General features: G+C 54.6%; 2 protein-coding genes across 2 annotated transcripts; both read right to left on the bottom strand.

Moving 5' to 3' along the window:
• Positions 1-480: 480 nt before the first annotated feature.
• Positions 481-30,637, bottom strand: SULT4A1 (sulfotransferase family 4A member 1). Its single transcript, XM_019715040.2, has 7 exons — positions 30,368-30,637; positions 16,285-16,415; positions 14,907-14,987; positions 14,173-14,299; positions 10,071-10,165; positions 4,813-4,951; positions 481-1,937 (listed from the first exon to the last, which is right to left on the bottom strand). The coding sequence occupies exons 1-7, from the start codon at positions 30,534-30,536 to the stop codon at positions 1,825-1,827; spliced, it is 855 nt and encodes a 284-aa protein (XP_019570599.2). The 5' UTR covers positions 30,537-30,637; the 3' UTR covers positions 481-1,824.
• A 2,124-nt stretch (positions 30,638-32,761) lies between these two features.
• Positions 32,762-48,354, bottom strand: PNPLA5 (patatin like domain 5, triacylglycerol lipase). The gene is made up of 9 exons (XM_019715024.2): positions 48,072-48,354; positions 47,422-47,654; positions 45,727-45,792; positions 45,252-45,461; positions 43,860-43,920; positions 42,583-42,768; positions 40,455-40,587; positions 38,169-38,286; positions 32,762-37,502 (listed from the first exon to the last, which is right to left on the bottom strand). Exons 1-9 carry the CDS (start codon positions 48,262-48,264, stop codon positions 37,386-37,388), a joined length of 1,317 nt encoding a protein of 438 aa, XP_019570583.2. The 5' UTR covers positions 48,265-48,354; the 3' UTR covers positions 32,762-37,385.
• Positions 48,355-66,362: the final 18,008 nt, after the last annotated feature.

The raw sequence follows: 66,362 nt of genomic DNA on the forward strand, positions 1-66,362 counted from the left end.
GGAATTTCACCTCAGACCTGAAGGAACTAGTCTGTTGGAAAACTGTCAGGATTTTCCAGGCAGCCCAAGCTTTTTCAGATAAAACGATGTCTTGGACTCTCCTTCCACAAGGAATGGGGAAGATGGACTTTGGACTTCACAGTGAAGCGTAATTTCTGCCACCCTGACAATGGGGACCCCCCGAGGCAGAGGCCCGAGACACCTGTATCCCTGAAGTCTCCCCCTCGCTTTCCTCTTCTCCCCCACCCCCACTTCCTTTCATTCCAGCTTACGGAAGGTATCAAAGGTGATGGACAAATAGTGAGGCGAAGTCAACCCGTGGTATGTTCGCATCCGAGTGAAACAGCCCAGCCCAACACGGGCCTGTGACCCCGAGCGTCAGCCCCAGCGTTGGGGCATCAGCAGGGCTCACAGTCACGCTGCCCTGAGTGCTGGGACCACGTGGGACCCCCCACCCATCAGCACACGCTCGACACAAGGCATGGGACGTGTCTTTATTAAAGAGGCAAGCAAATTCAGAAGCATCCCGCGTGCTCAGTAACAACCATTCAGTACTAAAAATAGAAAAATAGAAAAGAAATTTCACAGAAGGCTGCCCCCTCATGGATACACAGGGAAGGGGCTGCCCAGCCCACCACGCCACACCACATGCCACCTGCCCTGTCCTAGCTGCTCCCCTTCACAGATAAAACACGAGTGCGTGTCTGCACCTTTTCAAAGATGCGACACAGAACAGACCCCTTACACAGCAGTGACCCATCTGACCACCACTCTGGGCACTTCCCAGCCACATAAATACCTGAGACCACCCCAGTCCCACCACGGTAGCAACACGCGTACAAGCTGCTCACCTGGCCGTCCACTTCTCCAGACAAACGTGGGCCAGAGAATGACGCAGGTGGTGGTGGTGGGGGGGGTGCAACAGACACCACCTCTGCTTCCCCAGATACACTGAGGTGCAGGGCACAGAGACAAAGGCGGAATGGCCAACCTTCTGAGTGAAACCTGCAGGATGGTGCTCGTGTGGCTGCATGCCTCAGGTACAGACAGGACCACCTGAACACTGGCCAGCGAGCGCTCGCGGCATGAGCAGACTTCCACTCGGGGAACAGAAGCCAGCCCGTGGGCTGAGAACTCAAGCTGCAAGTGCACTCGTATCTCCGAGGCAGAGTCTCCAGTTGCTACATGAACAGGTTTCTTCACGGAATGTTCCATCCCTTCTGAAAATGCCCTAGTGAACAGCTTCTGCTTTATTTCACGGAGGTTACAAAGAATGAACTCCATCCTTCTGACAGTCTCCCCCCACCCCCCACTCATCCGTGTCGTCACCTTCCTCTCAGAACCAGGTGAGCACTGAATGGCTGTGCCTTACAGAAGAAAACTACAAACATAAAGCGTCAGCCCTGAGACCCTTCCACCATTCGGGTATGGCTCGCTCCTGAGTCCCCTCGGAAATGCGCTTTTATTTGGTTTACTGACATTTATTTAGATTTCCAGTGAAAAGCTCTATAAAATACAATAAATAATGTGGGGTTGTAGAAGGCAGACATTCTAGTTGCATATGTTACAGACTTTGTATTTAGGGTACCGGCCAGCAGAACTGCAATCGTTGTTTGTAATCAGACATGTAGAGACTTCAAGCTCCAAAGGCGGCGCAGCGGCAGGGACGGAAGCCACCCACGTCCTCCAATCCCTCCGCTCTCCCCTCCCCGCCACAGTCACAGCGCTTCTGGAGCTTGTCCGGCGAGTAACAGATGAGTGCCTACGGGACTTGTAGCTAGCGGCGTCTGGGGACTGTGAGCATGCAGGTTTGCGTGGCTGTTCTTATAAATAAAAGTCAAACGTGAGGTCGCACTTCCCCATCTTCTGTTTATACACCAGGTCAAACTTCTCGTTCATGGAGACGGTGAAGATGTCCTTCCACAGCCCGACTCTCCCTGAAACACAAGCCACAAGACTTGCTGAATTGGGGTGCTGTCAGGCCCGCCGCCCGACCAGAGGGAGCCTTGGAAATGGATCTGGAACCTTGCAGATCCATTCCTGGACCCTCTGAACGTGGCCTACGGGGGCAGAACAGGCCCTCTGAACTACAGATGAGCTGAACCCGCTTCCCTAAGTCTGTCGTCCTGGTGTCCTGTCCCACTCGGGAAGCCCAGCACCACACATGTGCAGAGCCAAGGCTGCAAGGACGACCTTTGCCCCTGTTCACTGCTGGACCCCAGCACCCAGGCACAGAGCGGTGATTCTCAATACCCGGAGGGTGGACAGTGTCTGTGGAATGGATCCACTGCCAGGCACCATGTGGAGTTGGGACGTCCATGACCCCACATACTCACGCTCAACAGCTCAACCGAGGCAGCATGTGCTTCTAGAGAATTTGAAAGGCAAAAAAAATCACCCGAAAAGGCAGAACATTTCATGGCAAGCAGGAAGCTGCCTGACCAGGGGAGGGGGGAGCGAAGCCTGCCTGTGCAACCTCGGGAGGAATGAAGCAGTCGCAGTATCAACTAGCTTTTGTGACTTGATGCCAAGCGTGTGCAGCAGCAAGAACAACTCGACTCAACACCAAGAAAGTCAGGGGCGGCCGTCAGCGGCTCCACCATGGCTGCAGCTCAGGGAGGCCAGTCAGAAAACCAGAGCCGGCAGGGCAGATGTGCAGGAGCCCAGAGCCTGCAGGCTGATGTGTAGGCCCGGGGCTACGGCTCATTTATGGGGGCTTGGGGAAAAGGAGAGCGAGCGCAACGTGGCCCCCAAACTTCTGACCCCACCCACTTTCCTGTTAACTACAGAATCTTCAGTTGGTCTGGTCAAATACCCCTGCCGAAGATGTCAGAAGTGGGGACGCCACCTCCCAGCTCTGAGAGCTGGGAACCCATCACCTGGACCGGTATCAGCCCCCCACCCCACCCCAGCGCTGGAGTGCCATCAGGATGCTTTTCAGTAACGGCCTTGGGGGACCGAAACGCTGGCTCTGCATTCTCTGTCGGCAGCATCTCTGAGATCAGACCTCTGCCGTCTCCTGCAAACACCCTCATTAGTGCTGTTATTAACAGTCACCCTTGTCCTGGCAGGACCTCGGGTATGAAATTGCCACCCTGCAGATGCTGAGCTAATATATCCAACATGACAAGGATTTTCTCTTCAGTAATAAAAATGATGTCAGTGTTGGAGAGGAAAAAAACCAAGAGAAATTGTTCCTGCTCCCCGCTAATGATACCTAAGGGACAAAATTAGGAGCTTCTAGACCAACCAGACTATAAATATATTTTTCCATGATTATTTTTCTCAACTGAGGCAGCTGAGAGCTCATCAAAGGAGTCACCCACCTGGTTTAGGATTTGGAATCAAGACAGTGCAATTTATGCTGTGACATGAATCAAATTTAAGCAATGCAGCTGGCTACTCCAGCCCCTGCACTTTCAGCAACGCAGGGAGGTCTTCCGAGCAAAGAGGCAATGTGCTAAAAGAAAACAAAATCAAAGAACTGAAATAAAGCAAAACCAAGGTAAACAATGACAAAGCAACACCTCAGAAGGAGCATATGGCACGCAGTATGCTCTCAACACTTCTTTACCACACAAATGAACCAAAAGGGGTATTTGGGAGGAGGTCACACCCAAGGATAACAAAACACAGCAAAAGCAAAACTAAAAAAGACCAAATAAATTTTAAATCATAAACATTTGTGAGGATGCAGCCAGGAAATAAATTGCAAGGTATTTTGGTTTCAGTTTTCTTCCTGGAAGAGTTGACCGCCCTGCTTTTACGGGAAGGAACTGTGCACTTGACCTTCAGAACAGCCCTGTTAGCCACACAGCGGCCATCAGCCCCTTTCAGAGGAGGAAGTGCTTGTCTAAGTCAGAGGCCTGACGGAAGGCACTCCCCCAGGACGCAGAGCAGCTGTGATGGGGGCCCTGCCCTTCTGTCACCACCCAGGTAGCTCCCTGTGTGTCTGAGATGGACTGCAGAACACCCCCTCCCCATCTCTGGGCCCCCCTCCTGCATTCTGGTTGCCTGGGAAAGCTCCAGATTCACACAGCTGGGAACCAGCTGCAGGTCTACACCACCAGGTGTCAGAGGCAACTCACTCTTACCAAGAGGGTGGCTTACATGGTCATGGCCACCCCTCGGGGCTCAGGGGGCCTAACACCTGAGCGCCCCACAACCAAGCAGCCTCTGAGGACAAGGAGGGCAGCCCCACCGGAAATGGAGTGGATTCCTGCCTGCCAGGAGCACCTTCCCCACCTCACACTGCTCATGCCCAAGCAGCAGCTCCAGGGCCAGCCTGAGGGAGGCCTGTGCTTTCTGCTCACACCCTCCTCCCTGGGGGGCAGGGTACCTGTGCAGCCAGCACCCCTCAGGTGAATACAGGAAATAGCACCTCCCCACATGGGGGTGGTCCCACCCATGTCATTTAACTCCCACAAGCCAGCTGAAGCCTGAGGAATCCATCTGTAGCTGTGAGCTTCGAAATTCCACAGCCCCAAACCCATCCCTGGGTTCTGCTCTGTGGGGCCATCTGGGAAGACGCCTGCTTGAAAACATCTTGCCCACAAAGCCTGAAACATTCCGGCAGGCAGGGCGTCACTCCTGTAAACTAACACACCATTTGCTGGGTTACAACACACAGCAGCAGGAGAGTGAACAGGCCCAGCTTCCAGAAGCCTTCTGGCCCCCCGCAGAGCAGAGTGCTCTGGAGAAATGAGACACAGGGCAGAACACGGATGTGGGGGGCCACGGACACCGGCAGGGAGGGGACTGGGCCCTGGGCCGAGGCAGAGGAGGGGGGCAGGGATGGGCAGGGGCGCATACCCCGGCCCACAGGCAGGGCCTCAGCATTGCAGCACTGGTCTACCAGCTGGTGGCAATGCTCAGTCAGGGACTCCAGCTGGGCCTTGTCACAGGACACCCCCAGGAATCTGGCCAGCTGCTCCACCATCATCACCAGGTCCTAGAAGACAAGAGCAGAGGGCAGGGGAACCCGTCAGAGGCGATGCCTTTCTGACTGCAGACTCTGGGCTGGACACCATGAGGTGCTGTGTGTACATCGCCTCACTGAGTTCGGACACACTCCTGGGAGGGGCCTTGTCTGGAAATAAAATCCAGAGGTTAGGAAATGGCCCAAGGGCACTCAGCTCTCAACGGGCACATCTGGAATTGAAACCCAGGTCCTCCAGGGAATCTGGAAGCAGACATGAGTTTAATATACTTGCGGTCATTTTAAAACAGTAGCAAAAAGTAAAAATCCAAGTCGATTACAGAATTGTACACTTGAAACCTATGTCATTTTATTAACTATTGTCACCCCAATATTAATTTTTTAAAAAATCCACCTCGAACTGTGTCAAGTGCGAACCGAGCAAGAGCAGCTCACTCTCTTCTTCCCCTTTCTCCCATCCGTCAACTGGAATGGAGACTGGCACTTGGGAGAGCAAGGAGGCCCCTGGGGACCCCAGATGCGCCCCAGGGCTGCCCCCCTCGCCCAGCAGGAGGAGCTGGCTGGGTCTGAAGCAAGATTCACCTATACTTGGCACGCGGGCTGAGGTAAGGTCGACTTGGGGCCCCATCACTCCACCACTCCTACCTAACAGCAGGAGCCTACTGACGTGACCCAACAGTCCCGGGGCAGGCCACGCCCGCCCGCTCCGCCCACCCTCCATCTCGCCACGCCCACCTGCTCGCCACGCCCACCTGCTCGCCACGCCCTCCATCTCGCCACGCCCACCTGCTCGCCACACAGCCCCTCCCCACTGCCACCACTCTCTCCCTGGGAATATAGCAGGTCCTCAAATAACATCCTCTCATTCCATTTTGTTTCATTATCACATTGATGAGATTCCATGGGAAACTAACTCCTATTTATATCAATAAGCCTGTGCTAAAACTGGTGTCGTTATACGGTACGTCATCGTTTCACTCAAAATTGCAGAACGTATAGACATCGTTCACTGAGGACTTACTGTGTACACCAAGGCACCTCATATTCTCAATCCGTGGGTCGCCAAGCATTCTGCCCAGAACCCTGAGCTGTCACAGGCAGTCCCCAAATGCTGCAGTGTCTGGGTCACATTAGGAAAACGCTGGAGGTTGTTTCATCTCGTGCAGGTTTATAAAAGAAAAGGAGCATCCTACGGACTGCCTCTGAGAAGGCCTACAGTGAAGGAACCTGTTTAACGTCCTTCCTACAACATTTTCCAAACCTTAAGGAAAGTTCTGTGTAAGCTGGTTGAAGTGTCAGCTCTGCTCTGAGCCGCCACGGTCATCACCCTGATTCTAGTCCTGCCCTCCCGCTGCTTCCCCACCAGGGGCTCCTGTGGGGCTGAGCACAGGGCTTAGCTGGGGGCGGAGGGGGGGGGGTGTCAGGTGTGCAAAAGCTGTCAGATGAACAAAGGAATAAAAACAGCACCTCTCACTTGCTCTGCCACTTGATATTTCTGTTTAAAAGGTAACAAAGAATGACAGCGATTTATGACACCTGGCCCTCAGAAGGGACACAAGAGAGGGACGCAGTTGGCCCATCACCACAGACTGCTGGAGCAGCTGACAGAGTCCTAACTGGGCCACTGGTGTAACACCCACTCGGAGAGGAAGGCACATCTATCCACGTGCACTGGCTGCACACGACAGGGCTGCACAGGGTTACGAAACCACACTGTGCCAGCAGGCGGTGTCCCCACTGCTGACTCCTCCCTGCCATCCAGTCAGTCAGGGGCTCCCCACCTGTGGCCGGTGAGAACCACTCGCAGGGGCTACTGCAGGATTCATGGGGTGCTAGACTGGGGCAGCCACGGTGAGGGGGTGAGACGGAAGGCGGGGGTGTGGGAACCCCCACGTGGACGTATGAGGTGGTGACAATTCAAGTGCTAAGTGTGAATCTCAAACACTGAGATGAGAAGAGATGAGAACGTGCCAGGCCTGGTCCACACTCCTGGGGACCAATGACGTTCACTCAGCCTTCGTTTTTTAGATCAAAATGTAAATAACGTGAATTCCTAAAAATGTGATGGATAGTCACTTAATCTCTATTAAAGATATGCCACAGCATTATTGAGGTTTCTGAAAACAAGAATCTACACTTGCCAGTTATTATAGAAGCTAAACTCCGACTGCCGTAGGGAGGGAGGGAGGCCACTGAGTCATCAGACGGCCTTGAGCAGGACCTCGAGTCCCGGCTGCGACAGGCCGGCATGGCAGCCGGTCTTGACCTTTACACAGAGACCATTAAAGCAGAGAAGGATGACCACTCCGCTCTAAGGGCATGGGGCAGAGTCCAGAGTCGCCAGGCTTAAAATTAAAAGTGTGTCTTTTTGCTTTGAAGTTCATGTAAACTTTGCCTTCTGTCCCCTTGTGGTTTAACATTAAAAATAGTTAAGTTACTCACGGGTGAGCTAACTGACGTTCCAGGAAGAACCTGCCAGCCCCGCCTGGCCCCTGCAGGTGTGTGCACAGCTGGATGGCCAAGGGGCTTCTTCCTCCCGCACCCACGCATGGCTGGGCACTGCCATGTCACAGGCCGGCAGAATCACAAACAGCGGACCAAGCACCTACTCCCGTATACGCCCCATGAATTAAGAATGCACATGGTCACTGAGGCACTTATTCAAAACTACCCCGAAATGGAGAGCAGCACTTCCCACTGAGAGGGGAATACCCTGTGCCATAGTGCTGCCTCTGAACTACACAGAAACGAAAAAGAACAAACCAGCTCAGGTGAGTCTCCCAAATACTACGCTGAGCAAAAGGAGCCAGCCACGAAGTACACGCCATGTGACTCCATTGATGGGCGGCTCCAACCCAGCAGACGTGGTCTGTAGTGACAGAGGTCAGAACGGTGGCTATCTCTGGAAAGCGGGGTGTCAGCTAGAACGAGCTGGAATGTTTAAATCTTGATCTGGGTGGTGGTTACACATATGCAAGTGAAAATGAAGGTCTTGAATCCACCTAGAATTCTCCTGCATGTAGGCCATGAAGTGGAGGCCTCACTGCCCCCACCTCCTGCCTTCATCACCACCCCACTCTCGGTTCAGCTCCCAGACGGCCTCCTCCCCACCAGGGCTCCCACCTGGCTGCTGGCTGCTGTGCAGCAGAAAATGCTTGTACAGCTGTCAGCCACTGTCACCAGCAGCCTTGTCTGCTCACTGCAGTGACACAGGCACGACTGAACACGAGCTCCCTCATGCACAGACCAACCCTCCCAGCTCTGCCCAGACATCTTTCCCCTGACTGTCCCTTTACCTGTGCTCCAGCCCTCCAGTGGGTGATGCTGCACCACCGGGCACGGGCTCTGGGGGGACGATGCCCAGGGTCCGAGCCCGGCTGTACTCACAACAGAAGCATAGCCTGGCAAGCTCCTCAACCCCCGCGCCTCTGGTTTCTTAAAAAGGAGGGGAGAGCTTCTACCTCGAAGGCCATTCATTCGTTCAACAAACACTGAGAGTTTCTTACGTGTCTGGCATTGACTTAAGTGCATGAACATGACAGACAGAATACCCAGCCCTGAACGAGTTTATTCTGGTTTGGGAGACAGTAAGTAAAATAAAGAAACGCATAGTAAAATACGTCAGATGATGATAAACGCTGTGGGGGAAAAATAAAGAAGAGGGGTGTGCTGGGGAGGGGGAGAGGCGTCGATTTTAAGTGGGGTCTGGGAAGGTGTCACTATAGGGAGAAAGACCTGAAAGAAGTGCGAGTGAGCACATGGGCACCTGGGGAAAGAACATTTCAGGCGAGGGCACAGCCTGCAAGAAGCTTCGAGGCCGCTTGGCTCTGGCTGCCATGATCTAGGCCAGAAAAGAAGTTGACCTGGACCAGGGGCCTGGGCAAAACTGGGAGAAATGGTCAGATGAGAGGCAGATTTTAAAGGTCAAGCCACAGGATTTGGAAAACGGACATAGGATGTGAGAGAGAGAAGTCGAGGCTGATTCAAGACTTGTGTCCAAGCAACGGAGGATGGAGCTGGCTGCCCTGAACTTAGACGGGAGAATGCGCGGAGGCTTGGAGGAGAGCTGCCATTTGTTTTGCACACATTAAGCCTGCAGTCTCTACCTACTACCCAAGTGGGCACCAAGGGGCAGATGGAGAGCGAGCCTGAAGGTGTACGTCTGGCCTGGGGTGGTCACCAGGGGAGGGCGCACGGATGGAAGGAAATGAGAGCTGCTGGCGGAAGTCAAGGAGAAGGGAGCAGCCCGGACACAGGACAGTGGTGATTGATGCCTGTCTCGTGCTGCCAGGAGGAGGCAGACAGAGATGGGACCCAAGCCCACGGACCACTGTGGGAACAACACGGAGGTCACGGGCAACCCTGACAGAGCAGCTTGGGGTGGAGGTGCGGGTGCGAACCTGGCTGGGGAAGGTCTGGGGTAGGAGCCACTCTAAGGGGCTCGGCAGCCGCGTGGAGCGGAGCAAAGGGAAAGAAGCCGCGGGGAGAGGGTTGCGGACGGCTGCTTTATGTTCCTTGTGACAAAGGAGCAACATCAGCACATTCCTTTCTAGATGCTGCAGACACACCCAGCAGCCAGGGTGCCCCTCGTGTGGAATGAAGTGCGCTAACACACAGGCAAAGAACTGCAAACGACTCGGCAGGCTTACAGCAAGGCTTTGAAAGTGCTGATGACAGGGTGGTGACGATGTGCCTGACAGGTGACACGTCACCCCCCCCCCCCCCCGCCCCGACAGTGAGCTCTCCAGGGCGCAGGCCATGTCCTGCTCCTCTGCTCCACTGCCACAGCCCGTCATTCAACAGCCATCTCACACCCGTTTCCTTCTCCACGTTCCGTGCAGACACTCAGAAACATTCATTACAGGAATCGATTAGCAGGTAAACCCACAGGTTCATCAGCTGTTTGGGAACCAACCCTGAAAGGCAAACAGCTGAGAGATGAGAAATTCCGACTCTGCCAGCTCAGCCCTCGGCCCCGAGCTGGTGACCAGCGTACGGAGAGGGTGCTGGGTGGCAGTGAGGCCAGTCCAACTGAGGGCAGGACAGTCAGGACAGCGTCCCTGCAGCCCGCCATGCCGCCCGGCCCAGAGCCCCGTGCGATGCCCGTGGCAGCTGCCTCCGCGGCACTCACCCGGTGCATGTCTTCATACTTGAGGAAAAGCACGTTAGAGTCCATGCGGTGCTCCCAGAATTCCTGCACGTGCTCAAACCAGGATCCGTAGCCCACTGTGGAGACAAGAGGACAGGTGAGTCACGGCCACAAGGAGGAAACGTGTTTTGTGCGGTGGCCTCACACCCTGTCTCCCTCCTGCCGCCCAGGGGCTGTGATTCAGGAAGAAAAGCAGCAGCTCTGAGATCGGCAGGGAGCACCCCACGGATGAGCCCCTTCCGAAGTCCCACACCCCCTGGCTCTCTGTGCAGTTCTGTCCGGCCAACCGCCATCAGCCCGTCCCCTCCCACACTTTCCAGATGCCCTGAAGACCTGACTGTTGGGGTGAAGGCCTCTGCTCACCTAGGACATGGATGGTCCCTGGCGCCCATGAGTTTCTGTGTTTAATGTGGTCACTGGAAAGAGAACGACGCCCAGAGGAAGTGGGACACAGGGCCTGTGGGTTTTGCTGGTGGGGATGGGATGGGGTACAGAGGCGCTAAGGCAGATCCCAGCACAGGCCCTGCCAGGCCAAGGGCCACAGCACAACCCCAGGCAGAACCCGGAAGTCGCAGAGACAGAAGGCAGCATGCCGCGTGCTGTCCGCGTTCCCTACACTCCTCAGGCTCTGGTCTGGGGGAGGGTCACACGGGCAGGGGGCTGAGCAGCGTGGCCGGGCTGCTTCTCTACTTTCTTTATAAAGCTGCTGGTTCTCACGGCCTAGTCACACTGAGATGCGCCCACCGGGAGGGTTCCTACAGGAGTCTTCCGTCGGGGCTGCCACGTGGAACAGGGCAGCCTCCGCCAAAGGACCCTGTGTGGTGATGGGGCCGGGGTCCCGCTGCCTAATAGGACCACCGGGTGTGCTGGCCGCACCGCGTGCACCCTCACCCACACACCCATCCCAAACACCAGGTCTAGGGCTCGGGGCGTTCCCAGCCTAGCGGGACCCGCCAAGGACACTAGAAACCACGATATGGAGTGACCAACACGAAGGAGTTGCCATGGGACACAGGAGGGCCCTCTGCGCACTCACCCGGACAAACCCTGAAGGATCGTAAGGGTGAGACAAACAAGGACAGGAAGCAGGCGGCGGCATAAAAGAGAGAGCTGCAAGGGACCTAAAGGTGCAGGAGATGGGAAGGGCGGCAACGGGGTTCAAACGCCCGGTGACAACATCAGACGGGAGGGATGGCAGGAGAGCGGCCTGGAGAAGAAGGGCTCGGGACGGAGGCGGCCCGGCCTCTCACATCCTGCACTGGCTGTGTGACCTGGGCAGGCCGCTGAACCTTTCTGAGCCTCCTCCTGCAGCAGTGGGGTGACAACAGAGCCTGTGCCCCCCAGGGCTGCTGGATGCTGAGAGCACACGTGTGCAGCTCTTCACCTGGGAGGGCCTGCAGGGGGCGCCTGTGCTTCTTTCACTCTGGTGGCACCTGAGGAAGGCTGGGGGGGAGGGCGGCCAGGCCAGGGCAAGGCGCAATAACGGGTCCTCTTTGTACTGCTGAGGCACAATGAAGCCCAGCAGTGGCAGGGGACGGTTATTGCTCCTGGTTCGCCAACGTCAGTCTGCCATCTCGCCAGCAGGTGGCAGCAGAGCAGCAGCCTGACCCACAGCTTGCCAGGGGTCCAGAGGATCAGTGTCAATCAGGGGTCTGGGTAGCTGAGGCGTTGCTGAGGGGTGGCCCTCTTAGGCCAACCAGGCCCCAGCTCCACACCTCATGAGGGATGAAGTGGGGATTCTGGAAGGGGAGGGGCAAATGGGCAGAAGTGAATGGAACAAAAAGAACAGGGATTCAGCAAAAGGCCTTCTTCTGACACCATGCTAGGTAAGTCCTGGCCGCTTGGTGTCCTCACTGCAGGGGTTCTAGCTGCTGGGCCCTGAAGCTCAGACCTCGGCACCCTCCTCACGGCTAGCCTGGCCCATCCCCGCTCACTGCTGCGCACCAGGGAGAAACACACAGGGGCCCACGCTCCACACCACAGCCCCCGTGTTCCCTGCACGCCTTAGGGCTGTGTGGATGTGGACAGGAGGGGGGCCATGGGGAGCAGGAGGGTGTGAGGACGCTGGTCACTCACACGGGCACACGGCTGACAGCACAGCGAGCAGTGAGGACAGCAGTCACCGCACACGGGGACAGGGATGGGGATGGCACGTGCCCAACTCGCTGAGCCCTGGTTGGCAGGCGCAGGGAAGGTGTGGCCCTCGCTGGTGGGGATGGTGCTTTTCACACTCCGATGTGCCATCCTGGGAACGGGGCTCTGCCAGGGCACCTCCTGCCTCTCCACCTGAGTCCCTCTGCTCCTGAGACGTCAACGTGCTTACCCAAGCGTATTACTGGGAGAGGAAGAGCTCAGTCGCCCCGCTCTGGGAGTGGTGCTGCCTGCAGAGTGTCTGCTCCACAAGGCGCCTGCCAGCTGGGCCCATGGCCCTGGGCACCCCCCTCCCTGCTCCCCAGAGTGTGAGTCACAACACCCAAATCACCCAAATGCCGTTCCATCAGCCGGTCCTCCCACCTTGCTCTCTTAGCAAAAGTGTCACGTCACTGTTCCCCCTGCATCTTATTTTTCAAATGATTCAGAACCTTGGACAGAGAACACAAGTGGCCTCCTTCAAGCGGAGATATGGGACACGGGCTGGGAACAGAGACTGAAGGGAACAAGGTGGGGAAGCTCAGCACACCTGTGGAAGGGCTTTGTGGGAACACGGAGAGGGTGAGTGACCTTGAACTTCAGTGCTGCGACCTTCAAAATGTGGGCAGGCCTGAACTGGGATAATTGGAACGGCTCAGGCCTAGGCAGAGACCTTCAAGCCCTACACCACGTGGACATTTGAACTCGGACACCTGCTGTTTGGGGCAGCATCATCCTCACAAGGTGGTGCTTCTGTAAAGACAGGAGCACATGCTCGGACTTAAAAATGTGACTTTGCGAACGTGAGTGGCTGCCTCCAAACGCCCGGGAGGCCTGAGGGACCTGGGCAGGCTGCAGGGAGGGAGGCTGGGCAGAGGGCGCTTAGCAGGCTCCAGGGGCCTCAGGGAGCAAGGGCCTGGGTGGGGCCTCCTCCCCGGGGCCCTCCTCCCCGGGGCCCTCCTCCCCAAGGACTGTTCTGGTCTTCAGCTAGGCTGAGGAGGCAGCTCCACTTCAGCTGCCCAGAGTTCCATTTAAATTTGCGGCACTGGTTCCTGGATTTCTGCCATGCACTTTAGCCCACTGCATCATATAATCTCACTGCAGAGCCCTGACTGGGCTGGACAGTGGATTGAGGCTGAGCACTTGAATTGGGAAATAAAACAGGAAGTGTATTTTCAGACTTGAGTATGCGATAATCTCAGCAGATTTAATTAAAGTACGGATATGACCTGCTTCAAAACTCTTCTGGACGCAAACTCTAAACTGCCTCTTGCGGTCCCAGAAAAGTGCCCAGAAAAGCCATGGGGAGCCACCTCGGCGAGGGGAACAGAAGTGTAGTGAGGAGGTGCGACCACTGCCACGCGGCGGCTTCCTCCCTGGGCCCAGCGCAACAGGTGTGAGCCGGCCACTCCTCCCCTGGGGAGGGGAGACATGGAAGGGCCCCTGCTCACCCTTCTCCCCTGGAATGAGCCTCCTGAACAGAACACTGCCTTCCCAAAGTGTACCCCGCCCTGGGTCACACTGGCCTGGGGCTGGAGGCTAAGCCTGCCTGTTCCTCAAGTCCAGCTCAAGGCCCATGGGGCTCTCACACGAAGCCACTGCCTCCACGCTGGCCTCTGTCACCAACAACAGATATCTGGGCCTCCGCTTTCACTGTTCGGAATCCAGGGAGGAAGAGGTACGCTTGTCATGGGGAGCTTCTCAGAACCCCAACAATGTGGTGAGAGAAGGGCATCGGTGTAGGATGCCCGCTCTGCTGTGCCCGAGCTACGACCTCGGACAAGCCTTCCTGTCGTCCCTCGGCCCCAGCTTCTCCCGCAAGCGGGAAGGCAAGGCAGGCCCACACGCGCAGCGGCCGTAGGAACTGGGGTGTGGGTAACGCACCGGCACATGCTGGTGTGCAGTGAACAGTGAGCATCACCATTGTGACGTCCACGCGGGCCGGCACACTTACACTTGTCGTTCATGAACCTCCGGCAGAACTCCTGGAAAGTGCCTCTGTAGCTCATGGTCCGCAGGGAGCGGTGGAACTGGTAATAGGACACGACCAGGTCCTTGGGGTTCCGAGCCATGTATATGACCTGTGGGGAGGGGAGAGAGGGCAGGCAGGAGGGCGGGGCTTAGTCACAGAGCCTTCCGCCCAGGCGGGCAGCGCGCAGGCTCACAGACCCACACCTGCTCTCCTACACCGTAGGTACCCTGAGCCCTCGCTTCTGGCATCAAGGCCAGTCCCACGTGCGCGTGGCCAAACGCGCTTTTTCACTATCACTCTGCGGAGACGCACCCTGTCCCCACAACAGCATCTGCGAGGACAATTCCCCGAGCGTTTTATTATTATACCTCTGTCCTCCACTACCACCTCACAATCGGCAAAAGACAAAAAATGCCGGTCCTGATACTGTTGGTAAGAATTAAGGGCTTCATAAACGTCATGTAGTTGAGAAAATAGGAAAATTCAGCTGTGACTACTCGGCCTTCAACAGACAGAGGCCAGACTTAGGCTGATCAAGTCCAAGTTCAACTGAGGCAAAGCCTGGATTAGAAACACGGATAAAATGCTAGAGTCACAGGCTCAAAGACAGCCTGTATCAGGGGTCTTACTGCACCTAGGGTGGCTGGGAACGGATGAGGGTGACAGACCAGTGTTTGCACTTGTTAAGAACCCACTTGGAGGGAGCAGGGCATTACCTTGGAATCGCCGTTGTGGAGATCCGAGGGCAGGAAGCGGTAGGGGAGGTGGCTTTTGATGAGGCGAGGAGATGTGAGTTCCTGCAGCAAGGTCAAGGGGAGAGGCGCTCGAGAGAGGACTCCCAGGTCTCAGGACCCTTCTAACGGGGGGCCAGGCAGAGAGGGTCTCGGAGGCTCAGGACCTCACTCCTCGGAGGCTCACTCCGCTTGACAAACATCACCTGAGCTATGGCCACCCTCCAGGCTGGGCCCTGGGGCAGAAGCGAGCAAGACACAGCCCGTCCTCGAGCACCCCAGCCTCCGTCAGCCTATCGTGGTCACAGGGGTCTGCGCAGAGCACCAGGACGGGCATGGAAGGGCAGCGGAAGAAGCACAAGACCAAGGCGGGCAGGCTGCTGGATTATGGCAACCACCTCACACACAGGCCTTGCCACTCCTGGAACGTGCGCCAGGCCACGTGGCCGGGGTTCGGGATTCTGCCACCACGGCTCCCACCCCAGCTGGGCCAGCTCCTCCACTCTTTCAGGACCTCGCCTGACATCCCCACCAAGAGGCCTGCCCCGTCCAGTCCCGCTTTGCTCCCTGCCTAGCACGAGCCACCACGTCACTACTACACCTCCTGTTTTCCTGTCCGTTGGTCGCCCTCACTAGAATGCAGCTCTGGGGGCGCAGTGAATGTTATCAGCGTGGTTCTCGGCCCTACTCCAGCGCCAAGAGCAGTGCCCGCCCGCAGTGAGCACCCAGAGCAGCTCTACTGATGAACCCACCCGGCTGAAGCCGCATGGCCACGCACAAGCGCCGTGAGCAGCTGAGCCAACAGGAGGCTGGGCGCCGAGAATGGCTCACACCGGACCTTAGACTTTGTGAGACCAGTGGCCCAGAATGCTCCTCTAGTGGGAGAAGGGACAGGCGGTCCACCGAGGCACTGAGGCCTGAACAAAAGAGGTGGCAGAGGGCAGAGTAGAGGGGAAATTCCAGCTATATCTGAGGGGTAGAATGGACAGGCCTGGGACAAGGTTTATGTCATTCTTGACACCACATACCTGATGCAAACACATCCCGCCCGGATCGACAGATGGAGTGAGCGACGGGGAAGGGTGAGGGGGAGAGGCAGCAAGGCCCCTCACCCTCCCACTTTGCCCTGTACCCCTACTCCTGGCATCTGCCTCCTTTCTACCTTGAAGTCACCCACTGGTCCAATTCCAGGGTCACCGTCACGGGCTCTGCCTCTGTCTCCTGGCCACCTGGGGGTACCGGGAGCTCTCTGCGCTTCCTCCGCCCACAGGGCCCCCCTGACCCCTCAGGAGCACTGTCACTCAGGGTGTAACTGCAGAAACGCCCAGAGGGGCCCCAGGGCTGGGTGCCACCCCCTGGGTACCTTGATGATGTCCAGGCCGGGCTGCGGGTACTCCAGGACCGGGAGCTGCTCGTCGATATTCATCAAGCCAATCTCGTCGGGGTCGGCGCCCTGGCTCACCAGGTAGACCACTTCCTGCAGCAAGCTCGTGCCTGAAGGCAAACGGCCGGGAGGGCTCTCAGAGGAGGCCTGGAGGGCGGCCCCGTTCCCAGGTCAGCACCTCGCCCAAGAAGCGGGCTGAAGGGCCATGGGGTACGGGGGTGTCCTAAGAGCACCTCGAGTCCAGTGGAGGAATACCGGTCTAGGCACAATACCTCGGCCTGAACCCTACCCTCCGGGGTGACCATGGGTGAGCCGGCCTTTCTGAGCTCCCATTTTCTCAGTGCTAAAGCGGGTTGTCATGAGAAGTACCCCCCAGGGGCTCAAAGACTGTCATAAACTAATAAACAGATGATTCTCAGTCCTGAACCTTCCAGGACCTCATTTACCCAGGAGTCATAAGGGTCCGGCGTAATAACTTGCCAGCCGCTTAATTACAATGCAACCTACAACTAGCCAGTATTTACTGACGCTAAACATAGGTATGCCCTGGAATCCGAGAAACCGACTCCTGGGTATCTACCCAAAACAATACCTATAGACTAGACGTGTGCTGGAAGAATCCTGGCCGTGTTGTTCACAATAGCCGAACCTTGGAAATACCAGACATTCATCAACAGTAGAATGAGTTGTGACACTCAGACAATGGGCGACGAGGCCGTGGAAGCCTTGAGCTACCGCTGTGTTCCGCACGGCTGAATCCCACAGGCAGAATGGTGAGCAAAATGAGCCAGACCCCAGAGGCCATCTAGTGTGTTGACTGCTCACGTTTCCGTGTATTTAGACTAAAAAATGGGCACGACTAAGCTAGGTGACAGAGGTGGGAACAGGGGTTTGGGGGGGGGGGCATTATCTCAGGACACAAAGGCAATTCTGAGGTGCTAGGATTATTCTTTATCTTGGTCTGGTGGTAGTTACACGGAGGTAAGCAAATGTTAAGTTATAATTCAGTTAAAAGGAAAAAACCACCTGTCTGCCCAGTGGTGTGGTCAGCATGACCTTCTCTCCTAAGAAAGGCTGAAGGGAAGTCCAGCCCCTTCCACTTTCCGGGCTGCCAAGGTCACAAAAACCCGTCCCCCGCAACCCCGCCCCCCGCCTTGCCCTAGTGGCTCCTGTCCTGGGGGTGCAGCCCTGCTCAGCCTCCAGCCTCCCCGCCTCACCCGCTCTGGCACTCTGTGCTGCAGCTGGGTCTTAAACCTACCCCCCCCCAGCTCAGCACCCCTGCAGCCCAAGCTTTCAACAGGTGACCCTTCCACCTGGCCAACCGGACCTTCCCGGACATGCCCAGTCTCATCAGGTGCCCTTCCTGGCCCCACAGGGCCCCTTTCTTTTGTTCTACTGCACTTAGCACAGCTGTGCACAGCTGGGGAGCTGACTGGGGGGCAGTTCCCAAGGGCAGGGAATGCATCTTAGTTATGGATTCAAGTTTCCGGCTGCTATCACAAGTTACCACAAACTCAGTGACTCAAAACAGCACAAAGTTACTATCCTACAGCTCGGGAGGCCTCATGGGGCTAAACTCAAGGTCCCGGCAGGGCTGCGTTCCCCTCCCTCAGCTCCGGGGAGAAGCCGAGTTCTCACCGTGTGCCGCTGCCAGCCACCGGCATCACAAGCGCACCCTCTCCTGCGTCCCCGTCCCATGTTAGGAACCCTGTGGTCGCCTGAGCTCACCCACATGGCGCAGAGTGTCTGTCTCCCTGTCTGAAGGACAGATAACTAGCAGCCTTCATTGTCCCTCCCTGTGTGAGGTGAAACACTCACAGGTCCGGGGCTGTTATTCTGCCCACCACACTCACATCACATTCCTAACACAGTCCCGACAGAGGTGCTGAATAAATGCTCGGGGCCTGGAGATCGGTGATGTGTCTCTGAGGTCTCCGCTTCTCCAAGGCACAGGGGTTGGTCTTGTAGGCTGGTGTCTGTGACCACGTGGTGTCTCACCTGCAACTCTCCACACCTTCTCCTGACCCAAGTCAACTTTCTAGGCCTGACAATTAAGTGCGAGAACTTGTTGCAACGACGTTGCTAACCTTTTTTGATATCAGAGGGATTATTCATTATGGGTTTGTACCAACTAGACAAACAGTTAACGAAGTTTACTCTTTGGAAGTGCTGAAAAGGCTGCGTGAAAACGTTAGACAAAAATGACCTGAACTTTTCGCCAACAATTCATGGCTCTTGCATCACGACAATGCACCAGCTCACACGGCTCTGTCTGTGAGGGAGTTTTTAGCCAGTAAACAAATAACTGTATTGGACAACCTCCCTGCTCACCTGGTCTGGCCCCCAATGACTTCTTTCTTTACTTGAAGATAAAGGAAATATTGAAAGGAAGACATTTTGATGACATTCAGGACATCAAGGGTAATACGACAACAGCTCTGATGGTCATTCTAGAAAAGGTTCCAAAATTGCTTTGAAGGGTGAACTAGGCACTGGCATCGGTGCATAGCTTCCCAAGGGGAGTACTTTGAAGGTGACTGTAGTGATACTCAGCAGTGAGGTGTGTAGCACTTTTTCTAGGATGAGTTCGCGAATTAAACCGTCTGACCTCGCATCCTGCATCTGAGACTGTCCTGCACTGGGGACCCCTGCTCAGAGCTCCCTCCCCACTTGCCGGGACCCAATAAAGGAGAAGCACAGAAACTGCCTGTGTCCTGCACAGGCTATAAAACCCTGAGGCACAGGGCATGACCGAGGCACCTGTGTTCACACCAGGCAGAGCCTGAAGCACGGTGGGAACGCAGTGGGCGTGTCTCCTCAGCAGGCTCCTCCCTGAGCTGGGACCACATTGCAGTCCCTTCTGCTCTCACTCAGTGGGGCCGCAGTGATGCCCCTCCCTCAAAGACTGGTAACTAAAGGAGTGGACACAGCCTGCTCTGTGGTGTCGGCCCTGGCACCTAGGGTGGCAGCACCCACTTTACAGAGCAGGGACCCCTCCAGTGTCACCAGTAGGCTCATGGTCAGCTGAGCCTGGTCCTGAGGTGGTGTGGGAAGCAGAGCGTGTCTTTCCTGCCAAGCTGCTCCAGGACTCCCCTCCAAGCTCCCAATGGCTATTCTGATGGGTGCCAGGCCAGGCGGACGCTGCAGCTGGGGTCAGTGGGTGGGGCCAAGGGGACAGGGCAGGTATATCTGTTCTGCGGCACCAGGGACCCTGCAGGCGACTCCTGTCCACATCTGCACATCTGTCCCATCCCGCCAGCCTCTGCAACAAGGCCGTGGTGTGCTCTGGAATGCAGCACCAAGCCACCAGAGACTCCCACCCTATCTCCTGTGAGGCAGAGCTTTCATCCCCATTCCACAGAGGCGACAAGGAAAGGCCAGGATCTGAAGGCAAGCCCTAGTCACACCAGAGCCTGTGTTCTTCTTTCTACAGAGGCCGCCATGCTCCTGTCTGGTGAGATCTGCGATTAGGTCACTGTCTTCACTCCAGGTCTGATGGTCTGGTCACCTTAGGGGAAGCCACCCACCCACCCCTTGGTTCACTCAACAAGCCTGTACTGAGGGCCAGCCCTGGGAGTCCCTGCCTCCCCTTCTAGAAAATGGAGGCAATGCCCCTCCCTTCTTCACAGGGCTGTTGGGTTCAGTGCCATGATGTGACCTGCTCAAAGCCAGAGGGGCTCAATGCCAGTGAGCATCGCTCTGAGGCCCTTACACCATGACGGGCAGTGCTAACTCCTAGGACCACTCACACCTGAGGACACAGCAGCCTGCCGCCAAACCAGGCAGGCCTCACCCAAACACAGAGTGAGCCCACCCATCGAAGCCACAGCCCGGGGAATAGGTGACTCCTGGGGCAGCGCACACGCGGCAGAGGGCGGGGCTATGAGCACCTCCTGTACACATGCAGAAGCTCCATTTAGAGCACTAGTCCAAAGTCATGAGAAGGGGAGCGCTACATCGGGAGTGGGAGCCCAAGTCTGCGAGTCCCCACTTTCCCACACAGCCTCCCCAACATGCCAGGGGGAGCAGGGGGTAGTGAAAGGTGGAGAAGCCCTAGGTGAGGCCATCATGTAGCCTGCAGGGCAGATGGCAGGGGTGGGGGGCACACGGGCTACAGTCGTGCTGGGCACCCCTCCACTCCTGCAGGAACCTGGACCAGCTGTACAAAAGCAGGTGGGGTAGAGAGGGGCCTCAGCACCCCAACCATCCGCCTGCAGTCTGAACCCTGGGCAGGAGGTGGCCAGCGCAGGAGGGAACATGGCAGCAGGGTGCCAGCCTGCCTCCCAGCAAATCCAAGGTCAGGCGGAGGAGAGCCAGGCTCTCAAAGTGAAATGGGGAGGGCTGGCAGGGCAGGGCCGCCTCGCTGAGGAGTTAACAGGCCACATGCTTTCAAGTCAACTGGATGCAATCACTTACAGGAGTGCTTCTGCTGACACAGGTGAAATCACTCCCGTGTGGCAATCAGCTTACCACTCCCACAGGGGCAGCAGTGCATCCTGACATTGGACCTCGTGGGCCGAGACCCACTGGAAGACACAGGCGTTCTGGAGGGAACTCCTCAGGAATCTAGGGCCGGGCCTGTCACCAGGCTGCGGGTGGGGGAAGCCCATCAAAATTCCCACCCAAACTCTGGGGACAGAGGAGCCAGTACTCCTGGGTCAGAACCAATTGGAACTGGGCCCCCAACCACCAGGACCCTGGAGCTGGAAACCGTTAAAATTCTTTTATTTTCATTTTATTATTTCCTGAAGTCACACATGTACCTAGTTAAAAAGTCAAAGGGCACTAAAAGATGCATAACAGACAAGCCAGTTACCTCCCCGCCCCTAACACACTCCCCGAGCAAAACCTTGTTGATTCTTCTCTTACCTCACATTTTCAATGTGCACAGGTAAAGTTATTCCACGAGCTGTACGTTTTCAATGGTCTGCTGACTTTCAGCTAAGGAAGACGAGGACCTGGCCAAGTGCCCTGCACAGCCTCCCTGCTCCCAATGCCGTCACAGCACAACTGTTGGTTTGTGTCTCACTCGAAGCACACCACTAGGATTACACTTCCTTCCTTGCACAAGATTTTGTTTTTCCTAGAGTAAATAACTGCCTTTGTTTGCTTAGTTAGTTGTCTATGTAGCTATTAAAAATTCCTTCCCCAACTCTGAAACAAATCTTCTCGGTATGACCAAACACACGGGCGCTCTCTCAGGTCCCTGTATTTCCTGGGGACGTGCCCCTGCACCCTCCATTCTCCACGACTGTCCTCCTGGGATCTCCCTCGGGCTGGAGGCATCATGTCCTTTGTGCGTGTGCCCCTCATTGGTGTCCTCTCACGCACTGGTAGGGCCCACCCTCTAGCTGGTTCTTGAGCATGAGAGCTGTCTGAGACCCTGCCTGACGACAAGCATCCATTTCTACCTCACACGTGACTGGTAGTTTGGCTGGGTATAGAATTCCAGACCGGGGAGCCTTTGCCTCAGAACTCAAAGCGCTGCTGCTGACATTGTGCTGAGACTCGGAGGTCCTGGTTCCCAGCCCTTTGAACGTGGCCCGGTTTTCTCTGCAAGCTTTGAGATCTTCTCTTTATCTCAGTTTTGAAACTTCACAATAATGTCATGTGTTTCAGGACGGTCTTTTATTCAGTCATTGTGCCAGACACTTGGGGGTTCTTTACTCATGTCCTTGGGCTCTGGAAACCCTGGTTTCAATAATTTTCTCTCTTCCATACTCTCTGTTCCATCTTTCTGGAACTCTGAGATCTTCCAATTTGCTTACCTTTTTGCTCCAAATTGCCATCATTTCGAATAAATTTTTGTTCTGCTTCCTGGGATATTTCCTCCACTCGACCATCCAAACCTCACAACTGGGTTTTTAAAATTCCAAGCACCATATTCTTAATGCTCAAGAATTCTCTCATGATCTTCCTTGTTCCTTCCTGGTGCAGCTGCTCTCTTCAGTGAAAGTACATCTGTCTTCACTCTCCAAGGATATTACGGAGAGTTACTATCGCAGGTTGGTTTGGGGTTTTTTTTTTGTTTGTATTTCTTTCAGGTTTTCTTCTGCTCTGTACATTGTCTTTGATTACTCCAAGCTCCTCCTTCTGCTTTTTGTTTTGTTTTTGCAGGTCTCTGTCCTGCGTGTTGGCAACTTTAAGATCTGGTGACCCTGAGTCCATCCCCAAGTAAGAAGGAGCCACTGGACATAGTTGTCAGTGGTGGGCAAGCCTTGCTGACTGCAGGGCTTCGTGTCTGGGAGGGCAGCCCTAGCCTCCCTCTCAAGCTGAGATGGGAGGTGCCCATATGCAAATGCTTCTAGGTCTTTTCTTTGGGGTCTATTTGCCCAGAAAAGATGTCTCTATTCTCTCCCCCTTGAAACCACAGGCATCCCAGGAGCCAGGTAGGGGAAGGGGCTGGGAACCTCCCTTTCAAGAGTGTAGTTTTTACATGAGCCCCAGTTTCAATATGGCGATTATCCCAGTTTACAGCTGTGCCTGACATTCCCAAATCCGCAGCCTCTCTGGATCAACTTCCCCAAAGAAACCTGTCCTTGCAGAAGCCTCCTGTTTTCAATCTTCCCCCATCATAGCTGCTACCCTCTGAGCTGCCAGGTGCATCCAGCTGCTGGAGCTCTGCAGCTGGAACTGGTCAATGCACCCGCCAGGTCCCTCTGCTGGCACTTAGGTTCTCTGCCTGCTAAGCCAGTTAACACATAGTCACCATGTCTGACGTTCCAAAACTCGGCTGGCATCTCTAATCAGTCACTGCCTCTCCTTCTCTTAGGGGTTCAGAGCTTTCTACTCCTTGGTTGGCATGCAGTGAGGCTTTAAGAGGAAGCAGAGATGAGCACACGTTCAACCTGCCCAACTCAATCAAATGTGCCCCACAGGCATTCCAGAGTCATAAGACATCAAGGCGTTCTAGCCAGGACCTGTCTGGCTCCCTCAGAAACCGTCATCGCTGAATGGCTGAAGCTGCACCTCAACACAGCTGGCCCAGATGAGCCAGTGCCGGGCTCCTGCACGCCCCTCACCAGGGGTGGGACTTGCTCTCCCAACAGATGCTGAAAAGGCCTCCAGGACAGTCCCCTCAGGTGATCTACCTCTCGTTAAGCACCTGTCCTTTGTCCTAGGCAGTTTCACATATGCTGTTGAGACATCAAGATTATCTCTTGATTACCTCTCAGAACAATCCCCACAATGCGCGAGGACGTGGACTTCAGAGCACACGAGCAGCACAGGCACACAATTGAAAACCGATGGGGAACCGAAGCAAGAAGCCCAACACGGCTCACACAGAGGCGCCAGCAGTCGCCCCAATGCTAGCCGAGTCCAGTGCTCCATGCTCCAAGCACCGTCACAGGCACTCATGGAGCCATTTCCTCATTTGATTCTCACAAGCCCCAGGTGGCTACTGTCATCACATTTCACACGCGAAGAAGCAGGCTCATCAACTGCAGGCACTAACGGGCCATGAACCCAGGACCCAAAACCTTGGCTCTAGAACTGAAGTGCTTTAACACACACACCAGACACACATATACACACGTCACACACGTCACACACATGTCACACACATGTCACACAAACCACATACATGCACACACACATGCCACACACATACACACATGCCACACGTGCCACATATACACATGCCACATTACACACGTGCCACATACAAACCACACAATACATACACACATGCCACACATACACACATATACACGTGCCACATGCTACACATACACACATGCCACACACCCCAGAGATACACACATGCCACATACACCCCAGACAATACACATGTGACACACACACAAACCACATATCACACACACACACACATACACACAACACACACCCCCGAGGCTCACAAAGCAAGTGGGCAGCAAAACTGAGGCCATGAGCCATGTACTCACTTCCAGGCTAAAGCTGGAGCCCTAAACCCCACCCCAGCCGGGGATGGACTCTGGGCCCCTGCAGAACCCAGAGGGGAACAGACTGGGTCACTGAGCAGGGCTCCCCCGTCCTGCCGAGATGAGACCCAGAGCTGCGGCCTCAGCCTGGCGGGGAGGCTGCCCGCCCTCACACATCCGGGCTTGCCGCAGTTCCTGGCGGGGGAGGGGGGTGGTCCCGATTCCCAGCCCAGCTCTGCCAGCAATTTTGGGGAGCCTGACATAGTCACCACACCTCTGGCCCTGTTTTCAGGGTGAAATTCTCCGGGGCCTTGAGCTTGTGGGTTCCTGATAGCCCACGATGTACACACGCACAAGCCGGGGTGACACAGCCTGGAGTCGGGCCCATCCGGGCTCTCCTCCCAGCACCTGGGCCAGTTTCTTCTCAGGCCTCAGTTCCTAACCTGGAAAAGGGCCTGTTTCGCAGCAAAGCGGTGAGGGTGAGAGGACACACGGAGATGGGACACCCTCTCACCTCCTGGCCTGCTCGGACGCTTGAGAAGGACAAAGGAAGACTTGAGCGATCTCTGCCATCACCCAGTCCACCACCCTGCCTGGGGGTGGGGTCCCAGTAGACGCCAGCTCATTCCAGGCTGAGCTGAGCCTCATGACAGCCCTCCGTGAGCCACACGAAGCCCAAGCCAGGGCCTCTGGCTCTCCTCCAGCCCCTCTAGAAATGACCTGTTGAGCTTCCAGAAGACTCCTCATTTGATTCTGTCAGGCATGCTGTGGAGAGGCCCCCACTTCCCAGGGGGCCCTTCACTCACCCCAATGCCCCAATGCGCTCCTGAAGCCCATGCCAGGACCGCCTTCCCTGCTGACTGCCGGACCCGCCCACTGCAGACACGCCCACTGCCGCACCTGGCTGTCAAGACACACCCGGGAAGCAGCGCCGCTTCTGCCAGGTTGCAGAGCGGGGAGGAGCGCGGCTCCCACACCAACAAGGAAAGGCCGATAAACTACTACAGGACCCTCCGGGCTCACGCCCATCGGGGAGCTGAAGCCGCAAGGCAGCAAGTTCCAATCCCAGAAAGACAGGCCCTGCCAGGACAGGGCTTGGCAGGAAGAGAAGCCAGGCACCATGCAAGTGAGAAAGCAGAATTCAGGCAGAATTTTCACAAATTGTAAAAATGATGGTGGGCTTGCAGAGCCAGACACGAGGAGAGAGCTGGCATCAAACACACTCTTCTCTGCAGACCTCCACACGTGCCGACGAGAAAAGGGCAGGACGGAGGCTGATCCTCAAGAAAAGGAAAGGCCTTGCCGAGATCCTTCTCCTGGGGAAAAACTTGAAGCCACTGCGGGGAGGGGCAGCAAACCTCCCTCCCTCCCACCCCAGGGCTCTGGTAACGACCCCACATGGCTGGAGAATGGGTGAAAGAGAAAAAAACCTCTGCCCTTGAGGGAGGAGCAGGAAACCATCCCTGGGCTCTGTCAGAGACCCCCAAGCACTGGAAGAAGGACGAGAAACTCTTACCTGCACAAGACCCGCCATCAAGGTAGAGCTGGCTTCACTCAGAAGCGGCAGAATTACTGGGAAATCCCCGCCTAGACTCAGTTCAGAAGCTGCCAAGGCCACAGCTGGACCAGATGACAGAGGACATTCCCATCAAAACCCTGCCTCTCTAAGCCAGTAAATCAGAGCAATAAGTCACAACAGTCCACCCCTGGGGGAGTGACAGGGTGTGGGAAGAAACCCCTCCAAAGTTCAAATCAAAGCTGAAGGTGGGGCAGGAACCCTGAGGAAAGACCTTCTAGAAGCTCAGGTCCCATGGTAAGCACAAGGTGAAGCTTAGGCATTAAGACCAGTGGTCACTCAAGTGACCAGAGCCATAGCAGAACCCAAAAGCAGCCCAACTCCTGCCAGATGGACTCTCCTCTGACACTAAAAAACTGGCAAGAAAAGACAGGCCCATTTCCAAGCCTAAATACAACTCACCTCCTTCCCTAATGTCAGCACGCCATGTCCAGCATTCAATCAAAAAGCACTACTCATTTAAAAAGGCAAGAAAAAATATTATCCCATGGTCAAAAGACAAAACAATCACCAGAATCAGACTCAGAATTTAAAATAAACATAATTAACATGTTAAAGGATTTCATGGAAAAGGTGGACATCACACTTGAACAGATGGGATACATAGATATTTCAGCAGAGAAACGAAAACTAGAAGTGAAAATGAAAATGCTAGAGGAAAAATAAAAACACAGTAACAGAAATATAGAATGATTTTGATGGGCTCACAGACCTGACCTCAGGGATCTGACAAAGTGGAAGAAAGAATCCATTAATCTGAAGATTGATCAATAGAAATTACCCAAGCTGAAACACAAAGAGGAAAAAGAATAAAATATAGAACATCCAAGAGCAGTAGAATAATGGCAAACAATCTAAGGTGTATGTGATTGGAATCTCAAAAGAAGAGAGAACAGAACAGAAGATATATTTGAAGAGATAATGGCTGAGAGTTTCCAAAATTATGGAAGGCATCAAACCACAAACCCAAGTTCAGAAAACCCCAAGCAAGATAAGTATCCCCACCGTGATAAAATGTATACTTAAGATATATCATATTGAGTGTCAAAAATCAAAGATAAAGAGAAAATCTTGAAGGCAGCTGGGGGAGAAAAGGGGAATCCATTCCACAGACGACCAAAGAATTACAGCAACTTGTCATCTGAAAATATGCAAACCAGAGGTCACCTGCGCTTACCACGCATCTGGCACAGGGAAGCGCCCTTACCCATCACTTCACTCATTCTCACAGGCGTTCATCAAGGCAGTGAGGTGGTTTCTCCTACCCCTGCAGAAACCTCCGCTCACAGGGGTTATGTCATTTGTCACAGTCACCCAGGTGGCAAGCAGCAAAGCTGCATTCAAACCCAGGATTTTCAGCTCCAAAGCCGAGCTCTTAACCCCTAAGCACTGGTGCCTTCTACAGACCCATTCCTGGTGGAGGAGGACAGGGAGGGAAAAGAAGAAAAAGGAAAGGAAATGTGAACTGAGCAACCTGAAGCCCACCTGCAGACGATTCAAAGCCATGACTAAAACCTTAAAATCCCTCACTGGCCGTAGACTTCTAGTGTTATGAAGTACACAGAAAGAAGCTGTGATCCTTCCTCCTCTTTGGGGCCTGACTCTGGCTGCCTTCGTGACTTTCCAAAAGCAACAAAGCACCTGAGAGGTAGGAGAGAGGCTGGCTGTGGACCACGGGACCTGACTGGGCCTGGCTGCAGTTTCTCAGCAGCTGTGTGACTCTTGAGCAAGTTCCTGTCCTCTCTGAGCCTCTGAAGAGTCACAAGAGTTCCTGGTGGATTAACACAGCAGAGCACCTAGCACACAGGACTCGGTGAGTGGCCAATTAACCATTCCTAAAGCATTCTAGGTCCCATTCCAAACTGCAACTAGCCTGTGTTCAAAGTAACAGCCCCTGCAAGCATCCAGGAGCTGGGAGTCACCTTGGCAACTGTGCAGATAAAGCTGTGGATTTCACAGCAGGGGAAACTGAGGCTCGGACTCACCCAAGGGCAACCACTTATGAGAAGCCGGATCCTGACCCCAGACCAGTTCTTCCTGCCATACCAGCTGCCGCTGGAGATGACTTCCAAGGCCCTTTTACTCTGGTTGAGAGAAAATCTTTAGGGCAGATTTTCTGGGGGAACCAATTCTTCATTCCCCTTGATCATGTCATGTGTGACCTTCACAGCAGTGGGGTAGGGAGAATGAAAGCCTTCAGAAGCACTATTTTAAAGCCAGTACAGCCATCTTGCCTAAGAAAACTTCCCACTTACCCTGTCACCATCTCATGGGCTGGATGCAAAGGATGCACTGGGACAGGGTTGAGAATCAAAGCAAAAAAGGAACAGAACACACTGGCCTCCGTAAAACCCACGATTTCGCTTCTCCCTTACTCCCGGGCTATCGTCACCTCAATTCTGCCTTGGTGCAGCCAAGATGAGTGAATGAGCTTGGGAGCATCACTTCACCTCCCAGATCCTGTTTTTGCACCTGGGAAATGGGAGACCAACTCTGTCCTACCTCATAGAACTTTGTGGAGAATATGCTTCTATGACAGACACACAGGGCTTTGCTAGCTACAAAGCAAGAACATGGTCCGTTACTAATGCTATATGCTCCTGGCTTACACACAGTTCTAACAGGTAGTCCTCAGGTTGCCCGGCCCTCAGGTGTAAAAAGTAAAAGATGCAGGCAGAGGGCAGATGGAGAAACAGTAAGAGCCTGGAGAGGCCATAAGGGCAGTGGGAATTTTCGTTTGTTTGTTTTCAAAAGGCAGCTTTTTAGGGCTGTGTGAAGGGACCTCACACACATGGTCTTGAGGCCACCACTAGATTTTCCATCACCAAGGGAAAGAGCCACGGTTACTTTCCCCGTCTAGAGTGTGCTGTTGTCTGCTTTGAAAGATGCAAGTTACAAACAAGATGTGAGTTCTGGTTGTCTAGAAAATGTCCTTAAAACTAACACCTCATTCTCCATCCGGGTGTCCAGAAAGGTCCCTGCTGCCAGGCCCCACCAGGCCCCCAATGTAGGGCCCCTCTAAACCACCCCCCACAAGCTCCAAATACACAGATTTCCAACTGAACTCCAGGCCTGCCCCTCCTCTAGTCCTTCCAGCTACTTCTCCTGCTCCATCTCCGTGCCCTAAAATCCCTCATGTGCAACTCCAAAATCCTAGAAAACTCCCAAAGGCAAGTTTTTCACAATTCATTTGGAGGCAAACCATATCCTAAGCTGACACGAGTCTATTTTCAGTCTTTCTGGATCCCACATAACGTGGTGGCTCAAAGTGCAGCCCGACACCCAGCTGGAGTTCTTACAGCACAAACACCACCTATGGCTCTACAATCGGAAAAGTTCTGAATCCCTGCCCATGGTGCTGGGGTGACAGGCTGTGGGCTGCAGTGGACGGAAAGTCCCAGCCACAGCAAGCGGCCGTGCACACCTCCGTCCTCCCACTCTTCCCAAGGGCAGTGGCAGTATCTCCAGACTTCTCGTCTCCAAGTTCCCCCCACCAACCAATACAGCTCCCCACTCTTCCACTGATAGACCCTTCCCCAACTTCCGCAGAGGGACTGTGCCTAGCCCTCAGGGGTCTGAGACCCTGCACAGCTACAACAGCCAAGCTACAGCTCTTGCAGCCACCCCCGCCCTGCTGGGCTGACATGACCTCTAGGCCAGCCAGCTTCTACATCACACTACAGACGCACGGGCACAGTCTGGATCCAGGCATCTCCCTCCCTCACCAACACAGCGGCCAGAAGGGAGACCGGCAGCTATGCTCAAAGAATAGGAAATCTGCCTCTCCCCCTACAGACCTCACAAGCACTACTCCATAATCCCTCACATCAGGTCCTGAACGCAGACCTGCCCGACTTTAAATCCCAGCTCTGCCACTTATCAGTGGTGTGACCTTGGGCAAGCAGCTTCTCCTCTCTGGGCTTCAGTGCCTGACCTGTAAGTGTAGGTGACTATCTCTACCTGACATGGCTGTCGTGAGCATGACGTCAGTCACTGCTGGGAAGTGCCCGTGCCCACCGTCCTGCCTGATGCCTGGATGATGCAGGCAGCCCCAAAGCAAGGGAGCACCGGGCTCCATCTCCAGGCATGGCTGGCCCCATCCCCCACCCAGTGCCCACGCAGGAAAGGACAGACATACACAGTCTCCGTGCCCGTTTTATTCCTCTTCCCAGATGATCACCAGGACTTGGCACTCATCAAAGGCTGAACCGGGTCCAGGAACAGAGAGGTTAAGTGACAGCCCAAGGTCACACAGCCAGCCCGGTAATGGGAGGGGAGTGAGGGAAGGATAGCAGCCCTGGGCCTGCCCTCCTGGCAGCTCAGGCCAAACAGGCTCCATCCCCACCGGACGCTCGCTGTCCAGCCTCCAGCCATGGTCACCGGGGCCCACCTCTGAAGGTCTCGGCCTTGGTTTCCCCAAATGCGGGCTGACCACCCCCACCCCGCCCTGTAGGGTCCGGGCACCGCATGGGCGGTGGGCGCCCCCGTCCTCCCGGCCCCGGACTGGAAGCCCCCGGCGCGGGCACAGCGTCCAGGCGGGCGAGCTGCAGTGCCGGCGGGGCGGGTTCTGCGCGGGGCTCACCCGACTTGGGGTAGGTGACGATCCACACGTCGCTGGGCCGCACCGGGAAGTTGGCGATCTCCTCCATCTTTCCGCGGCAGAAGGGCGGCAGCCGGACGCCGTGAAACTCGAAGTACTTGCTCTCGAACTCGCCCGGGGTGCTGGGGGTCTCGGCCTCGCTTTCCGCCATGCCGCCGCCGCCACCGCGCCCGGAGCCGCGCCGCCCGCTGCCACCCGCTACCTCCCGCCGGCGCCGCGCCGCACCCGCGCCCCGCACGCGCCCACGCCCGCCGCCCAGCCGCCGCGCGGCGCTCCGCAGGCGTGACGTCATGGCGCCGCCTCGCCCACGCGGCGTGGAGACTGCGCCCGCCGGTATGACGTCATGGCCCCGCCCGCCGCACCGTCTGCCCTCCGCACGTGCGGCGGTGGAGCCTCCGGGCTGCTCCACACCCGAACGCCTTTACCCGCCCCTCGGCAGGACCGCCGGAGACCCCTGCCCGCCCTCCCCTCCCAGCCCGCAGCCCGCAGCCCCTCCACCGCGCGTTCATTCATCAACCCATTGGTTCCAGCAAGTGCTCAACACAGAGTCAGGAAACGCTGCAGCTAGAAGTGACCTTAAAGATCCATTCATTCAACATTTAGGGAGCATCTTATCTGTACCAGGTACTGGTGCAGGTTCCTGAGGTACAAGCCTGGCCCTCTCAGAGCTTATATATGTGAATTACTCAGATAATTTCAGATAGTGACGTGCTATGAAAAACATGCTTCATAATCTCCTGGGGACAGATGGGGGCTGGGTATGTTAACTTCAGATTCCAGGGCCAACCCCAGATCTACAAAAGACAGACTGTCTCCGGATAGCATCCCCAAATCTGCATTTAATAAGGTACTTCTTCTGCAGACTACAATTTGAGAACAACCCCTCATCCAATCACTCAACAAATATACGTTAAGCCCAGGCAGGGAGAATGCGAAGGTGAAGTCCTGGTCTAATTCTCTGAGGCTCAGGTCTTGGTTTCTAAATACGTCCCCACCAAAAGGAGCGAGGGTTTCATGAAGAAAAGGTCGTTTCCAGGTCTGGGCAAAGAAAGCACAAGATGAGCCTAAAACATCTTGTAAGGCCAAGAAATAAGAAAGTGTAAAAAAAAAAAAGAGAGAGAGAGAGAGAGAGAGATAAGGATAGGACAAAAGGACACAGGGGCTTGCAAGGCCAAATTAGGAACAATCTGCACACATTAGACAAGAATTGGAAACAACGCAAATGTCCATCAACAGTAGAGTAGATAAATTGTGATATAGTCATACAATGGAAAGTTTATTACACGGCGATTTAAAAAAAAAATTACTGGTATATGCAACAACCTTGATGAATTTCAGTCAATATGAACAAAGGAAACCAACTGCTAAAGGCAAGATATATGATTCCATTCATACACAGTTCAAGGAAAAGCGAAACTAAACTATGACGATAGAGGTCGGAAAAGTGCTTGATTTGGGTCAGAGGGAAAGGGTTGAATGGGAATCGACACAAGAGCCCCCTCCAGAGCCCTGGAAACATCTTGCTCTCAGTGATGGTTACATGATGGTATGGACACAGTATAGAAAGACACAGATGTATAGATAGGTATAGATGTTGATATGGATACAGATAGGTGATAGATAGATAGACAGATAGATATAGAGACAGAGAGGCAGGGCCTGCTTCACGGTCGTGCAACCAGGGGAGTCACACAGGGGCCTGTGCCCAAAGGGTCAGAAGGGCCATGCCCTTGGGGTTTAAAGCTCTGTGGTCACCATCTTGAAATTCTTAATAATTTTATCTTTCAACGTGTGCTTTATAAATGGAGTCTGATGGGGTAATGGAGCATGTGCTGCGAGCTTGGAGTCTCAGCTCACGAGTGATTCCACCCAATGCCACCTGCTCAGGACAAGTTCCTGACTGCCCACTCCTCTGTCCTCTAGGGTCCCAGCCCAGTCCAACCTCTCTCCTGCCCCCACCCAGTGACCATGGGTCCTGGGCACCGGCATGAAGATCAGGTTGGGAACACACCCCATGGCATCTCAGAGTGGGGCATGATTGTAGCTACCCTTGTCAACTTTTTCCTAGACTGGCAGCACTGCAGGGCATTGGGTGGGTCAATCAGCAAAGGCGAGCCTCTCTCCCACCACCCACTCAGGTACCCAATTGTCTGGTGTGGAGGTCACAATAACCTTGGGGCAGCAGGCTGGTGGGAAGGGGCAATGCCTGGCTCGAGTCCCCGCTCCCAGCCAGGGCACGATGTGTGGGTCCCACAGCTGGCAGGAGGAAACAGGCAGCTGATGGGCTGCTCTCAGAGTCATGGAGTGGGTCCCCCAGACTCTTGTGAGGGTCTGCAGGTGCCCTAAGAGTATACCAGTGCTGGAGAGAGTGACATTAACTAGCAAATAAAAAACACCATAACAGGTTGAGAGAGTGATGCTAGAGAAAAGGGGAAAGCTTTAGCTTTCAGTGCCTTAATGGCACTTTTCCCCGTTTTTTGAACAGGAGGCCCTACATTTTAATCTTGCACTATTTCCTTTATCTTCAGGTAAAGAAAGAAGTCATGGGGGCCAGACCAGGTGAGTAGGGAGGGTGTTCCAATACAGTGATTTGTTTACTGGCTAAAACCTCCCTCACAGACAGGCCGTGTGAGCTGGTGCATTGTCGTGATGCACGAGCCATGAATTATCGGCGGAAAGTTAAGGTCATCTAACTTTTTCACGCGGCCTTTTCAGCACTTCTAGAGTAAACTTGGTTAACTGTTTGTCCACTTGGTACAAATTCATAGTGCATAATCCCTCTGGTATCAAAAAAAGGTTAGCAACATTGTTGCAATAAGTTCTCAAACTTAATTGTCCAACCTCATATGCATATGGATTCTATATTAGCTAATAATATTAATTTTAAATTTCATGAATTGTAAACTGTACTATGGTTATGTAAAAGCACGTTCTGTTTCTTAGGAGGTACATGCTGAAGTGTTTGGGGGTGGAGAATCGTGTCTATAATTTTCAAATGGCTCTAGAAAAAACACAGTTATAACACTAATGTGAGTACATGTGTATATATCAGCGAGAGAAAGAGAAAGAAACTGTGACAAATGCCAGAATGGGTGAATGTAGGTGATGACATATGTTCATTGTTGCATTCATTTTCCATTACTGCTATGACAAATTACCACAAACTCAGTGGCTTAAAACAACATGAGCTTATTATCTCACAGCTCTGATTGTCAGAAGTCTAATGCAGGCATCACAAGTCTGAAAACAAGTGTCAGCAAAGCTGCAAGCCTTTCTGGAGGCTCTAGAGATGAATCCATTTCCATGCCTTTTCCAGCCTCGAGCTGCCCACATTCCTTGGCTACGGCCCCTTCCTCTATCTTCCAAGCCAGCAATGGCGGGTCTGGTCTTTCTCACATCAAATCACTCGGACACTGACTCTTGTTCCACCTCCTTCTTCCACTTCTAAGGACCCTGTTGTTACATTGGGCCTACCCAATAATCCAGTGTCATTTCCCCATTTTTAAGGTCAGCTGATTACCAACCTTAATTCCCATTGACATGTAACATAAATGGAGAGAGAGCCCAGAAATAGACACACATATATGATGGATGTATTTTTTCACAAAGGTATCCTTAAAAGAGCAGGAAACAGAAGCTTCTTGTGAACCAAAACTGTCTACCAAGGCCTGGTCTGCCCCGTGGGTAGCGAACACTCCATCTCTGGAGGCGTGTAAGAGGCTGGATAACCTTCTGTTCTGAAGAAACTCTTCCTAAGCAAGGGGGATCCGGAAGTTGTCCGCTCTCTGAGGTCCCTAGGGCTGCGAGGCAGCAGGAAGCGGCCGCGGGTCGCTGTCCGCGGTGCTGAACGTGCGTAGGTCACCGGATCCTTCCCATCTGTGACTCGGTAGCCACAACTCCCGGTGGCCCTGTTTTTGCTTTGTTTTATGTTCTGTCGTGATGCATATTTTCCTGTTTGTATGTCTTATCAAAATTTTAAGGTTAAGTACTTGTTTATTACGGAAATGTCAAACATGTATAAAATTAGAGAGACTAATACAATGAACTCCCATGTACTCACCACCCAGTGGTAACTGTTAATTCATGTTTCATCGTCTCTCATCCCCCTCTCCCCACCCGGATTATTCTTAAGCAAATCTCACGCATTACGTCATTTCATTCATGAACATTTCAGTCGGATCTCTAAAAGAACTTTTTGAAAACATATTCCCAATGCATTAACACAACTAAAAAGTAACAATTATTCCTTAATATCACCACACATGTCGTTAAGTGTATACAATCCGATTTATGGGTGGGATGCAAAGCTCAGAGGGACTGAGGTATGGGCCTGGGAGAGTCTCATGTGGCCAGGATTTAGTGCTGGATACAGGTTGCCCCACTAGCATTGCATGACCCCAGCCACAGATTAGCACATACCAGCCTGCTTGCCACAGATAACATTAAGCAAGTCTGAGGCACAACCTGCTGGCTCAGGCAGGTGGTCACGCCCACAGGGTGGCCCCTGAGAACACCAGTGCCTAGGCACTACAGGATCCAACCGCATTCCTACCCAGACAGGTCTTAGTCAAGATCAGTTACATCAGAATCTCCACAGAAGAATCCTGAGCATTCGTATTTCTACCCAGCATTCTAGTGTGCAGACAAGGTGGAACGAGAGCCTGACCTGGGCTTGAATGCCATCTGTACCACCAGCTGGCTATGGGGCCTTGGATGAGACACTTCACCCCTCTGAGCCTCAGATTCCTTGTCTGTTTAACTTACCATGGGCCACCCATAACCTGCTTTTACACCTGCAGTCCCCCCTCCTGGAATGACTTTCTGCCAAACCAAATTCTAGGCTTCCATAAAGACCCAGTCCAGAAACCCATTCCTCTGTGGTTAATCCCCTCCTGGAATCACTTCTTCCTCTAACGATGTGGTATCAGTTGTGCATGATACAAGCTTAAAGCAGAGCTAGATGCCCTTTAGAAACCGGCTAGTTCAACCCCTGATTTCAAAGACAAGGAAATGAGGAATTGATCGAGGAAAGAACTTGCCCCATATCATACAACAGGTGCACGGTGAAGCTGTGACGCTCCAGGGGTCTTCCTGTTGCCTGCAGCACCATCTGGGATGTTTCCAGCTCTACCACTTACCAGTGAGCATAACCTCTCTGTGCCTCAGTTTCCTCACCCATAAATTGAGGAGAATCATGCCTGCTTCCCAGGGTTGCTGTGAGAATTCAGAGATGATGAGCTGTGTCAACTTCAAAGCGACGTGCACTTGGGAGGGTTAGCGTCCCCAATACTGCCACAGAAATAGCAATAGAGGCATGTGACCTCCTTGGAGCAGGGGTCTGCCTCCAGCATCAGGCTGCTTATCAGACAACCAGCAATCAGAAATCCAGGCTGGGGAGTCACAGCTGTTCCAGGGTCCTAGGACCCAAAGAGGTCCTTGGCTGGGACACTGAGAGAAAGAGGGTGATGGACCCATGACTTTAGCACACCTGATGGGAAGCCATGGTGCACAGTGCAAAGAGGGCTCTGATGTCACACAGGTTCTGGCCCCAATCACAGCTCCCCTGAGTTTCGTCTGGACTATCACCCAGTCAGGGCCAGAGTGAGGCTCAAAGGAGGGACAGTGGTCCTATCCTAGTCTGGTATCTAACACAGAGCAGGAGTGTAGATAATGCATTTTCACTCCCCCCGCCCCGAGCAGTAATCCCTGCTGTATGACGTAGTCTGCAAGAAGCCATTAATTTTCTCAAGTACATACCCCATGAGGTATGTATTATTGCCTCCATTCTACACAGGGGGAAACTGAGGCTCTGAGAGGTGAGGGGATCAATGCTGAATTGCAGAGATAGGACTGAAACCCAGATCAGCCTGAATCCAGCACCCAGGACCCCTCCTCTGCTCTGTAACACCTCAGGGCTCTGCGTTAGGAGGATGTATAGGTGATAAGTCAAGGATGTCAAGAAACTCTGACCTGGACCAGTTCCTGAACTGTCTGCTTTGTCAGCTGAGCCATCTCAGTGTCTCTTAAGGGCTTGGCCAGGGGCACAGTGTAGGTTCTGCTCTGAGGACAGGAAGACAAGTGAGTCCCCAGAGAAGCCAGAAGAGGTCTGGTGTCCCAGCATCTGTTCTGCCCGAGAGAGGGAGGGGCTGGAGAGGGAGGGGCTGGAGGCACTGCCACACCATCAACCTTCCTGTGGGATAAAGGGGGGCTTGGTGGTGGCATCAAGGAGTTTGGGGCACCCCAACAGAAGCTCATGCAGCTGGAATTCTGCAAAGACTTTAATTCCTTTCATCTCTCTCTCCCCACACCCTCCCATCTCCTGAGAGGGGCTCCCACTGGGTGCATCCAGTAGGAAGTCAGAGATCAAGGTTGCTGGCGTGAGGCAGACCGTGAGGGTCACTCCCAAGGGCTGGTGCAGGACAGAGAACGTGAGAGAAAGGATCTGAGGGGACGCACACCACCCCATCACTTCCAGTTGCTCCCCAGTCTCTGATACGAGCATATTCTCCATCTTCGGTAAAGCACTCTGTAAACAGCTCTACAAGATTGCTGGAACCCCTCTTCTCAGCAGAAGCTGCTCCCAAATCCCACATTTGGAAATTCCAGAACCAAGAATTTCAGCTCCTGCCTTCCTTTCTCCCTCTGATGAGACAGGGGCAGGGTGACCTGGGCACATAGCAACCTAGAAAATACCGACAGGCTAGGCCACTCCCCAAAAAGAAGTACCCAGACCTCAGGGAACTGGCTCCAAGGAGCAGGGGCTCCAAAGGGGCCGGTGGGGCCTCCTCTGGCTCCTGAGGGCCACCTGCCCACACTGTCTGAGACAAGAGCCTGGGAGGAAAAATGAGAGGCTGTTCCATCAGTCCTCCATTCAGACAATTCCAGTGCCCACCCTGGGCCAAGGGCTGGGCACTGAGCTCCCGAAGGCAAATCACATGCAGGCCTCACTCAAGAAGGCAGATGTGGGCACAGAGGACAAAGATGGGTCAGGAGAAGTCAGTCACTGGGTTGGTCCAGCTTGGTGGCCCTCAGGACTTATGGGCAGGCAGGTCTGGGTTTCTTGGCCAGCAGCACAGGAGGAACTGCCTTGGGCTAAAGGGGACTCCTGCCCCGCAGGCTGCAGAGGAAGCAGAATCCAGTGAGTGCAGGTTGTCAGAGCCTGGGGCCGGGTGAACAGCAGGGTGAAGCCATGTGGGGGCAGCCTGGCACTCAGGGAGCCCCGAGTCATGCTTCCCGCAAGTCCTGCAAGGAGGAACAATCCAAACCCTTATTCGGGCGGTGTTGGGAGTGACAGGAAGGTTCCAGGGATGGCCCCTCCCTGGGGTCGCTGTGCTGGTTTCCTTGGTAAACAAATGGCTGTTGAGTGGGTGCAGGAGGACTGTGGGGTGGGGTCTCCAGCCAGCAGGGAGGGCAGGTTGGGGAGAGACAGACAGCCCCAACCCAGACCCCAAGCAGGGCATGTGGGGACATTGGAAGGATGACAGAAGGACTGGTGGGGGTGTGGCCCAGCAGGGAGATCACGTGTCCTGTGAGCTCAGGCTTTCTGTGTGCAGGGGGAGCGGTGACTGCCCCCAGCAGTTCCTGCAGACTGACCGATGTGACTGGTCAGCACCTCCATCCAGATCCAGCACGGGTCTAGCCCACAGCGGTGACCAAACACATGTACCAAGGGCTGCATGTGTGGCTGGACAGAGGGACGTGGATTATACGGACTGCCTGCCCAGGGCCCAGGGAAACAGCGGGTGCCTCCCCCACTCGGCACAGCCACGCCTGTCCACCTCACCTTGACCAGCCCAACGAGCTGGTCCTTCGTCCTGGAGTAGACCCCGAGGGCCAGGCTCCTCAGCATCCCCTGCAGCCAGCACAAGTCTGCCGGCATATCAGGCAGCCACAGCATCAACCTGCAAGAAGGTGTGGCAGCGGCTTCACCAGGCTAAGCCTGCACGTCAGCCCAGCTGAGACCACCCGTCCCACAGCACCAGAGCGGAGCTAGGGGTCCCTGCACTGGAGTCACCGGGACTAAAGGAAGGGGAATAGGGATAAGAAGCAGCCAGCAGTGTTGTCTGCGCCACAGAGCAGGCTAGACCCACAGAGCAGCTGCAGGGGAGTGAGGGGCTGAGGGAATGAACCATGACGGACTCTGAACTTGGTGGAGGTGGCCAGGCCCTGAGGGTCGACTCCACAGGGCACAAGTGGAGAGCCCAGGGGAATAAAGGGCAGGGCTTTAGGGTCAGGCTGGCTTGGGGTGCAGCTTAGCTCCCCTGCTTATCAGCTGTGTGACTTGGGCAGGACAGGGAACCTCTGTGGGCCTCACTTTCCTCACCTGCCAAATGAGAACAGTCACCTTGCCTATATCTCCAGTCCTTCCTCTCTCTCCTCCCCAGATCAGCCCCTGCCCTCCTCACTCCACACCCCTGCATCCACTCTCTTCCCAGCAGCCAATAGCCTGCCTGAAACGGAGCTCACACTAGCCCTCGGTCGCTCAAACCCTCCTGTGCTCCCCACGTGGGCCCTACAGCATCAGCAGAGGGCCGGGTCATCCAACTATGGCTGAGAAGGTGCCAGGGCAGGCTCCTTCTCAAACTCACTGGCCACTGGAGAGCCTCGCCCCTCAGAGGGGCCTCTAAACCAGGTCCTCACACCGGGCAGACAATCCAGAGTGTAGTGTGGCAAGCAAAACACAAGCAGGTCTGTCACCTCCCTTGTTCTGGACCTTCTGCCTCTATTATTGCAACCTACATGTTGAGCATGTAGAGAACATACCAAGTATGAATTTCCCTGTGGTCTAGGCAGGCCTCCCCATCAGTGCTCATACATGGATTGATTGATGTATAATTTGGTAACTGAAAAGGCTAGAATTTGCCTTTCTCCTATTTGATTTCAACTTGTGGTTTCAGTCAATGGCTCAGAATGAAGAGAATCTGTGCCAGCAGAAAGCTCCCTCCCAGCTTTCAGTCACCAGCAATTCCAACAATAGGGCTGATCCCGTCCTTAACTCAACATGGAGCAGGACAGAGGCCTGTGACCTGCTACATAGACCTTCTTCTGGGGCACAGAGAATTTTTTAAAATACGGATCTCCACATGACACTCCCCTGGTGAAACCCTTCATCGCCTTCTGCCACTGTCAGGATAAAGACCCCTCTCCTCACATGGCTCCCCCTGCCAGCCTGCCCAGCCCCATCTGGGATAGCACTCCATCTTTTGGCTTCAGACACACCGGCCTCTCTTTCTGCTCCTCAAATGAGCTTTACTCCCTTCTGCCTTCTGCCCCAGGACCTTTGCACATGCTGTTCCATCCATCTGGAATTTTTTCCCTTCTCTCTTTGCTTAGTGGACTCTTACCCATCCTTCAGATTATAGCTCATAAGTTACCTCCTCTAGGCAGCCTTCCCTGACTAGACAGCCCCTAATATGAGCCGTCCCAGTTCATAGCTAGTGGAGACCTCTCTAGGTATCGCTCAGCAGAGCTTTGATTAAACAGGTGAATGTGTGATGCTGTGTGGGTTGTCAGGCTGCAGAAGGCCAGGGCTGGGTCTAGTTCAATGCTGCCTCCCTTGTCCCTAGTAGGCCCTCGATAACCATTGGAATCAATGAACCCACAATGAGGAGTGCTCCATTAGTCAGCAGAGTTAGAACGGTTAGTGAGGGCTTAACCATAGCCCGTCTGTCATGGAACGGCCTTGTTTTATAGGAAAAGAAGCTGAGGCCCAGAGGAGTCAAGAGACCTGGCCCTGGCCACACGGCAACTCTGAGCCAGACTGGCCCCTAGAGTTATCTTCAAAAACAGCACATGGTCTCTGAGGCTCTGTCAGGTGGAGCAACAGGCCAGAAGTTCTAGAGACAGAGGAAGAGCAGGGCACTGACCAGGAGGCCCCCTCTTGATTACAGCTGCCATACTGCCTCCCCATCAATTCGGTTCTGCAGAGACCACCAAGACCGCTCTGGGTATCGCCGCCAACACTAGGCAGTGTGGGGAGACCAGCCGCCCGTCCTGCCATGGGCACCGATCTTTGCCACAACCCTGGTGGCAAGCCAGACCCCTCCCATGACCCCTGGCCTGTCCTCACCTTTTGCTCCGGAAGTAGACGTACTCGAAGGGCAGCGTGCAGGGCAGCAGCAGATAGGTCAGTGCCCGGCCGGACCTCGACCGGCAGAAGCGGGCCCAGGGCCTGGGGTCCCTCATGCATGCTTTCTTCAGTGCTGCAAGAGAAGCCATGGCATCCCCCCCACCACACCTCAATGCCTGTAGAGGCAGCACGAGCCCCTTTCTACCCCACAGTCCACAGACTTCACCCACCCCCAGCTGCAGAGGAAGAAACAGTATTGATCAAGCCCCTGCATGAGCCAGTAGGTGGCTAGGCCCGCACCTCGTGCTCTCATTACTGTCCCTGAAATGGGCAGGGTATGCCCCTTTCACAGAAGAGGAGACTGAGGTTCAGAGTGGAGAAGTGACTTGTCCAAAGCCCATCGCCAGGAAGTGACAGGGCCAGGATGGACCCAAGGCCTGTCACGCTCCCCAAGCTCTTTCCACCTCTCCTATCCCTCTGGAAAGTCTGCTGTGGCCCCCTAAGATGGGGCATATGCTCCCTCGATAACAGCAACACATTGGTGTTATTATCAAGCACAGCAGTGGCAGCAGCTGGAACCACAACTACCATTTTCCGAGCCCTCTATCCTCTGAACTGACCAGAGTGGAAGGAACCGACATCCTGGCCAGGGCTGAGCCAGTCCCCAAGGCCCTGCCCCAAGACCACTGCACAGCCACCCACACACCACCAAGCAGTGTCTGGCCAGGCCCCCCTAGAGACAGGCGCTGGGAGGGTTCACTGACAGCACAGTTCGGAGACCCGGCTCTTGGTTTACCTGCCATGTGTCCTGGGACAAGTCCCTTCCCTTCCCAAGCCTAGGGAAGCAGGGATACGGCAGCACCTACCTCCCTGGGCAGGTATGTGACAATTAATGGATGCCTGTAAGGGCCAGGCCAAAGGACAATTCCCTTCCCAGCCGTTGTGACCACTGCAGTGCGGCCGGTCCCAGGGGCAGCTCTCTGGTGCCCCCGTGTGGCTGCAGGTATGCTGTCAGGGTTCCAGAGTCCCAAGCTCGAAACTCAGGGCTCAGTCCATTTCTGCTCACCCTATGTGGTCTCCAGCGCTGAACGAGGCGTCCTCCTCACCCTGCCCCATTCCCTCACCCACCTCACTGTCCCTGCTCTGGCCTCACCGCCATCATCTCTCCTCCCAGCCTCCTGCCTGTCCCCTCCCAGCGAGTTGCAGTAATCCCTGGAGTTCAGAGCAGCAGTGAACTCTGAAGAGGAGAGGTGGCCCCCAGTAGCCCCCCCAGGGGCCCCATCTCTCTCCTCCAGGCCGCCTGCCCACCCCTCCCAACCCCCTAAGCTCATCTCTGTGACCCTGCCCCTCAACCACTGTGTTAAGCCACAGGGGCCTCCAGCTCCTCCCCCGTCCAGCCCACCCAGCACCTCTGCACATGCGCGCCCTCAGCCTGGATGCTTGTCTCCCCCTCTCTTTGCCTGGACAGCTCCTCCTTTAATGCCTCACTTAGACGCTGCTCTAACTTGGCCTCCACCAGCACCATGACATGTGTCTGTGGGACCCTGCATTTTCCTGTTATTGCAACTGTGACATTTAGGGTACTGGGCAGAAGCGCAGGCTAACTGGCTCAGAGCAGAACTACTTCTGCCATTTGCTAGCCGTGGGACCTTGGGTAAGTCACTTAGCGACCTCTCTGTGCTGTGGTTTCCTCATCTGTACAAGGGGGCAATTCAGTACCACACTCAGAGTATTGTTGAAAGGATGAAGTGAGTCCAGACCCCCCAGACGTGCCTGTCCTGCCCCTCCATTACCTCCTGCCCTTCCCTGGACAGTGGGCAATGGCCTGGCTCTCTCAGGCATGGTCTTGGGTTTGAAGCCCCCAGCTGTGGGCTTTGAGACCCCTCTGAGCTTCAGTTTTTTCATACGTGAAATGGGGTAAGAAAATCACTTGGGTCCACGGTTGTGGTGAGGAGTGAATGACACTGTAAAAGCCCCTGGCACCATGCCAGGCACTTAGTAGGTGCTCAAAAAAAATGAGTCCTGTCCTCTGCCAGGCAATGAGCACCTTCAGGGAAGGATCCCAGCCCCCAGCCCCTGCATGCAGGGCACCTGCTAGGTGAGCGAGTACAGGTAAGAAGGGAAGTACCAGACTCCAGGTCTGGCGAGATCGTCTCAAAGTTGGGCACGTCCTTCAGCAGCACGTTGGGTACTGCCCAGTTGAGCGACAGGCCTGCCTCCTGGCCTTGGTCATGACCAGCATGCCGGGTCTCATCAGCTGGGGCTGGGGGCTCCTTAGACACCAGCGTCCACAGCACTGGCTCCTTGGTGAGTCCTGGGTCAGGAGAGAGGAAGGATTTACAGGTGAGAACATCTGGAGTCTCCCGGCGACAATGACTCCCCCAGCTCTCACACTGTCCATCCCATCCACACCCCTCATGACCCAAACCCAGCTCTGAGGACCTGCTTATCACAGGATGGACCCAAGGCTCATCCTGGATGGTGCCTCCCTGCATTGCCCCGGCCCTGCTCTGCTCCTTGTGCACTTTCTAGTGGTTAATCAGAGCCCAGAGCCTGAGACAGTCTGGAGTTCAAATCCTGGCCCTACCACTTGCAAGCTATGTAACCTAATGGCTCCACACCTCAGTTTTCCTCTCTGTGAAAGGGGAAAATCAAGACCTGCTCTATATGGTTGTTGTGAGAATTTAGATAAGTACATAAGGCTCAGACCCAGGTCTGGGTGTGTGGTGAGTGCTCAGCAAATGCTTCCTGCTACTGTGTGTTTTGGGGCGGGAGGGGTCAAGGACATGGGTTCTGGGGCCACACAACCTGAGTTCACCTCTCAGCTCTGCCACTTTGAAGAGCAGTACCCTGTGGGATGACATCAAGCTCTAGCCCAGACCTCACTGGCCCACCCACCACCCCAGGAACACACACACACACACACACACACACACACCCCTGTGGCTGTACTGTACGCGCCCCCAAGGTACCAGCCTCTGTCCCTTCGCTCTTGCTCTTCTTCCCTCTGCCCCAATGCCCTTTTCAACCTTTCCATCATCTTCCTAACTAGTCAAAACCCAGCTCTCTGTCCCTGTCTCCAGGAAGCCTTCCTTGTTCTCTCCAGCCCCCAGCCTGTGTCGGGGCATTCTCTGGGCTCCCACAACCCTGAGCACCCTGCATCTCCCTGAGATGTCTCTCTCTGGGTCTGTCCCCCTGCCCTAGGCTGCAGGCAGGTAGAGAGTGGGACACATGTGTGCTTTCTCTCTGGACCCCCAGCCTGCAGCGTAGGCCAAGCACCGAACAGATGCTGAGGGAGAGAATGAGGGAGTCAAGGTCCAGAAAAACCACAAATACCAAGAGACCGGGTCCACCTGGCATGCACACGGGGTGAGATCCCCGGCGACTGTGGGGGCTGCCACCTACCGCGTCTCTCCAGGAACCTCAGGGCGTCCAAGTAGCCTTGCCTGCAGCTGTCAGCCACAATCTGCCAACACACAGGTCAGGCTGGATGAGGAAGGCATGGACCTCCCCTCGAGCTTGTGGTTGCAGGCCAGAGACTTGCCATCAACTGGAAGTGAGCCCAGCCCAGCCTACGCTCCCCCAGAGACCCCTCAGCAGGCTGGAGGACCCCAGGGCCCCCAGCACCAGGAAGGGGGCCACAGGACCGCAGGTGGAACAAATCTGCCTGAGCTGCTTCCCTCCCCACAGCCTCATTTCACTTCCCTCCTCTAAGACTCGCCATCTGGGCCTCTTGCACCAGCCCCTCCCCCCACTGGCCTCAGTTCCCTCCTCTGACCCAGGATACCTGGGACATTGCCTGGTTCCCCATAGGTCAGTGGATGATGGGTCCCTTTGCCTGTTTGATGTTCCTTTCCAGGAGCAGCCTGAGACGGCAGAGGAGCCCCAGGGCCCACACCCACCTGTCTCATGCATGGCTCCCCAACTAATGGGGAAAAAGCACCTGTAGGTCCAGAAAGGTGCTCTGCCTCCCTGTGCTGTGTGACCGGGGATGGCCACACCACCTTTCTGAGAACCTCGGTTGCCTTGTCTGTAAATGGGGCTGAGACTTTCTGTCCACCCCAGGGCTGTAGGGAGGATCAGAAGAAATGGCGTGACCTCGTTTCATAAATTATAAAACATTACAGAACCATAAGAGGTGTGAAGGAATAGGGGAGAGCCGGGGCGTGCTGGGGGGTGGAGGAACATGGTATGATGATAAATCAGGTTGTCAAATTACCGATTTCCCAGAAATACCAAGGGGCAAGAAGCAGGAAGTGTGGGTTGTTGTCCATCTTTTTCTGTGCTTGTGCCTCGCCTCCACATGGCCAATCTGTCCACAATCTAGGGCAACGGTTAGGAGCATGGGTCTGGGCTAGCTCAGGATTTGAAACCTGGCTTTGTGGCTTCAGGGCTGTGTGGCTTTGAACAGGTCACTTAACCTCTCTGTGCCACAGTGTTCTCCCCGGAGAAATGGAGATGACTGACGACAGTACCTTCTCACAGAGCCTGACCCAGAGGAGCACCGGCAGAGGCCTGGCTCACACGCACGCTCAGCAGAGTTGGCGTCAGTGCGGTGCAGTTTACAGGGGCCCCATCCCAACTCTACACTTGCTCAGGAGGACGGGGAAGAATAGTAAGGACACAACTTGGGCTTCAGGCTGTGGGTTCGAGGGCATGACTGTAAGACCCAGGACATGTATCCTACCCGCCTGAGGCTATGAGGAAGGTTCAGGGGCACAGAGTCTGACTCATGGGGCCCTTGACCTCGGCCAAGCCTCTTACACTTTCCAGGCTGGGTGCCGGGGCCAGACCTACCTCAGGGTTGGGGGGTATGAAGCAGATGAGCCCCAAGAAAAAGTTGTCGACACAGATCTGGAAGTTGGCATTGCAGGCGTTCAGCTCGTGCATGCTGGCCGACATGCTCGGGGGGCAGATGTCCATGGTCCCGTGGAAAGGCGACACGGTGATGGTGTTGGGGCAGTCCGCGAACAGCAAGGTGTTGCTCAGAGCCCCGTCGAAGTAGCGCTGCAATTCAGGTGGGCGGTGCTCAGCATCCCTGCCCTCCTCCCACACCCCCACAGCCACTGAGCCACCCACCAAAGAGGGGCTGCAGCTGGTGGCCCTGTGACTGCCCCTGAGTCACTAGGTCTGCTCTAGCTCAGATTGCTCTGAGCACCCCAGGAGCTGGGGGGTGCTGGCACACAGTAGGTGCTCAGGGAGCGCTGGTGCCCTCCCCCTACCCACATACCTCTCAACAGCAGGTGCTCAGGGCAGAGGCTCAGCCACTTACCTCCCCTCTGAATTCGGGGGGGATAATCCCACAATAGAAAGGAAAGTACAGGGAGCAGACCACGGCCTGGAAAGACAAGAGTCATCGGAAACAACTGTTCACACTCCTTGTGCTCAGAACCTGCTCTGAGTACAGGGTCCCATCCCAGGGCAGCCCACGAGGTGGGTGTCATTCATCCTGTGCCCAGGGGAGGGACCTGAGGCCCTGGGAGGCTTGAGTCCCAGTCGACCTCCCAAGGTTAAGAAAGGATTTGAATGCAGGCCCATCCCGACATCCATCTGCCCTTGTCTCCCTGCTGATGGGACCTTTGCTGACTCAGCATTGCTGCTGGATGTCTTCCCCCGAAAGGCAAACGGAGGTACCAAGTACCACTTCTCTTTCACGAGTCTGGCAGAAATTCTCCACCAAGAATCTAGGGATGTCTCCCAGCATGTGTTCCTTGGACACTGATCCAACCAGATGCACCTCAAACAAGATACCTTGGCTTCTCTATCTACTTGGAAAACACTGTCTACTTTTCCAGTAAAGGCTCTGAGAAGTCCTGCAGTCAAAAAGATCCTTAACATAGACCTTGATGCTATTGGTATTTAGGGCTGGATAATTCTCTGTTGTGGGGGGGGGGGGGCTGTGCATTGAAGGATGTTTAGCCTCATCCTTGACCTCTACCCACCAGACGCTAGTAGTACACACACAGTTGTGGCAGCCAAAAATATCTCCAGCATTGCCAAATGTCCCCAAGGGGAAAATCACCCAATTGAGAACCACTGACCCAGAGCTTACCAACACCTGGCACGCAGAGCCTGTCTCCACAAACCCTTGGAGAACATCCTCCAGTCCTTTCGGGGAGATGCACCCCTCTCTGGCTCTGACCAGAGGGAGAGGCAGGTGAGCACCTCGTTCCCCCAGATGAATAATAGAAGTGACAGCAGCTAATGTTTCCTGAGGACCTACTCTGTGCCAGGCAGGCCCTATACGATGTGCCATATAGGCAAAGATGCTAGAACACACTTTGGGGTCCCCAGCTGGCTTCCTCGGGAGGCTGTGGACGTCAGCCCGCAGCAAGGGATTGGCCCTCTCTGCACACACTAAGAATCCCGTCAGCACAGACCCAGAGACAGGCCCTGTGACGGGCACTGGGAGCACCAGGAAGAAAAAGCTGCTGCGTTACGGAAGCCCAGTCTGGGTGGACAGGGAGGCCCTGATGGAGAGAGTGGACAGAGCGGCGACAGGGGAAGCACTGGCTTCCTGGCTGAGGCCTTGCCGGGGACGGACCTGACTCCTTCCCTGTCTGAGCTCACCCAGGGACCCTCCTGGCCACCCCCACCTCCTGTCCCTGCACTCTTTCCCTGACCACATGGGTCTTTGTCATATCCTCCTGTTTTATTTCAATACTGGATGACTTATTAACTCATTGATCTGTACCTCACACACGTGAGACCAGAAGCCCCAAGACTTAGGCAAGATTCTGAGGGCCCCCCCACAGGGTGGAAGTCTCCTTACTCACCTTGCCACCCCTCTCTGCACCTTGACCCTCTAATATGTAACCAAACTGAGGAGCTGCAAGTTCACCACCACCCCACCCACCCAGCCCGCCCCGCAGATGTGTCTGCCCCTGGGAAGTGCCTGGAAGTCACTCTGGAGGGAGATGGAACCCAGCCACCTGCCGCCAGGCCCTGGGGCCCACCAGCTGCTCACCTGGATGACCTCATCGCGGGAGGCGAAGTCGGTGACTATGACGTTGTGGCCATCAGGCCAACGGGTCAGCGAGATGCCCAGGCGCTGGGAGGCCAGGATGTGAATGTTGGCAGGCAGAATGTCCTGCAGCCGCTGCCTGATGTGCTCGATGGGTGCGAAGGCGGGGTGGAAGATACCCAGGCTCAGCTGCTCCAGCTGCTTGACCAGTTCCAGGAGCTGGGAGCAGGAGAAGTCTGCAGGCATGGGGACGGGGTCCTAAGCCACTGGGGGGCCTGCCACACCTGCTGGAAGGCTTGACCTCCCTCCTGCGTGCCATGGGAGTGGAGGGTCCGTGGCACTCCAGCTCAGAATTTCTGTGCCCAGCACTGTGTTCAAACCCTCTGTCCACTTTTTGCCCCCAAGTGACCTTGGGAACAGTCTTCCCAGCCCTGAGCCTCAAATCCCTCTTCTGCGAAATGGGAGTGACCACAGTCCCGAGTCCTCAGGGTTCTCATGAGGAATAAAGGGGAGCCTGTTGGGTGGAAAGACCCCTGGGCACAGCGCCAGGCACAAGGCCCTGGACCACCCCTCTCCCTCCGCGCCCACCCCATCCGCTCGAAATCTGCTGGCGAGTTCCCCAGCCCTCCTCAGCCAGCTGTCCCCAGACGCACCAATTGATTCTCCCAAGAGGATGCAGAGGGCGTTGAGCGTCCCAGACGAGGAGCCGTAGAAGCGACGGGCGCCCTGGAGGAGGCGCGGGGCGCGCTCCATCAGGCAGTGGGTTACACCCACGTGGTAGAGGCCCAAGAAGGCGGCGCCCGAAAAGGACAGGCTCCAGCTGCCCTCCTCCTCGAAGCAGCCCATGGCGGTGGGGCCCGGATGGTTACAAAGTCAGAATGGGGCTGGGAAGGGGGAATCAGTGGCGGACGCGGCGGAGATGGAGCGCGTGATGTGGCAGCCTCACCGGTCAAATGTGGAACGGGAGGTGCGGCCCATATGTGAAGCTCTGGCGGGAGCTCAGGCCCCGCCCCTGGTGCCACCGTCCCGCCCCCGGGCCTTCGTTACCTGCCGCCCCAGCAAATGAGTTCCCGGGGCTATGACCTCCCTCCCCTCCAGGTGAGCACCAGGTGTGCCCCAGAAGTGCAGACACGCTGTGGGTGCCCTGACGCCGCCCCTACACTCCTGCCCTCGTTCTGGTTCATGCCCCAGATTGCTGGGTGACAGGACCCGGGAGAGTGGGACCAACCTTTCTTGATCACTGGTAATCTTGATAGAAGCATTATTCCTGTCCCCACTTTACAGATGAGGAAACTGAGGGCAGGAGGGAAGGTGATAGCAGGGAAGTGGCAGAGCTGGACCCTCAACACCTGGTCTTTGGTGTCAAACCAGACTCAATTCTGCAGCGGTCCTGGTTCAGGGACCAGAGACCCAGGGAGATCTGGGTTCCAAACTGTTGTTCCCAGCTGTGGACGTTCCCCAAACTCCTCATCCTCTCTGGGCTGTGGGTTTCAGCATAATATGAGGACTTACAGAGAACTTTCTGCTCAGATCTCTGCACCCCAAACACAGACACCCCTATCAACTGCCCAGCCCTGGGGGCAGCAGGCACCCACACTGTGCAAAGTGCTTTCTTTGCAGTCACCTTCACAGAGCTGTGTGAGTAGGAACCACTGTGCCCATGTTCAGATGGGGACACCAGCAAAGCCAGGAAATGCCTCCAAGAAAACTGGCCCCCATCCTGTAAACTGGGCAGCAGTTCTGGAAATCAAGCCAGGGCAAGTGCAATTAAATACCCCAGAGAAATTCTCTGATGAGTCCACAGGGTGATGTGGGTGTGGCGGGGACAGAGTTGCCTGTGGTGGGTCGTAGAGGACTCCCCCCACACCCCAGGGATGGGTGAGTGACCCCAATGGGCACTCCATAGAATGTCACAGAGCCTTAGAAGTGACAGGCAAAAGAAGAATGAGGTTTATTGCATGATGCCATTTATGCAAACACTCCCAAAGCCTTACCATGTATTTTTAAAACAATATATTAACTGCCTGGAACGTGAGTTGGAAGGTCATACCTTATACATATTAGAGTATGGCTCTGGGGAGTGGAAGGGAAGGGAAAGAGAGGTGGGAGGAGAGGGCAACGGATAAAAGAACAAATAAAACACGATGTGCAGCTGAAGAGCTCAAAAGAAGGGGAAGGGACACAGCTATGGAGCAGCAGCCGAGCTGGACCCCAGCCTAGACAAGCTGGGCTGATGCTCAGACCCCTTCTGTAGCACCCCCAGCCTGAGTGGGGACAGACCCCTGGAATTCCTTCCAGAGTGCAGAGTGCCTGGGGGCTTCTTTCCATCGGAGGTGGGGCCTGGGGACTCAGGAGAGGCTTTCTGGGGGCCTCTGAAGGTTGACAACACCCTTGGCAAGTATTTACTCCTTCCTGGCACTGGGCTAAGCACTTTTCCTAGATTGTGTCATTTCATCTTCACAACCGTTCTGTAAGATGGACAGTGTCTCCGACCCCATTTGACAGCTAAAGAAACCGAGACGTAAACTGGGAACCCAAGAGAGCTCTGCCAGGAAAAGGCCGAGCTGGGACTCTGCAGGCCTCCTGGTTGCCCTGACAGAGAAGAAAAGGGTGGGCAGAAGGAAGCAGAGTTGGGGGAGCTGGGGTGGGAACAGCAGAGGGACCAGGGGTGGCAGAGCTGGTGGGTGGGCAGCACGGAGCCCTGGGAAAGCCCAAGTGGCTGAAAGCCCCCGTCTCTGCATCTGCCTGGTGACTGGTCCATGCCACTAAGTGCTCACCAAGCCCTCACTGAATAAGCTGCAAATGCTTCCAGAGCAGGACCCAGGCCGAGTGGGGCCTCTGCAGGGTCCTTATGCTGGCCTCACACGATGAGCCCTGTCCTCGCTCCACTTCTCTCCCTGGAGGAGGCAGCCCTCGCCCAGCCCACCCCAGCTCCTGACACACCTGCCCCATCTCACCTATAGCAAAATCCCCACCACCCTAACCCCTCCTAGTACCAGGCTAGAACGCACCACAGGCTCCCGGGCTCCTGCCCTCGCTCACCAGGTCCTCACCTGTGGCCTCCTCAAACACCTCATCACTCCTCCCCTGGTGCCCCACAGGCCCACGCTCCATCACCTCTCACCCCATCACCTGCTACCACCTCCGACTCCCTTCCCAGCCCCGCCCCTCCCACACACACTGCAAGGAGGCTCCTGGCTCACCTACTCACGCAGGTGTAAACCCAACTCTTCCAACACCAAACTCCCCTGTGTGCTTCCAAACCCCTCCACAAAGGCTGAACCCACCTGGGAGGGGGTGGGGGGAAGGGGCGGGGGGGGGCGGTGTCCTGCTGCTGCCACTCTGGGCCTTGGAAGCAGAGGAGCTGACTGGAGCCTGGGGCAGGCATGCCAGAGCTGGGTCCTGACTTACCCCTCCCAGGCTGGGCTTCCTTAAGGCAGGTCACTTCCCCTGTTGGAGCCTGTCCCTTACCACCACTGTTGTTGGTAACACCTACCTACTCACTGCCAGCAGACAAAGGGCCTTCCAAATTATTAGAAGAAACACACACATGCAAAGCAAAGAACAACTTGGATTATACAGGGAAAGATTTTTTTAAAAGAAGCACTGCAAACGAGAAGGAGATGCAAGAAAGAACGAATCCCATCAGATAAACCAACAAATCTGAATAGGACCCATCCTGGCACAGACACGCCATATTCTCCAGCTGTTGAAATAGAGGGCAGGTCCATCTGTATGCACCGACAAGGGCCACTCCTGAGAGAGAGGAAGTGCCCACATACCACACTGTGGTAAGATTCGACCACTGGGTAATGTTTTTAAAAGGAGGATTATGTGGAATGGAAACACATGAGAATATAAGGATAGAATGTGTCCCGAAAGATCCACAGGAACTATAAGACTGGTGACCTGAGCAGCAGAGATGGAGGGACTTCTTGGACAGAGGCATATGTTCACTCTGGACCCTTTGTTTAAAAGACCTAATGAGCAGAATGAAGCGGCCTCTATAAACAGAACCCCACTCCCTAACCTGCACCCAGAGACAGCCCTGTAAGGATACAGACGTGGCTCATGGCTGCTGCCGCGTGACAGTCCATGATACCACTCTCTCTACTTGGGTCTCTCTCTGCGTGAAAGTTTCCATAATAAGTTCCTTCCAGACATGTCCCGTGGATCAGCAAGTATCCTATTATTTACCTGGGGAATCTCATTGTAATCAGTGCCCTGGGGTTGGACTCTGCGTTTCTTGGGCTCTTCGCCTGTTCCTCTGCCCTGCTCAGGAGCCAAGTGCCTTGAGAAAACGTGGGTCGATAGCATCTTCACTTCAGAGACAGGTGGGCACGCCATCCTGCACTGACTCACCTGGCTTGCTGGCAGGTAACCTTGGGCAGCTCCAGATGGGCCCCAGCTGGGGACAATCAGAGGCGACAGCTGACTCTGACCCCTAGGAGAGGATCCGACGACATCAGACGAAGCTTAGGACCCCCTCACCACAGGAGTGGCTGTGCCGGACCTCGCAGAGGCTCTGCCTGAGACCCCGTGGTACCCTGGGAGCCTCGAAGGACAGTTTGTTCTCAAGTTCCCTTATCATCACCCCAGTGGTCATCCAGCCTTTCTTGAACTCCTCTGTTGACGGGGAACTTCCTACTTGTCAGGGAGCCCTCTTTCCTATGAAACAGGTCTGACTTTAGAATTTACCTTCCGGTATCTTCCGCTGCCTGTTCCAGCTCAGTCTTCTGAGGCCCCAGAAGAGACTTGTTCCCTCTGCCTGGGGCAGCCTTGCAGAGACAATTACCCAGGACTTCAAATGTGTCTTTATACCACTGTCTCAACCCCTGTCCAGGTGGGTCCTCTGAACCTGGTCCAGGTGGTACTGACTCTAAGATGCAAAAACCCAGTACAGAAAACCCCAGCCCCGGGATAGCTATAGAGCTGATTTTCACCTCCTTCATTATGGACCCTCTGCTTCTGTTAATGCTTCTGTCATTAGCCTTTTGGTAAGCGATACCATACTGATACCTCACCGGCAATTTCCAGCCACTTACATGCCCAAATCCTTTTCATAAAGGCTGCTCTTGCACCATGCCTCCTCCATTCTCTACTCAGGCAACTTTGTTTCCCCCTTAAAGTCTAGAACAGCATAGCCCAATAGAAATATAACGTAAGCCTTATATGTTACTTTTAATTTTCTAACCAAAAAAGTATAGAGAAAGAGGTGAGATTATTTTCAATAATGTATTTTATTTAACTCAATATACCCAAAATATTATCATTTCAACTTGTAATAAATATAGAATAGTATAAGAGATTTTATTCTTTTATTTTCCCTAAGTCTTCTAAACCCTTTTCCCTTCTCTGCTCCCGACTCAATTCAGACATCAAATTCTCAACAGCTAAAGTAAAATATAATCTGGCCAAAACAATAAAGTTGTATTTAATGGGAAAGTATTTTACACAGCTTCAGTTTTTAAATTTAAATTTTAATTATTGAAAATAAAATAAATTCAGTTCCTCTGGAGAATTAGCACAAATGGCTAGTGGCGATTATGTTGGACAGCTCAGGTCTAGACCTCAGAAAGCAAAAGAAATTGACACCTCCCAGGGTATACTGCTTCCCCGGCCCCTGTGGCTCTGGGAGGAGTGGACAGGTGGCTGCCCCCTGGGAGCCCACTATCCACTGAGGGAGACACACATCCATGGGTGACGGGCTGGAGGCAGTCTGAAGCACGCTCTGACGGCCAGTGTGAGCTCAGAAGAAAGGTGGGGATCTGTGGCCAGGTGTTCAGTGGAGACATAACCAATAGGCTTCAGAGAAAAGGTAACATTTGAGCTGGGCCTTGGAGGTTAAGTGAGCATTCACCAGGCAGGGAAGAGGAGACAGGAGCAGAGAGAAGAGGATGAGCAAAGGCACTGAGGCAGAGAGGGGTAGGGAAGAGTGAGAGTCCAGTGGAGCAGGCTTAGGGCAGGGAGGGGGAGCGGAGGGCAGAAGCCCTGGGGGCCCGGCTGAGCTGCTTTGTATGTTGTGCTTTAGGAATTGGGGTTTGCGAATTTGGGGGTGGCTGTCTGAGATTTCCTAGAGATAGACTTACCAAGGCCAGTCCTGCACAGAAGCACGTCCAAAAAAACTCAAGTTCAACCCTGCAGGGCACTGGAGGGGTCCCTACACACACTCTCACACACACAGGAGGGAACCCACAGAGGCCCTGAGGGATGGAGAAAAGGCCATTCATTGCATGGCATGCGAGACCCAGGTTTGCGCAGGGGCCCAAGGACACTCCCTCTCCATTCCTGGGTCCCTCCCGCTCTCCCTGCATTCCAGGAGGAGGTGACTGGGAGAAGGAATGGGGGCTTTGTGGGTGCTGGAAATGCACCCTACTTTGATCCGATTACATGAGTAAGTTTACTTGCGAAAAACTCACCCAGCTGTTCATTCACCACCGATACACTTGACTGTGTGTATGTCAAAACTCAATTTAAAAAGCTTAAAATATAAGCCTCTCCTTCCTGCGCTGGGCTCCACCTCGTCCCCGCCAGGCCCCTCCTCCTCCTCCTGGACCTCACCTTTTCTTCCTTGGGAGCCCCCACACCCCGCTCCGCTCCGTTTTCTTGGGTAGAGCAACCTACCGAGGGTCCATTACTTCACTCAGCACCGCGGAAGTCTGCTCAGCCGGTGATGTGAACAGCGTTTTTGGAGGCTGGGCTCACATGCCGGCCTCACCAACTCTTCACCTCGTGACCCCGGCTCAGTGGGTGGACATCAAACGCCTTGTTTTCCTCCATCTGTAGATGGGGACACAACAGGACGTCCCTCATAGGATTATATGGGGACTGAAAAGAGTGACTTTTGTAGAGCACTTAGCGGGACCCTGGTGTGTGCCTGCAGCCATTTTATCTCTTAAATCCCAGTCACATCGTGTAGACGGGTCTGAGTGCCTGCTCCAGCCAGGCTGGCAGATTTCAGTCCCAGCCTCGAGGACCGTTCTCATCCAGTCTGGCAGACAGGTGCACATAAGCTGTGTGACCAGTCCTACGACAGATGCAGAGGCCAAGAGCAAGCAGGGCCCTGTTGACTCAGGTCAGGGTGGCCATCTGCCTGGGCAGGACACCAGGAGTCTTGCGGCCTCCCAGCTCCACAGCTGAGCCCGTGGGCATTGGGAGCGAGGCCTGGGCAGGGAGGCAGTGGGTGATCTGGGCAGGTCACCTCGCTGTTCTGTTTCCCCGAGGTAAGGTGGGAATAATCACTGTTATTGTTGACAGTGAGAAGGCTCTGGTAACGACACGTGCCAGAAGGGGCTTTGGGGACTAGGAAGTCCCGGGCAAATGTGCACCTCCATCTGTCTGCTCAGTCGACCAGGGCCTTACTGTACCTATGCACGGCTGGAGAGGGAGAGGGAGGTGTGGAGATATGGGGGTGGGGCGTGGGCCAGAACCCACCCCAGGGAGAGGGGAACCACGCATCCAGGCCAGCGTGCAGCCACTTCACTGGATTGCACCACCGATGCATGGAGAGGCGGGCATGGAGAGGCCAAGGTCAGAGCCGGAGAAGGCTGTTCTGGGGACTCTGATGCCGGGTGGAGGGCACTCCTGGAGCTAAGAGAGAAGAGCTGCGATGGGACGCTGGGGCAGCCTGGCACGTTGCCACTCGCTTGGACAAGCCCTACACAGGCAAGGTGCTGGAGCTGGGGTCTGGAGTCCACTTAACAGGATGGGCCTGGTTTTCCCAGGCGGTGGGCCGGCTCTCAGACCCCACATCTGGGCACATGCTCAGGGCTGTTTCTCACCGTGTCTGCAGACTTCTCCTCCCAGAACAGGAAAGCTAAGGGCAGGTTTCCTCCCACATGATGACTGCTCAGCTCATTGTACTTTACGTGATACGAATTTTCTGTTTGGGGCATCCGGGCCGATCCAGAAATTTCATTTCTGTTTTGGGGTTTGTTTTTTTTAAATGTGTTTAAAATCTATTGAAATGGAGGTTTACTCACAAAGTTATCCAGAGCCTCGTCGGTGGCTCAGATGAGGGGTGAAATTACGTGGCAGGTTGGGGGGCTGGCAGGTGTGGCTCCCAGGTCGAGGCTTTCTCTCAATCCTGAAGACGGACCGTCAGCCCTGAATTTCCTGACTTGGACGTGGAGCTTCATGGGCTGCGCCATGCAGCAGGGCCGGCCTGCTGTGTCCTCCAGAACCTCGGGACGCTGAGCACCCATCCCCCCGGCCTGGGCTTCCAGCTGGGCTCCGAGGGCTCCACAAGGCTCTCTCCTCTCTTCCTTTGTGACTAGACGTGCGCTGTGGTGGGCGGCAGAGCTCCAAAGAGGAAACATCACAAAATGGAGGATTCCAAAAATCCTCTGGGCATCAAACCCATGATTGTCCCGCCCCCCGTCAACAAAATGCATTTCCTCCCATTGTCCACCTTTTTCGCTGAACTCCGTGTTTTCCTTCTGTTCGTGAACTTTTTACTTGGGAATAATTTCAGGTTTCAAGAAAAGTTGCAAAGATAGTAGAGCGTTGTCACAGGCCCTTCGCCCAGCTCCCCTGCTGTCAGCATCGTACAGAAATCGGGTACTTTGTCGAAACCGCTCTTCGCCTATGGAAGTGAGAGCTGCTGTTGTACAAACTGAGTGAGATCTATTGGGTCCTCAGAGTCTGTGGGGGGTGGTGACCCCTCCCCCCATTGCTGTGCTTTGGTCAGACAGGTGTGAGGTGATGGGGGAGGCAGATGTAAGGCTCTGAGCCAGAGGCGAGGAGGCGGGGCAGTGGGTGTAAACGGAACTGGAGCTGCAGGCTGGGCACAGCCTCTGCGTGGGTGGGGGAGGGAGAGCTGGGAATGAGAGGGACCAAAGGATGGGACCAGGGACCGCTTTCACTCCTCAGTGTCATGGTCCTTGGCCGCAAGAGAAGAGTGGCTGTCTTGGAATATGAGGAGGAACCCTGCCTTTGTTTGGGGGCATCCAGGGGAAAGAAATAGGGACGCCTTTCTGTGGTAGTGCAAGGAGGTTGCCAGCCTCAGGCTGTGCATTCCAGCACCGCCGCTGGTACCTGTCGGGCCTTGGGCAAGAGCCTTGATCTCCCTTTGCCTCACATCCTCATCTGCGAAGTGGAAATGATGTCACACCCTGCAGGGTTATTGCAAGACTAACTAAGAAGGTCCAGGGAGCAGGCCACGCCTGGCACAGGAGCCTGTCTCTCCGTGTTCACTGCCCCTTGGCTTTAAAACCCAACATGTGGGTCCTGTTCATCTCTTCATTTACTAACAAGCTGTTCTCATCGCTTTTCAAATGATGAATTCTTCTAATCCTCGTAACAACTGTAGGAGGCCAGGTGCTCAGATTATCTGCATGTCACACTGAGGCCCAGAGAGGTGAAGTAACTTGCTCAAGGTCACACATCTGCCCACCAGCAAAGCCGCGGGCAGAGCCCAGGGAGTCTGGCTCCTTCCTGTGCCCCACGCTGCCATGTGTCCTTTCAGAAGTCCCCTCATATCTGAAAGCGTTGCACAAGGCTCTGGATGGGCTGGTGCCCTCCCCTGACCCCAGAAGTCCCTGCCCTGCCTGTCTTTAGTGGCTCTGTTGCAGGGCAGCAAGCATGGGCTTTGCTAACTGACAGATGTGCTTCCAACCCCAGCTCTGCCATTTACCAGATAGGAGACCTTGAGTAAGTGGCTCCACCTCTCCACTTCCCCATCGGTAAAATGGGAGTGAGAGGGGCACCACTCCTCAAGAGGGTCGTGAGGACTCACTAAAGGAGGGACGCGCAGGCGGGCAGGTGCCCAGCCAACAACAGCCCCTGCCCTGCCCAGGCCTCCCCAGCGTCCCTGGGGAGAGAGGATGCGGCAGTCTGTTCCCCCAGGAGCCTGCTTTACCTTCGACTGCCAGCCACGATAATGACCACAACCTTCTAAGAACTCGGCGCCATGTGGGCACTGAACCCCCGAGAGTCCTGCCAGGGAGTAGGCATTTTGTCCCCTTCTTACCAGTGAGCGATCTGAGACTCAGGACGTCTGAGTAAATGACCCAGGGTCCAGCACCAGGAAAGGACAGCGCCGAGCTGGGAGCAGAAGCGGGTCAGAGACCTTTCAGTCCTCTTTGCCTCACTGGTTCCAGAACTTCCTTTCCCCCTGCCCCACGCTTCCTTCCACGGGGATCTGGGACCCTCCGGTTCCTTCCTGGAACCTGCACTCAGATAACAGCACACACCGTGAAGCTTGGGCTCTGTCCTTCTCGGGGGCAAAATGACAGCATCCTGACTCTGAGGCCCCTGCAGGCCAGCGGCTCCAGGACCAGGAGCAGCCAGACCCGGCACCACAGAATAGAGAGAAGGTCACTCTGAACTCCTGTCCCTGACCTCCCTCTGGGTGCACACTGTGGGTGGCAGAGGTACGAGGGGGACTCCAGCTGACTGGCCAAGGGCTCTGTCAATAGCCTGCCACAGGGACCTGGGCACGAAAAGCAGAGCTCTCAGATGTAGGGGGTCCCGGCCTTCCACTGGCCAGTGTGCTGGTCAAGCCAGGGCACAGCTTGGTGGCCCCCGTGAGTGGGCAGAGGACCTCAAGGGACAGCTGTGGGCACGAGCCAGGGCCCTTTCATGTCCAGGCCCATGAGGGCCTGTCACTGTGCCAGACCGGAGACCTGCGTGGACCCTTGACACCGTTTCCCGTCCCACCCAGCTGGTCACATGTCCCAGAATTCTCCCTTCTCAATCTTGATTGCTTGCCCTCCTCCCCACCCAGCCACCTGCTTTCTCCAGTGCCTACTGCTGCTATAGCCTCCCAGCTGGTCGGCCCCCCTCTATGCCCCATTTCCCCAGTGAGTTATTTGGGGAAAAACCTCCCCAAGGACCATCTGTATCTTCGGTGTTTTGTGTTCTTCCAAGTTCTTGGCAAAGGTCAGGAGTCCTTTGCACCAGCTCCATGTGCTTCCTACAGGCCTCAGCTTTTACCTGTGCTTTTAGGAGAGAAACTCATCTGGTGATGACCACTGGAGCCTGAGGTCACCCCAATTCAGGCTCCGATCCAGATCAGCTCCAACTTCTCCAAGTGACCTGCAGCAAGTCACAGCCCCTTCTCCCGGCCTCCTGGGTCCCACACCTAGCACACCGTAGGTGGCCAGGCCTGCAGCCCCCGTCCTGCCTGCCTTTCTGAGTAACAGGGGAGGCCCACCTCATCTCAGGGCTGTTTCTGGAGGCAGAGTCCAGCCAGAAATTCTGTCCCAGCGGCCTCGTTTACCTGATGCACTTTATGTGGGGACAGCTATTTGTGTCCTGATGTCTGAGATGACCTCGTCCTTCCCAGCTGTGCCCCGCCTGCCGGGTCAGCCTAGGTACTTCTGTTTCCAGCGCTGCCTTCTCTTCCAGACAGCAGGCCAGCTGCTCCTGCTCAGCTGTGCCCCTTCTGAGAGCTGGTCTGCGGCTGCCGAAGGCCTTTCTCCTTCTGAGGTGCCACTGAGTTGGTGCCACTGGCAGTCACAGTTTCTCCGAATTTGTAGTCGGCAAGGGTCCTCCTCTGGCTTTTAAAGAGGGGTGTGTATTCTTCCCGTTGGTTTTGCCTCCTCCTCCCTCTGCAGCTTTTGTCACAGTTTCTTCAAGAGGAACCCGCTTCCTTTATTACAACTGCCTCTGGGTCACCTTAAATAGATAGAAGGGTTTTGTTTTTGCTTTTTAAGTAAAATGAGGTGTATCTATGTACCGGCCCACATTTTTGAAAAGACAAATTCTGGTCTTTTCAGTACACCTTAAACTGTTCCATTTTTTTAAATTTTATTTCAAGGTGGAGCACTTTGGGGTGGTTTCCTCAAACTGCACGGCTGCTGTGCGCTTCACCAAGCACACAGAGCTCCTGAGATGTCCGCCCCACCCCCACCGGGACAATTCCTGGCACAGTGCATATTATACAGCATGCTCTCAACAGGACTCGCCGTTGTTACTGTTATTATCATTAAAATCACCAGTGCCCTGTGTTTTTCTCTGTTGTAGCATTTCCTACGTTGGGTTCTACATTTAGGTATCTTCGTCACCAGCCTAGCAGCTTCCAGGAGGCAGGGACCACGCATCATGCATTTCTGCATCCCCAGCAAACTTCCTGGCAAGCAAGCACGTTAACAGTAATAACAACAGCAGCAGTAGGAAAAAGACCGCACTACTGGCAGGTACCATTTCTTGGGCATCTAGTCCGTGCAGGCACTGGGCCAGGTGCTCCACGTGGACTTTCATTTAATTGTCACAGCAGCCCTCCCGGAGGAGGCCCTGCCCCAGGTCACAGAGCTTGTCTATGGCCCTGGCTCTGACCCTGGGGCCAGTACTGATGACCCCATGCCATTTGCCCCTTTGTGGCTGCAGAAACTGGACAAGTGTTGGATGGAGAAATTCACGTTTGTTACGAGCTAAGTGTAGTGACAGATAATGAACATTATGCTCCCAACAGGTTTACAATGATGTGCTCGAAACCACATCCTTCCAACTCTAGGAATTACCAGCTGGGCTCCATGTGCAAGGTCTCCCTCACTCGAAGCCCTTCATTTGTAAGAAGCAACTGTTTTGAGAATGGCTTTGCCTTACTTACAAGTAAGGCTGGCCCTTGAAACCAAGAGGGCGGCAAACAAGCTTGATGTGCCGGAGGCAGCTCAGGGCTGGGGCGTTAGATCACTTCTCGGCCGCCTTCTTGTTTGGTCCTCTGTGCACAGCTCCAGCCTTATTCCCCCTTTACAGGAGGGGAGACTGAGGCAGAAGGGGTTTGACTTGCAGATCGCACTCCAGGTCTAGGCCAGGGCAGAGCAAGGGCGGAGGTCTCTGGTGAGGAGCTCCGGGTCCTGATCAGCCTCACTCCCACCCGGGGGGTGACTGGACCCTGCCCCAGGGGTGCCCCCCTTGTCCCCGGAGTTGGGGTGCTTGCTGGCCTAGAGAGCATGGGGTGGGGGGCAGCGGGGGTGTGTGGAGTTGGTGTCTTTCCTTCTGAGACCCGTCTCATCCTTCTTCCACAGATTTGTGCTCTTGGCCCTCCACCTCCCAGATGACACCTGGGCCCTGTGGTGGGCTGTGTGCTCTCTCAACAACCTGTACGAAGAAGCACATGCTCCCAAAAGGGGTGCAGTAACACCCCAGTGCCTGAGAGCCCCACTCCAGGCCCAGCCTCTGAATGTGCTGATGGGGTGGGGCTAAGGGCCTTAGAGCTAAGGGGCTGCCTCTGGATCCTGCCAGAAGGGGGCACCGGAGAGGCCCCTGCAAGACTGGGTCAGGCGCAGGGAGGCTGTGGGCCCCGCCCAGAGGGCTGAGGGAGCTGCAGAGCACTTCCCCACCTCGCTCTCTCTGCTCCTGTGTGTGCCGGAGCTCCTGTGTCATATGTCTCCAACTTCTAGGGCTCACACGCCCTTTAAGAGTTTGAAGAGCACCCCAGACCCTCTGCACGTAAGGACACGAGTGTGCGGCCTTGCGACACAGGCCACAGCGTCAGGGAACCCTCTGAGGCCAGGCTCTAAAGTCAGCTCAGAACCCTGAATCTGCAGCGAGGCTTGGGTGGCAGCAAAAATACCCGTGCCTCTTACTGAGGGCAGACCAGGGGGATCAGACACTAGTCGAGGGTGGGGGAGGGGGGAGTCAATCTGATCGGATATCAATGGTATCAGATATCGAGGGGGGGGGCTCGCTCAACTGACTTAGAAGAGTCTTGCCCCCAAGGACCAGGTCTAGTTGAAGGACAAGGGCTGAGGGGGCCTGACTAAAGTTTAGTCAAGTAGAGGGTCTGTGGGCACCGGACGCCTTCCCTTTCCCCTCCTTAATCTGCCATTGAATCTCTGCCAAACTCAATGATTGCAACCCCCTTGCTACAGCCAGTTCTGAATAAGCCGCATATGTGCCTGTTCTCCTATGGTCGGTTTTCATTGCTTCCCACAGCTGTACGTACAGCGCCTGCCCAGCACAGTACCAGGAACCAAGGAGATGGTTAATCACTATTTGTGAACTTCCTGCTTGAATCCAGGAAGCCTTCCAAGAGGCCCAGCTGGGTTAGGACCCCCCCCACCCCCCCACCACCCCCACCCCACCCTCCAACCTCCCCACCCCACACCCCCCTGATGGTCTCTGCAGCCGCTGCGCTTCCCCCAGATGCAGCATTGACCACACCACCCCGTAGGGCCATCCCCATTGTCATAAGTGTCTGACTCCTGTCCCCCCTCCCCCAGGCTGCGAGCTCCTTGAGTGTAGAGACGCCTGGCTCCAACTGTTGGTGCCCCATCCGTGTCCCCGTGGCCCTCCCTGCACAGGCACAGTTTCCTATTTGCAAGCTCCTGCCACTCCAGCCCAGCCTGTTCTTAGCGGACCACAGTGCTGGGAGGGCTGCTTCCGGGGCACCCAATGGCAGATGAGAGTTAGAGAACTGACACCCCAGTTTCCTCCCCCGTCCCCATGGTGTGCTGTTTCTCCTTGAGAACCCCAGTTGCATTGAGCCCCACTTACCCACAGTAGTCACCTGCCAGCTGAGACACCACTTCCCTTCTCACGTCCCCAGTCCCCTTCTAATGCTTCCTGGGGTGACGCTGCACTCAAGTCCTGTTCCCTGGGTCAGCTAAGACAGCACCTAAGCTACTGAAGAATAGTTGAAAGGCGTTTTTAGACCAAATGTGGGCCTATGAGCTAAGAAAATATGTAGGTCTGGGAAGGTGGTTAAATTTGGAGGAGCACCCATGTTTAGCCAGGCATGGGGAAAGGGTATCACTTTAGCATTCATTCGTTCATTCATTCATTCATTCAACAAACACCATTCAGGGCTCACTGGCGGGCATGCTGCCTGGGCAGGACATCGTCCACCATCTCTGGAAAGTGGGATGATGCTGGTCACTAACTCTGTGGCCTCTGGCATGTGTCCAGCAGTGTCTGTCTGGCTTCTCCATGGCTTCTCAAGGTTACCCAAGTCCACTCTCTCCCAGCTCCGCCAGTGGGAGCAATTCTGTTCCCCAGGGGCCAGGACACTTGGAGGGAATGCATGCATGACAGAGGACATCCTGGGTCCTGTTTTGGGGACAGGACAAACCTGAGAAGCATCTCATCCCTGAGGACCAGAGCCGAAGGAGGAGGTCCTGCGACCTGGGTGCAGCAGGAGGGGTGTTTATTTGGAGACGCAGAAGTGACTCACATGAACGGATGGGCAAGGAGACATGTCTTCTCCCTTTACTCTTTTAAGTTCTTGACTGGGACCCCTGCAGCAAAGGCAGATTTATGAGAAAAGCATAAAAGTATATTGGGTATAAGTCTTATGTGATGCAAGAGCCTTCCTAAGGAAATGAAGACCCAAAGAAACGGTTCAATGAGTGTTTTTATGATAGGTTTTATGAAGAGTGGAAAGTCATGGAAAGACATGATAGGAAAACAGTGTGAGATAAGTGTAGTGAACTAGGGAAACATAGCAAAATCTGTTCATTCAGATTCCTCTCTGTGTCTCTGCAGTTTTGGAGAAAAGAATGTTCTCAGGGCAGAGAGGGCACCTCTTACGACCTGCTTCAGGGGAGGTCAGAAAGCCCTGCCTGCACCTGTCGTTTCTCAAATCCTTCAGCTTAAAATAGTCACCATGTCAAGGTGCCCTTGTTTGGGGTAGTGTGTCCTGAACCCCATCAATACATACAACGGACTACGATCCAGCCTTAAAAGGAAGGACAGTCTGGCACCTGCTATAACACGGATGAACCTCGAGGACATCATGCTGAGGGAAACAAGCCAGTCACAAAAGGACAAATATTGTGATTTCACTTCTTTGTTGAGGAGTGAAATTTCACTCCTGGAGGAGTGAGATTCACGGAGACAGAAAGTAGAATGGTGGTTGCCCGGGGCTGGGGACTGAACGAGGGAATGGGGTGTTAACGTTTAATGGGACAGAGCTTCTGTTCTTCAGGATAAAACAAGTTCTGGAATAGATGGTGGTGATGTTTGCACAACATAGTGAATGTTCTAATGCTACTGACTGTGCATTTAAAAGTGGCTAAAATGCCAATAGACATGAAAAGCTGCTCAGCATCACTAATCACCAGAGAAATGCAAATTAAACACACCACCTCACACCTGTCAGGATGGCCATCATCAAGAAATCAACAAATAACAAGTGTGGGCGAGGATGTGGAGAAAAGGAACCCTCATGCTCTGTTTGTGGAAGTACAAATTGGTGCAGCCACTATGGAAAACAGTATGGAGATTCCTCAAAAAATTAAAAATAAAACCACCTTATGACCCAGCGATTCCACTTCTGGGTATTTATCTGAAGAAATCCAAAATACTAATTTGAAAAGATATATGCATCTCTGTGTTTGTTGAGCATTACTTATAATAGCCAAGATATGGTGGCAACCTAAGTGTCCATCGATAGATGATTGAGTAAAGAAGTATACATTTGTACAATGGAATATTACTTGGCCATAAAAAAGAATGAAATCTTACTATTTGTTACAACATGGATGGATCTAGAGGGTATTACGCTAAGTGATATAAATCAGACAGAGAAAGACAAATACCATATAATCTCATTTGTATGTGGAGTCTAAAAAACAAAATAAATGAACAAACAAAACAGAAACAAACTCAGATACAGAGAACAAACTGATGGTTGCCAGATGGGAGGGGGTGTTGGGAGGGTGGGTAGAAACGGGGAAGGGATTAAGGAGTACAATTGGTAGTTACAAAATATTCACGGGGATGTAAAGCACAGCATAGGGGAGATAGTCAATAATATTGTAATAACTATGTGTGGTGTCGGGTGGGTACTAGACTTATTGGGGGGGTCACTTCATTATATAAATGTCTAACCACTCTACACCTGTGTACAACTGAAATTAATATAACATTGAATGTCAACTGTAATTGAGCATTTTTTTAATTAAGAAAAACTGGCTAAAATGGTAAATTTTATTTTCTGTGTATTTTACCACACACACACACGCACACGTGCGCGTGCACACACACGTGAATTACAGGCCAGAGCTGGGAAGCTGGGCTAAGGGTGGGGGCTGAGGGGATGGAGTGAGGCTGACACTGGGTGCCTAGAGTTCTGCCTGAGGCCATCATCGGGGTTAGGAAATCCTGGGCAAGTTATGTGACCAAGGAAAGTTCAGAAGCCAGCCTGGGGCATAGAAGCGAGGACAGTGAAAGAATCAAGACATCTGACAGGTTGACAGAGAAGCCAAGGCCTCCCACACGTGGGATTTGGTAACTGGGTGAAGGATGCCAGCTGTCATGCTGCCTATCACTGCAGGGAGGAGGTGAGTGCGCCCCTCTGGACCCAGTGTGCCGATGCTAAGCCAGCACAGTCAGAACGGGCGACTCTGTACCCAGTTCTACGTGAATCATTGACATTGAACTTACGGCCACCAGCACTCTAACTTGGGCCTGAATGAAGCTTATCTATAATAAGGTCGAGGCCTTCCTGCACTTGGGGAGCCCCTCAAGTGCACTACACTTGGGGTCCATTTTAAACAGCAGTCACCAACAAAAAGCACAAACATGTGAAATAAATAAACAAGTAGACCACAGGAAGGAGAGCAAAAAGAAGAAGGCTGAGCTGATGTCTGGGGGTAGAAGGGGTGTTAGAAAAGACCATGTTATTGTTATCGGAAGTGTTGGGAATGAAAAAAGATGACCCTCACGGTTGTTTTCTCCCCCAAAGTACAGAAACAGAAACTGAGCTCTGAGAAGTTAAATGATGCCTGCAAGGTCTAACCCCTCTAGTAAGTGGAGAGACCTGCATTTGTGACGGCCAATGAATGTCAAAGCTCACAGTCATTGCCACAGTGTTCTGTGCCCGCCCCCCTGGAGCACTGGGCAAGGGGCTGAGAGAGCCGCGTCCTTTCTTCTTGTCTGGGGACAGAGGGGGAGTCTACCTGCTGTCACCATGCAGTGCTGAAGAAGAGGTGACCTCTCAGCCCTGTTCCTTTCCTGCCCACATCTGGGTTACACATCTGTCCCCCGTGCAGCTGGCCATGAAGGCGTGTTGGTGGACAAGAAGAGAATAAGAACGCCTGTGGCTGGTGGCATGATGACTTGGCTGGGACCTGCGAGCACAGCCTCTAATTCCTGCCCCGAGCCTGACCTTCCTGCCATTAGTCCAACTGAGAGTCATGCAATGCAGGCTTGGGTTGGCAGACGCAAGATGAAGGGGTCCTGCGTGAGGAGCAGGAGGCTAGAGATTGTGGCCCCAGCTAACCCGCCAGCAGCCCCGGTTCTGTGATCCAGAAACCTCGTTTCTGTCCTTGCCCTGAGTGTGAGGTGGCCATGGAGGGCAGTCAGGTGGGCAGGCCTGTGAGTGCTGCCCCACCCCCACCCCAGCACAGCCAGTGGTCAGGACCTCAGTCTATGAAATCTGTGTGATGCGATGTCGCTGTCAGCCCAGCGGTCACTAGGGCCTGCAACGCCCATGCCCTGCGATTCCGGTCCATAGGCAGGAGACAGAATGACCCATGCTGGTCATTCTGAGGCATCCCTGAGGCAGCCCAGCCTCAGCCTCGGCTCTGCACCCCTCCAGGCACAGGCTCAGCAAAAGTGGGGACGTCACAGACTTGGACAGCTCTGCGCATTGCGCGGGGAGATCGTGCACCACCTGTGTCCAGGTTCTGCACAGGTGACATTTTGAATCCTGTCAGCAACTCCACGGGTCATTTTACAGATGAGGACCTGGAGGCACAGAGAGGGGGAGGCCTGACGCCAAAGCTCACGTGCTGCACTCTGCAGGGGGCTTTTCTGTCGGCAAAATAGCGGTGAGGATGGCCCAGTAGAGCCGGATGGCTGGCTGTGTCACTCGGGGCAGATGCCTCACCTCCCTCCACGGCTGCTGTGGAAATACTGTGCAGCGCTGGACGCATAGGTACAGGGGCATCCTAGGCACGTCCCAGGGGCATCAGGAATCATCTAGGCCTGAGCCTCCCAAACTCCCAAGTTCCTGCACTGCCCTGCCCCCACACGCAGCACCTGTCATTCACAGT

This window comes from Rhinolophus sinicus, linkage group LG02 (assembly GCF_036562045.2).
Source record: "Rhinolophus sinicus isolate RSC01 linkage group LG02, ASM3656204v1, whole genome shotgun sequence".
Lineage (NCBI taxonomy): Eukaryota > Metazoa > Chordata > Mammalia > Chiroptera > Rhinolophidae > Rhinolophus > Rhinolophus sinicus.

Excerpts from the sequence above, each read along its gene's own strand:
- SULT4A1 (XM_019715040.2), bottom strand. The coding sequence starts at position 30,536 with ATGGCGGAAAGCGAGGCCGAGACCCCCAGCACCCCGGGCGAGTTCGAG. Across the intron at positions 14,988-16,284 it reads CCGGCCTGGACATCATCAAG|GAACTCACATCTCCTCGCCT; the intron begins GTACCCAGGGGG and ends ACCTTGCTGCAG. Across the intron at positions 14,300-14,906 it reads TCCACAACGGCGATTCCAAG|GTCATATACATGGCTCGGAA; the intron begins GTAATGCCCTGC and ends CCCTCCCCACAG.
- PNPLA5 (XM_019715024.2), bottom strand. The coding sequence starts at position 48,264 with ATGGGCTGCTTCGAGGAGGAGGGCAGCTGGAGCCTGTCCTTTTCGGGC. Across the intron at positions 47,655-48,071 it reads CCTCTTGGGAGAATCAATTG|ACTTCTCCTGCTCCCAGCTC; the intron begins GTGCGTCTGGGG and ends CCATGCCTGCAG. Across the intron at positions 43,921-45,251 it reads TCATACCCCCCAACCCTGAG|ATTGTGGCTGACAGCTGCAG; the intron begins GTAGGTCTGGCC and ends GTGTGTTGGCAG.